Source organism: Heterodontus francisci, unplaced genomic scaffold (assembly GCF_036365525.1).
Source record: "Heterodontus francisci isolate sHetFra1 unplaced genomic scaffold, sHetFra1.hap1 HAP1_SCAFFOLD_43, whole genome shotgun sequence".
NCBI lineage: Eukaryota > Metazoa > Chordata > Chondrichthyes > Heterodontiformes > Heterodontidae > Heterodontus > Heterodontus francisci.
Genome location: NW_027141852.1, coordinates 7655557 through 7720815, shown reverse-complemented (window position 1 = coordinate 7720815; position 65259 = coordinate 7655557). Strand labels below are relative to the sequence as shown.

The 65259-nt window shown below is 46.2% G+C and overlaps 3 non-coding genes across 3 annotated transcripts; all 3 read left to right on the top strand.

The window, feature by feature from the left end:
- The first annotated feature begins 24731 nt into the window (after window positions 1–24731).
- On the top strand, window positions 24732–24822 carry trnar-ucu (transfer RNA arginine (anticodon UCU)). Its single transcript is given in 2 exon segments — window positions 24732–24768; window positions 24787–24822. It is a non-coding gene; the product is annotated as a tRNA-Arg (tRNA).
- Window positions 24823–48549: 23727 nt separating this feature from the next.
- Window positions 48550–48632, top strand: trnav-uac (transfer RNA valine (anticodon UAC)). The gene has a single exon. It is a non-coding gene; the product is annotated as a tRNA-Val (tRNA).
- A 4094-nt stretch (window positions 48633–52726) lies between these two features.
- Window positions 52727–52809, top strand: trnam-cau (transfer RNA methionine (anticodon CAU)). The gene has a single exon. It is a non-coding gene; the product is annotated as a tRNA-Met (tRNA).
- Window positions 52810–65259: the final 12450 nt, after the last annotated feature.

The window sequence follows — 65259 nt, the reverse complement described above, 5'->3', positions numbered from 1 at the left end:
AGGTCAGAGGCTGGGAATTCTGCTGCAAGTAACTCACCTCCTGTCCACCATCTACAAGGCACAAGTCAGGAGTGTGATGTAATACTCCCCACTTGCCTGGATGAGTGGAGCTCCAACAACACCAAAGAAACTCAACACCATCCAGGACAAAGCAGATCACTTGATCAGCACTCCATCCACTACTTTAAATATTCACTTCCTGCACCACCAGTGAACAGTGGCAGCAGTGTGTACCATCTACAAGATGCACTGCAGCAACTCACCAAGCCTCCTTCGACAGCACCTTCCAAACCCCCAACCTCGACCACCTAGAAGGACATTGGATGAATGGGAACACCACCATCTGCAAGCTCCCCTCCAAGGTACACACTGTACTGACTGGGAACTATATCACCATTCCTTCACTGTCACTGGATCAAAATCTTGGAACTCCCTTCCTAACAGCACTGTGGGCTTACGTACAACACATGGACTGCAGCAGCTCCAAAAAGGCAGCTCACCACCACCTTCTCAAGGGCAATTAAGGATGGACAATAAAGGCTGCGTTTGCTGACAACGCAACCACTAAGTGGCACAACTCGCTTTCTCCCCCTGATTTGCACCGGCCGCTTCCACCCTCCACAGTCGCTCGCTCCAGACCTCGCTGCTCCCCCCCCCCCACTTCCCTGGCCGATTGTCTCCCGATCATGTCACCCCATTCTCCAGTCGTTCGCTCACTCCCCACCCCCCCTCCCCTCCAGCCGCTTGCTCTAGGCTGCGCTGCTTCCCTTCTCTCGGCTACTTGCTCCCACGTTTGTCCAGTCTCCACGTGCCGCCCGAAGAAGCAAGGTGGGCTGCAAAGTATGACGTAGGAGTGAGTAGTGAGTGGCCTAGAGGAGGGAAGTGGCACGGCCTAGAGCTAGCGGCTGGAGCGGGGGTTGGGGGGCAGAGAGCAAGCGGCCATAGAGCAGGATGACGCGAGTGGGGAACAATTGTCCAGGGGAGCATCGAGGTGTAGAGCGAGCGACTGAGGGGAGGAAACGTCGAGGCCTGGAGCGAGTTGCCGAGGGGGGAGAGCTCCAGCCTCAAAGTCTCCTATTCAGCCGCTTCCTCCAGCTGAGTGAGGGGCTGGATACCCGATGACTCTTTAGCGCACATGTGCGAAGATGGACCAGGCGCAGATATGCGATGATGTTGGCGCTGCGCAATGACATCATCCTGCGCATGTGCCACTTAATCCTGGCAAGATGTAGCTGTGCCTATGCACAGCTTGGCACAGTCCGATGATGTCAGCGGGCCGCTGCGTTGACAGGAATCACATTGTGTCAGCAGTGCCCACAGCCCACGAAAGAATAAAAAAGAGATTTACCACAATGGTAACAGGGTGAGGGATTTCAGTTATGTGAAGAGATTGGAGAAGCTGGGGTTGTTCTCCTTGCAGCAGAGAAAATCCAGAAGAGATTTGACACATTTGTTCAAAATCATGGACGTTTTCAATAGTTTAAATCAGGAGAAACTGTTTCCTGTGGTAAAAGGGTCAGTAAGCAGAGGACACAGATATCAGGTGATTGGCAGAAGAACCAGAGGTGACATGAAGAACCATTTTTTACACAGCAATGTGTTGTGATAAAGAAAGAAAAGACTTGCATTTCTATAGCACCTTTCAAGACCACTGGATATATCAAAGCACTTTGTAGACAATGAAATACTTTTGAAGTGTAATCACTGTTGTAATGTCAGAAATGCAGCAGCTGATATTCACAAACAGCAATGTGATAATGACCAACTGATCTGATTGAGGGGCAAATATTGATCACAACACCAGGGAGAATTGCTCTTCACTTGTTTGAAATTGCAGCATGGGATCTTTTACATTCACCCAAACATGCAGACCAGGTCTTGGTTTAACATCACACCTGAAAGGCAGCACCTTCAGCACCCTCAGTGCTGTACTGGAGTGTCAGCTGTGAAATCTGAACCCAGAAGCTTGTGATTTCGAGGTGAGTGTGATCAACTGAGCCACAGCTTTTACCTGAGTCTCAATCCTTCTACCAACAGTTTCTCTCTATAGGGTCTGTCACGACCCCTCATGATTGTGAACACCTCTATCAAATCTCCTCTCTAAAGAGAACAACCCCAGCTTCTCCAATCTATCCACGTAACTGAAATCCTAACCACATGTCGCAGAAAGGAATTTTTCCTCAAGTTCCTTCTGGTTTTGTGAGTCACCTTAAATCAATAACCTTCGGTTATTGACCTTTCAGCAGTTAGAAACAGTTCCTCAGTATTTACTCTACCTCAAACCTTCAAGGAAGCTCTGCAAAATAACTGAAAATCAAGTTGTCAGAAGTGGGATTTAAACACATGCCTCCAGTGAAAGCTGCAACCTGAACAGAGAAGCTGAAACCACTCAGTCACCTCAACTGTTCAGACCTTTTTGACCTCGTCCTCACTTCTGTACTTTGAAAGGTTCACTCAGTTCAGGAACTTGTTCAATGTTACTGGAATGCTCAGTGACTGGGATATTAACTCCCCCGGGTTTTCCTGAGCTTGTTCTCGGTGTATGGGGATGTTTGTCCTGGGCTGTGGAATCTTGCATCCCTGTAATGGACATTAACCCACTGATTGAATCTGTATTCGCTGCTTTCCGCTGGTGCTGGGTAATTGCAGAATGTGGGGCCGGAATGTTGCTGCTTGTCCCGGCCTCACTCACTCTGGGAAAGAGTGAATAATTGATGCGTCTGTTTCTGTACCTGAAATGTGACTTCGATCTGCTGTTATTAACCGAGGCAGCGCTGCAGAAGGATACGTTAATAAGCTCTCACTAATCAACTACAAACAGTCAGAATGTGTAACTTTGAGCAGCGCTTTCTGCACCGTCAGGGCTGGAAAATGGAGGGAGGGAGAGACAGTGTCAGTATCTGAGTATGTACAGCACTGTACAGAGAAAGAGTCAATATACCGGGGCTGAGACACAGTGCATCTTTTCACATTTAATCACAATCATATCCACAGTCAGGAGCTGAAAATGATGAAAAACCGAATCGCAAGAGCAAAAGTAAGAAAAGTAAGTAATTATAGATTAGGTGATCAGCTTTCACTGTGTTACCTGGTAGTCTACTGTTTTATATTCAATGCTCTCTCAACTGTGGCCAGGGAATGATTTCTTCTCAAAGGCTGAACATTAACAAAACTGCTTGTAATTTAAAATCTTTTAAAAGTAATTCCATGGAGCGAATGGGGCAAAAGTCAAATAACTGCATCAATCATAGGAGAGCTGGTTGGTGATGACGTGGATGTGTCTGCAGTGTGCAGGACCAGACTGTTTCTATAGATTCACAATGAATGTTCCATCTTTATTTATAACAGTAAAACTGATAGTGGACAATGGCTATTCTGGTTGCAGCAACCTGAAGCTTTAAATCATTAACACCCGACTGTAGGGTAATTTTGAAAGAACAACATGCAGCTCTGTCAGTTAGTGTGTTTGTTTGTTCACCTACAATTTGATGGTTCAAGCACATAATTGGATGAGGCTTTATTAAATTAAACTCTTCCACATCTGCTATATTACTCTTGCTGTTGATTTTTCAAAGATAAGGTTAATCAAGTCTTTCTTTGTGAAATCCATGCTGACTGTGTTTTATTATTTTTCATTTCCATCTGTATTTTCTACTTTGGAGGATTACAGGATATTATCATTTTTTTTATTCAGTCATGGGAGGTGGGTGTCGCTGGCTGGGCCAGCATTTATTATCCATCCCTAATTGCCTTGAGAAGGTGGTGCTGAGCTGCCTTCTTGAACCACTGCAGTCCATGTGCTGCTGTTATGAAGAGAGTTCCAGGATTTTGACCCAGCAACAGTGAAGGAACGGTGATACAGTTACAATTCAGGATGGTGTGTGGCTTGGAGGGGAACTTGCAGGTTGTGGTGTTCCCATGCATCTGCTGCCCTTGTCCTTCTAGGTGATAAAGGTCACGGGTTTGGAAGGTGCTGTCTCAGGAGCCTTGGCGCATTGCTGCAGTGCATCTTGTGGATGGTACACACTGCTGCCACTGTGTGCCAGTGATGGAGGGCATGAATGTTGTAAATGGGGTGCCAATCAAGCGGGCTGCTTTGTCCTGTTGAGTTTATTGAGTATTGTTGGAGCTGCATCCAGCCAGACAACTGGAGAGTATTCCATCATCCCCCTGACGAATGTACAGGCTTTGGGGAGTCAGGAGGTGAGTTACTTGCCGCAGGATTCATAGTCTCTTGACCTGCTCTTGTAGCCATAATATTTATATGGCTACTGCAGTTCAGTTTCTGCTCAATGGTAACCCCCAGGTTGTTGAGAGTGGGGGATTCAGCAATGGTAATGCCATTGAATGTCAAAGGGAGATGGTTAGATTCTCTCTTGTTTGGGATGGTCATTGTCTGGCAGTTGTGTGGTGAGAATCTTATACATCTTTATTGTCGGGTACTCTATTGTACTGTTGAGTGACTACACTTGAAAAGTCCTTCCTTCATTGGTTGTAAAAGGCTTTGCAATGTCCTGTGGTCGTGAAATGCAAGTCTTGCTTTTTCCATTGTTATCAGTGACATTGTGATCAAAAGATCGGATTCATGAGCACAAAGTTTAAATCAATTTTGATTAAAATAATGTAAAAGCATCTATATTTTTGTACTATACTTAATAATCTCCATCTTCCTATCCTTACCAAGTACAATGTCTTTGACCCTGAAATTGATTCCACAATCGCAGTCCCTCAGACAATTTCAGCTCAGTTCTGATGAAAGGTCACAGATCTGAAACGTGAACTCTGTTTCTCTCTCCACAGATGCTGCCAGACCTGCTGAGTATTTCCAGCATCTTTTGTTTTTATTTCAGATTTCCAGCATCTGCAGTATTTTGCTTCTGTGTTACTTTGAAAGTTAAAACTGACCCACCTGTCTACAATTCACACATGGGTCTCCCATGAAATGATTCTGTATAATGTTGATGTAATGAATACAGACTCCGAGCACAAAGCTTCCTGTGGGGAATTGAGGATATGAAAACCAGCAGACTCTGCAGGAATTTCCACTGGGAGCACAAATTCACAAAATCTGCCTTTTATATTTGGATTCATTTTGATTGTCCTTCTGGAAAATTATTTTGAAACAATTTAAACATCAACCCACAGCTCCATGACTGGGTCAATTATGAGGTCATACTCTGACAGGTCATGTGACAGCTGGAGCCACAAGACGTCAGAACCAGATTTGTGACTGGATTAAAACCCGGAATCCTGTCCCAATGGCTTTTCAAATAAAGCTGTTGCTGTTTGAAAACACAGCAGTTAAACTTTCTGCCTGACCATGAGGGGAGCTAGGGAGAAATTTACAAAACTAAATCCTTTTACAAAATAGTTCAAAAACCATTCACTGAGAAATCATGTGAGGACTCATATGCAGTAGAGAATCAAGCAGAATACAGAAAGTGCAGAGGAGAGCTGAAAAAGGAAAAGAGATCAGCAAGCTGTATGAGAAAAGATTAGCAGGTCACATACCTGGGAACACTGAAGTCTTTTCCCAACATATGGACAGTCAATGAAAGGGTGGGTCAATTAGGAGATCCTGTGGAGGCAGAGGGTGTGGCTGAGGCACTAATTAAGTACATTTCATCTGTCACAAAACAAACGGGTGCTGCAAATGTCACAGTAAAGGAGGAGGAAGTGGAGAATTTGGAGGGGATGAAAATAGATAAAGAGGAGACAATTACAATGTTAGCAGTGCTCACAGTAGACAAGTCACCCGGTCTGGATGGGCTGCATCCTGGGTTGCTGAGGGAAGTAAGGGTGGAAATAGCGGAGACTCGAACCACAATCTTTCAATCCTCCTTGAATATGGGAATGATGCCAGAGGACTGGAGGACGGAGGTAAGCTTGGGTAGGTCGATCTTAGTTTAACTTGACCATTTTTATAATGTATCCATTGTCATAACTAACAACGTTACGAAAGCCATTTTATAATTAACACATGACCAAAGGAACCATTTTGTGTTCAGTACTAATGTTTATATCCTGTATAATTAATGAGTAGCTACCCATCCTGAAACAGATGATTGTAAAAGTAATGAACCTTGATTGAGTTATAATTAATGAATCAATAAACATTTTAGAGAGAATGGGTTTTCATTTAAAGTTTGTTCAATCTAATTACTGTGTGTTTCTGTGTCTTTGTGGGAAAGGGCAGTTTCAGCTAAATTTATTCAAACAATGGACCTTTCTAGGACCCCTGATAAAACCCATGGTATGCTACATCGTGACCTTCAAGAGTATTGATTTAATGAACAGGAAACTTGTTTCAGATCAGATTGGGAGACAGTGTGAAACCACTCCATTGTACTCATATCTGAGATTCTGAGGACAGGTGACTGTTGGTGGAAGACATTATTAAGAACTAATTAAATGTACCTAGCAACAGCTCGGACCAATTATTATTTTACATGGTGGTGTGATGGCCATCCAGGGGTTAAAAGTAGGGATCTTGTAAGGTTTCAGTGTGCAGGAACACTAGAAGATCTCAGGGGTAAAGGCTCAGATCATCGACCAAGTTCTCCACCTGATGAGGGATCTAGACTGGACAGAGAGGACCGTGACACTCTGAGACCAAGCTCGACCAGTCCCCAGAGCTGTAAAGTTATATTCCCCAAATTTGTTCAGTATAATTTTACTTTCAATTATTAAGTACTATTTTACTCTCAATAAAAGTTCTGGACTTATTAATCAAGTATCCTGTTGCTTTAATTGGTTAAAGTCATTCCCAAAGTGATTGTCCACAATAGACTTTCCAGAATTAAAAGATAAGTCTGCAAGGGTTGTGAATATTACAGCCCTGTTTAAAAAGAGAGATAAACCCAGGAACTACAGACCAATTAGTCTAATGTCGGTGGTGGGGAAACTTTTAGAGACAATTATCCAGGAGGAAATTAACTGTCACTTGGTAGAACATGGGCTAATAAATGACAGCCAGTACAGTTTGGTTAACAGAAGATTGTGTCTGAAATAATTAATGAATTAATTTCTTTGATGAAGTTTCAGAGAGAGTTGACGAGGGTGGTGAGGTTAATGGTACGTGTCTGGACATCAAAATTGTGTTTGAAAAGATACAATAAACTAGACTTGGGGCAGCACAATGGCACAGTGGTTGGCACTGCAACCTCACAGCTCTCGCAACCCAGGTTCAGTTCTGGGTACTGCCTGTGCAGAGTTTGCAAGTTCTCCCTGTGACTGTGTGTGTTTCTGCTGGGTGCTCTGGTTTCCTCCCACAAGCAAAGACTGCAGGTTGATAGGTAAATTGGCTGTTGTAAATTGCTCCTAGTGTAGGTAAGAGAATGGTGGGGATGTGGTAGGGAATATGGGATTATGGTGCAGGATTACTATAAATGGGTGATGGTTGGTCAGCACAGACTCAGTGGGCCGGATGGCCTGTTTCAGTTTTGCATCTCTCTATGACTTGCTAACAAAATTCAAGCAGATGGGATTAAAGAGGCAGTGGCAGTGTGGATCCAAAATTGGCTGCAGGGTAAAAAGTAGGGTGAATGCTTGTTTTTCAAAATGGAGGCAGTTATACAGTGATGTCCTTGTTGCAATATGTTCAATGTCAGACCACGAGCTGTCCGAGGGATGGGGCAATTTGTGACATTCCTGTGGTTGCAATATTTGCAGTGTCTGACCTTGATCTGTCACAGGGACGTGGCATTTATGAGGTCCCTGTGGGGTGCTGTTTGTTTGGTGTATCACACTGACCTGTCCCAGAGAGCGGGAAGGTTGTGATGTCCTTGTGGGTTGCAATCTGTTCAGTGTCTGACTCTGATCTGTACCAGAGATGGGGCAGTGTGTGATATCCTTGTGCATGTCATACAGGCCCACTGGTATGTGGTTCCATCCTGATGCCAAGAAACAGAGCCCCATCTCTGGGCAAAAAGTCTCACTTCTCAAGGGGTGTCTCGAGAAGACACAGTGGCGCAGTGGTTACCACCGCAGCCTCACACCTCGAGTGACCCGCGTTCGATTCTAGGTACTGCCTGTGCAGAGTTTACAAGTTCTCCCTGTGACTGCGTGTGTTTCTGCCGGGTGCTCTGGTTTCCTCCCACAGCCAAAGACTTGCAGTTTTATAGGTAAATTGGCCATTGTAAATTGCCCCTAGTGTAGGTAGGTGGCAGGGGAATTGAGGGGATGTGGTAGGAATATGGGATTAATGTAGGATTAGTATAAATGGGTGGTTGATGGTCGGTACAGACTCGGTGGGCTGGAAGGACCTGTTTCAGTACTGTATCTCTAAATAAATAAATAAGAAGGCTGAGGCAGTAAACCTGGACAGTAAATCCGGAGTGGAGTCCTGGAGGCTTATCAGGCAGTTTTCCAGCAACTCCGACAGCAGAGCTGGTAACAAACAGTACTGGTTTTTCCTTTCCTTTGGACAATACCAGCAATGCTGAGAGGGGGTCCTGATGCTCAGGGTCTCCATACTGTTTGCCCAGGCCTGTGCCCCAGAGAGGACACTCCGGCTTCTTGGTTAAACATGAGCACAACCCGGGAATAAACAGTTACTGATTATAAGCTCTCATTCAATTGGTGTAGAGTATGAGCGCCACGGGTTACTTCGGACAGTGGGAGAGCTCTTAGTGTCTCATTGGATAGCTACCATTCACTCCAAGCTGGGCAGCCCCCAGTCAGTTAGGTGCTGTCCTGCCACGACCTGCTTGCTTCAATAGGTGCTTGGAGCTTAGAGAGTCATCTCTGAACAGACGGATTGATAATCTGTGCACCAAGAAAAACAAACTCAACAAAGAAGACACCAGTCCTTCGCATCACAAGCTGGAATGTAAGGACCATGTGTCCTGGCCTTACTGATAACCTTCTGCAGGTTGATGACACACACAAGACAGCTGTGATGGACAAAGAACTCACAAGGCTCAATGTGAACATTGCTGTGCTGCAAGAAACTAGACTCGTTCAAAGTGGATCCCTCAAAGAGAAACACTACACCTTCTTCTGGCAGGGGAAAGCCCAAGAGGCAACTCGTGAGCATGGAGTGGGTTTCACAGTAAAATACACGCCACTTCAGATGAGTGAACCACCCACAGTAGGCTCAGAGAGACTTCTTACTCTTCACTGGTCAACAAGTGTGGGCCCAGTTAATCTCATGTGCATCTATGTCCCGACACTCACCTCCACCCCAGATGTCAAGGATCAATTCTATGTGACACTTGACACTGCCATCAGTAGAATTCCCAGCACTGAGGGACTGTACCTTCTAGGAGACTTCAACACAAGCTTGGGTACTGACTACACAGCTTTGCCAATGTGCATAGGGCACCAGGGGATTGTCAAGATGAACGAAAATGGACAGAGGTTGCTGGAGCTATGCTGTCACCATGGATTCTGTGTGATGAACAGCTACTTCCAGGTCAAGCTGTGCTACAAGGTGTCCTGGAGACATCCGAAATCATGCCATTGGCACCAGCTAGACCTTATCTTCACCAGACATACCACCCTCAGCAGTGTCCTCATCACTCGCAGCTATCACAGCGCTGACTGTGACACTGACCACTCCCCAGTGTGTAACAAGGTCAGGCTTCATCCAAGGAAGCTTCATCCATCCATGATGAAAGCTCGTCTCCTGATCAACACTTGCCGAACCACTGATCCAGAAAGGACCCAGGAGTTCCTCAACATCCTTGATCAGGCTCTTTCAGACAACAATGCTCAAGGCCTCAGTGCAGTGTCAAAGTGGAATCATCTGCACACCACCATCTATAACTCTGCACTCACTGTGTATAGGAAAAGAGATGGGAGGAATGCTGACTGGTTTGAGGCTTATTGGACTGAAATGGAGTCAGTTACTGTAACTAAGAGGAGAGCCCTCATGAACTACAAACAAGTCCCCAGCAAACAACATCTAAATGCTCTCAGAGCTGCCAGAAACAAGTCTCTGCAGACTGCTCGGCACTGCACCAATCAATACTGGTTAAAACTCTGCTGATGAATCCGGGGATGCTGGAGGGATGTATGAAGGAATTAAGAAAGCAATGGGCCCAGTAGTAACTAAATCAGCACCTTTTGAAGACAAAGAGAGGGGTGATCATCACTGAACCTAACAAGCAGATGGAAAGGTGAGTGGAGCATTACCTTGAACTCTACATAACGGAGAACATTGTCATTGAAGTAGCTCTCAGTGCCATTCCAGACTTCCCTGTCATGGAGGAACTGGACAGTGAGCCCTCCATAGTCGAGCTCAACAAGGGCTCAAAACATGCGTGATGCAAACATTGTCATCTTGTACAAAATTAAGGGGGATCGCAGTGACTGCAGCAATTATCGGAGCCAGCTGCTCAGTTCCACTCACCTGCTCGATCCCTTTCCTCCTGCAAGTTCCTTTGCTTCAGGTATCCATCCAATTTCCTTTTCAAATCATTGATTGTCTCTACTTCCACCACACTCGTGGGTCAGGACATTACCACTCACAGCATAAAAAATTTCCACCTCACCCAAGGATGGGAAATATTTATATCTTCTATATTTAGCTTATTCTCTATCTCGACGAGAATAGAATGGCAGTCAACATGAAAGGGAACCCAAAAATCTTTGAGCAGTATATAAATAATAAGCAGGTAGTCAGCGGTGAAGTGGGCCCCATTAGGGACCAAGATGGTAATATATACTTAGAGCTGCAGGGCAATGTTAATCTAGTTAATAAGTACCTTGTATCAATGATCACTAAGGAAGTGGAATTTGACAAAATATCAGTAGAAGTGGAGAGTGTAGAGGCAATGGAGAGGGTACAAATTGAGAGAGGGAGGTACTAAAAAGGCTGGTTATGCTTCAGGAAGATAAATTACCTGGTCCGGATGGCTTTCATCCCAGATTGCGAAAGGAAATGTGGATGCAGATAACAGAAAGGCTTTCTATAATCTTCCAATCTTCCCTGAATACGGGGGAGGTGTCAGAGGATTAAACAGTTGCAAATGTGACACCCTTATTCAAGAAAGGGTGTAAGGACAGTCCGGCTAACTACAGGCCAGTTAGATTAACAGCAGTGGTGGGTAAGGTTTCAAAAAGAACAATCAGGGAAAAAATCAACAGTCACTTGTAGAGGTTTGAGTTAATTAAGGAGAGTGAGCATGGATTTATAAATGGGAGTTCATGCTTGACTAACCTAACTGCATTTTTTGATGAACTAACAGAGAAGGTTTATGAAGGGCATGCAGTGGATGTTGTTTATATTGATTTTAAGAAACGACACATAAAAGGGTGATTAACAACATTGAGGTTCATGGAATAGGAGGGTCAGTGTCCAATTGGATAGAAAATTGGCTTAAGGACAGAAAACAGCAAGTCGTAATAAATTATTCATTCTCAGACTGGAAGGTTGTCGACAGTGCTGTTCCCCAAGGGTCACTGCTGGAACCATTGCTTTTTACTTGCGACAGATAAATGACTTGTATCTTGGAATATAGAGTAGAATCTCAAAATATGCCGATAACACCAAACTTGGAGAAGTGGCAAACAGTGAGGATGAAATGAACCACCTGCAACAAGACAGTGATAGGCTAGCAGAATGGGCAGACAGGTGCAGATGGATTTTAATAGTGACTAGTGTGAGGTGATGCATTTTAGCAGAAGGAATAGGGAGAGGCAATATATACTTAATGGCACAGTTCTAAAGAGTTTGCAGGAATAGAGGGACCTGTTCACTGAACAATGAACAACGTGAACAATTGCTTCTTGTTGTGTGCTCTCAGATTTGTCACCTTCACTGCACTGGAGTGAGGTGACGTCTACTGGCAGGAAGCAAGAACTGCAATCAAGCAGCAGAAATTCCATCGTCTGTCAGGGTGAAAGAAACATTGCAATGTGAGGAAATAGTGAATGGATTTGATTGGGTTGATGGAGGCATGATTCCACTTGTAGTGGAGTCCAAAGCAAAGGCCAGAAATATAAAATTGTCATTATTAAAAGATATGAGGAATTCATGATAAATGTATTGAGGTAGTGAGTGGGTGGAATCTAGATAAAATAGAAAGTGAGATTGGGTGGACAGAAGCAGTGTGAAAGGATGGCTCAAACAAAAGGTAAACGCCCTGAAAGGTGAACTCTGTTTCTCTCTCCACAGATGCTGCCAGAGTTTCTGAACATTTCCAACACTTTCTGTTTTTATTTCAGAATTTGCAAGATGTTGCTTTGCTCTGAAAAAAAAATGGATGGTCGGCTTTGGCTGCCAGTGAAATACCACAGGAGCTAAAAGGAAGTGGCATGTTGATCTAGGGGTATGATTCTTGCTTAGGGTGAGTGATGAATTAATGTGTGAGAGATCCTGGGTTCCAATCCTGGACAAGTCCTTCTTCTTTGGCATTTTTAGTTTAAGGTCATTGATTGGTTTCAGCCTTGCAGAAGGCGGAATTGATTTCCAAATGGAGCCTGCTTGTGGACCAGAGAGCTGGATTCAAAGAGCTTGATTAACTAAATGTACAGATAGCCAAGTGGGAATATAAAGTTGTTGCAGTAATTGTGACCTGACTCCAAAAACAACAGGACTGGGGTCTGGACTGGAATGGAATGGAATTCTTCAGTGTTTCTGCTGTTTGGCTTGCATTGACTCATCGATTTTCTTGTTTTTCACTTTGTCGATGCCTTTGAATAATTGTGGATCCTTCTTCAGATTGTCTTCTTTCACCAGGTAGTTCTGACCTCTGATGATGATGATCGTAATGAGCTTCAACTCACTGATAGTTTTGGAACTGAACAGATTTCCTTTGCTTGAGTCTATAACATGGAACTCAGTCTGACATGTGGACCCATGGGAGGATTTGAATGCCACCCCTGCGTTGGAGAATACAGTTGCATCCATCCAATAAGAGAGCGAGTAGAAGTGACAGTTCAGTCAGTCAAACATTAAACTTTTAATTTCAGGGTGGTGAGTTTGAGTGCCATTTTGTCTTTCCCTTTTTTAAGGCTTCATTAGCAGAGAGTACAAGGAGTGTTTGAAATGAAATTCAGCAAAAGTATGAGAAAGTCTCACTTTGATTCGAGACTCTTATCTCTCTGCAGCATCTCGCTGTGAAAGATTGAACTTCATCTCATTTCATTCCCAGCTCGGGGTCAGTGCGGCTCTGTGGGACTTCTGGCTGTCTCCTACTTCACAATCCATCAGTGCTGAGAAAGCAATGGGGAATATTATTCACGGCTCTGTAACCTGAGGATACCGATTTAAGGTGAATGGCAAAAGAACCAAAGGCAACATGAGGAAAAACTTATTTTGCACAGCGAGTGGTTAAGATCTGATATGCACTGCTTGAGAGTGTGATGGAGGCTGATTCAACCATGGCTTTCAAAATGGTATAAGATAATTATCTGAAGTGGAAAAATTGCATGTTTTCATGGAATACATGAGTCTGTGGCATGAGCTGAGTTGCTCGTGCATAGAAGCAGCACAAGCACAATGAGCTGAATGGCTTCCTTTTGTTCTGTAACTATTCTATGATCTATGATTCTTTTCAGAGTGAAATCAACACTCACATACAAGAAACTGACAGGTACACTGTAAACTTCACATTACCAGACAAGAAATTGACAGATACAGTGTGAAACCCACAGTCACGTTGCAGCAGTTGGCAGGTAACGTGTAAAAATCTTTCTTTCATATCCCAACTGCAAGGTGCAAAGGAAATCAGGTACAAACCCAGGCTCACACTTCAAAGACTGAGAGATACAAAGCAAAACACATATTCACCGACAAGTGCAGAGACGAAGACACACTCAGAGGAGGTGCAGATTAAAGACACATGCATGTAACAGAAACTGATAGGGATAGAATCAAACCCTTTCTCACTTCTCAGAAACTGATAGATATAGACAAAAGCTGATGCTCACATACAAGTTGTTGAAAGATATGTGGTGAAACTCACAGAGCAATAGCAGAAACAAACAAGTACTGAATAATACCCACAGTCACGGACAAAAAACTGAAATATACTGAGTTAAACACCACTTTCTCACACCAGAAACTCATGGCTACAAAGTGAAGCTGACTCTATCCTCCCAGGCACTGACAGGTGCAAAAGAAAACACTCCAGACGATTCCAGGACATGAAATGTACGTAATAAAACCTTTCAGCTGAAAGAATAGCATTAATGACAGGTGTGATACCCAGAATGCTCAGCGGCCTAGAATCCGCCCTATCTGTGACAGGAGCGGGGCGCGCAGGCGCGGTAGAGAGCTTTGTCAGCAGCAAGAGCTGCGGGTTCGGAGTTGGAGCGGGATATTCACGAAGTGCGAGAAGACTTTGCGGGCTCACACAGCTGGAGCAGGGCCTCAGGGCCACAACAAGATGGAACAATCCCATCTGTATCCCTGCGGATGGCGGTGGTGAAGCTTTTCCCGGTGAGGCTTCCCGAAACGGCGTCCATAAATGGATAAGAATTGGGGACTGGGCAGGGAGCGTCTCTAAATGAATAAAATTTGGGTACTGGTCAGGGAGCGTCTGCAAATGGAAAAGAATTGGGGACTGGGCAGGGAGCGCCTGCAAATGGAAAAGAATTGGGGGACTGGGCAGGGAGCGTCTCTAAATGAATAAGATTTGGGTACTGGTCAGGAAGCGTCTGTAAATGGATAAGAATTGGGGACTGGGCAGGGAGTGTCTATAATTGAATTAGAGTTGGAGACTGGGCAGGGAGCGTTTCTAAATGAATAAGATTTGGGGACTGGGCAGGGAGCGTCGATAAATGCTTAAGAATTGGGGACTGGTTCGGGAGCGTTTTTTTATTCGTTCGTGGGATGTGGGCGTCACTGGCTCGATCTCAGCTCGAGTAATGTGTCCAGTTCTGGGCACCAGGCTTTTGAAAGGACATCAAAGCTTCTGAGACAGTTCAGAGGAGATTTACTAGAATGATACCAGAGATGAGGGGTGTCAGTTCTCTGGACAGGCTGGTGAAGCTGGGATTGTTCTCCTCAGAGTAGAGAAGGTTAAGGGAAGATTTAATAGAGGTGTTCAGAATCATGAAGGATGTTCATAGGGTAGAGAGGGAGAAACTGTTTCCACTGTCCTGGGGGTCAGTAACCAGAGGACACAGATTTAAAATAATTGGCCAAAAATGTCAAGGGGAGGTGAGGAGAGATCTTTTTACCCAGTAACTGATTCGGATTTGGAATGAATTGTCTGACAGGGTGGTGGAAACAGATTCAATTATAACTTTCATAAAGGAATTGGACAAATATTTCAAAGTGAAATTCTCCAGGATTATGGGGAAATAGGCAGGGGGTTGGACTAATTGCATCTTTTTGTCAGAGAGTCAGCAGAGGCACAATGGGGCCGAATGGCCTCCATCTGTGCTGTATGATTCTATGAACATCAGAACGAGGAGCCGGAGTCGGCAAGTCAGCCACTCGAGCCTGCTCTGCCATTCAATACAATCATGGCTGATCTCATCACGGCAGTTCTTGTTTCTTGCCAGTAGATGTCACTTCACTCCAATACAGTGAAGTTTACAAATCTGAGAGAGACACAACAGGAAAGAATTGTTCACATTATAGTGAATGTGTGGGAATTGGAAATACTAGGAGTGGAGACCAGTTATTACTTGTCTGCTCGATCCCCATAGCCCTGTAAAATTATTTCCTTCAAGTGCCCATTCAAATTCCTTTTGTAATCCTCGATTGTCTCCATTTCCACCGCCCTCATCACCAATCAGTGTAAGAAAGTTCTTGCGCACATTCCCCCTGTACCTCCTGTCCAAAACCTTCAATCTGTGTCCCCTAGTCCTTGTACCAATAGTTAACGGGAACAATGTTTCCTTGCCAACTTATTTAAAACTGTCATAGCCGAAAACACATCTATCAATTCTCCCCTCACTCTCCTTTGATGCAGGTAGAACAACCCTTGCTTTTCCAACCTTACCTTGTAACTAAAATCCTCCATCCCTGGATCCATTCTGGTGAATTTCCTCTGCATCCTCTCAAGGACGCTCACATTCTTTCTTAAGTGTGGTAAGCAAAACTGGAAGCAACACTCCAACTGGGGCCTAACCAGAGCTTTATAATGGTTCAGCATAACTTCCCTGCTTTGTACTCAATGCATCTTTTTTTCAAGCCCAAGATCCCATATGCTTTGCTAAACACTCTCGCAATATGTCTTGCCACCTTCAAAGATTGATGCACATGAACCCCAAGTCCCTCTATTCCAACACACACTTCAGAACTGTGCCATTAAGTAAATATTGCCTCTCCCTATTCCTTATGCCAAAATACATCACCTCACACTTGTCACTATTAAATTCCATCTGCCACCTGTCTGCCCATTCTGCTAGCCTATCATTGTCCTGTTGCAGGCAGTTCATATCATCCTCACTGTTTGCCACTCCTCCAAGTTTGTTGTCATCGGGATATTTTGAGATTTTACTCAATATTCCAAGATCCAAGTCATTTATCTTTAGCAAAAAAAGCAGTGGTTCTAGCACTGACCCTTGGGGAACACCACTGTCGACTATCCTCCAGTCTGACAAAGAATCATTTAATAAGACTCCCTGTTTTCTGTCCTTAAACCAATTTTCTATCCAATTGGACACTGACCCTCCTATACCACGAACCTCAATTTTGTAAACCCCACTTTTATGTGGTACCTTGTCAAACGCTTCCTTAAAATCCATATAAACAACATCCACTGCATTCCCTTTAGCAAGCTGCTCTGTTAGCTCATCAAAAAATGCAGTTAGATTAGTCAAGCATGAACTCCCATTTATAAATCCATGCTCACTCTACTTAATTAACTCAAACCTCTCCAAGTGACTGTTGATTTTTTACCCTGATTATTCTTTCTAAAACCTTACCCACCGCTGCTGTTAATCTAACTAGCCTGTAGTTAGCCGGACTGTCCTTACACCCTTTCTTGAATAAGGGCGTCGCATTTGCCACTGTTTACTCCTGGCACCTCCCCCGTATCCAGGGAAGATTGGAAGATTATGGCAAACTCTTCCATTATCTGCATCCGCATTTCCTTTCGCAACCTGGGATGCCAGCCATCCAGACCAGGTGTTTTATCTACCCTAAGCACAGCCAGCCTTTTTAGTACCTCCCTCTCTCAATTTGTACCCTCTCCATTGACTCTACTCTCTTCACTTCGACTGATATTTTGTCAAATTCCACTTCCTTAGTGATCACTGATACAAAGTACTCATTAAGTAGGTTAACATTGCCCTGCACCTCTAAGCTTATATTATCCTTTTTGTCCCTAATAGGCCCGACTCAACCTCTTACTACCCACTTATCATTTACATGCTGCTCGAAGATTTTTGGGTTTCCTTTCATGTTGACTGCCAGTCTATTCTCATAGAAATAGAGAATAAGCAAATATAGAAGATGTAAGTATTTCCCATCCTTGATGAGGTGGAACTTTCTTTTGTTGTGGGTGGTAATGACTTGGCCCACGAGTGTGGTGGAAGCAAAGACAATCAATGATTTGAAAAGGAAATTGGATGGATACGTGAAGGAAAGAAACTTGCAGGAGGAAAGTGATCGAGCTGGTGAGTGGAACTGACCAGATTGCTCCGGGGAGAGCCAGCATGGACGTGATAGGCCAAACGACCACCTTCTGTGCTGTAAATGACTCTGTGTTGTTTCTCAAATTCAATCCACTGGTGCTTGGTAAATAATTTCAAAGTAAATTGTGCAACCGGAAAATCAAAACCAAGGCAAGGGACGCATAAGGAAGCAAAATTGCTAAAACCCGGGATTGAACCAGGGACTTTTAGATTTTCAGTCTGACGCTTTCCCAACTGAGCTATTTCAGCCCTACATTAGCAGTAGCTTGGTGTCCTTGTTTTGGAAGAAAATACATACATTCAAGTTTTCCAAAAAATTAAAGAACACAACATGTGAGTAATATTCCCCATTGCTTTCTCAGTACTGATGGATTGTGAAGCGGGAGACAGCCAGAAGTGCCACTGAGCCGCACAGATCCCGAGCTGAGAATGAAATGAGATAAAATTCAATCTTTCATAGTGAGATGCTGCTGAGAGGTAAGAGTCCTGAATCAAAGCAAGACTTGCTCATTTCAAACACTCCCTGTGCTCTCTGCTCATGAAGCCTTACAAAAGGGAAAAACAGAATGGCACTCAAACTCACAACCCTGCCATTAAAAGTCTCATATTCGACTGATAGAACTGTCACTTCTACTCGGTCTCTTCTTGGATGGATGCAACTCCAACGCAGGGATGGCATTCAAATCCTCCCATGGGTCCACATGTCAGACTGAGTTCCATGTTGTAGACTCAAGCAAAGGAAATCTGCTCACTTCCAGAACTATCAGCGAGTTGAAGCTGATTACAATCAACATCATCAGAGGTCAGAACTACCTGGTGAAAGAAGACACCCTGAAGAAGGATCCACAATTATTCAAAGGCATCGACAAAGTAAAAAACAAGAAAATCGATGAGTCAATGCAAGCCAAACAACAGAAACACTGAAGAATTCCATTCCATTCCAGTCCAGAACCCAGTCCTGTTGTTTTTGGAGTCAGGTCACAATTACAGCAACAACTTTATATTCCCACTTGGCTATCTGTGCATTTAGTTAATTGCAATTTTGTCGACAAGCTCTTTGAATCCAGTTGTCTGGTCCTCAAGCCAGGTCCGGATGGAAGTCAATTCCACCTTCTGCAAGGCTGAAACCAATGGATAACCTTAATCTAAAAATGCCAGCAGACCAGGGTTCGTCCGGGAATTGAACCCGGGAGTTCTGGCATGTTAATTAACCATACTCCCTAAGCGAGAATCAAACCCCTAGACCAACGAGCCACTGACAGGTCAGGTTTTATTAGCTGCTGTGGAATTTCACTGGAACCCCCCAGCCAATCATCCATTTTTTTCAGATCAAAGCAACATCCTGCAAATGCTGAAATAAAAGCAGAAAGTGCTGGAAATGTTCAGCAGCTCTGGCAGCATCTGTGCTGTAAGAAACACAGTTAACGTTTCAGGGCACTCACCTTTTGTTTCAGCCATCCTTTCAGACTGCTTCTGTCCATCCAATCTCACTTTCTATTCTATCCACATTCTAACCATTCACTACGTTACTACATTTTTCATGAATTCCTCATTTCTTTTATTAATGACAATTTTGTATTTCTGGCCTTTGCTTCAGACACCACTACATGTGGAATCATGTCTCCATCTACCCAATCAAACCACTTCGCTGGATCCGCGCATTGCAATGTTTCTTGAACCCTGACAGACTGTGGAGTTTCTGCTGCTTGATTGCAGTTCTTGCTTCCCGCCAGTAGATGTCACCTCACTCCAATACAGTGAAGTTGACAAATCTGAGAGAGACACAACAGGAAATAATTGTTCACATTATAGTGAATGTGTGGGATTCAGAAATACTCGGAGTGGAGACGAGTTATTATTGCACTCTGCTATAACATCTTTTATAATGGACTCCAGCATTTTCCCCACGACTGATGTCAGGCTTCTTTTGGGCCTCCTTATCTCGAGAGACAATGGATACGCGCCTGGAGGTGGTCAGTGGTTTGTGAAGCAGCGCCTGGAGTGGCTATAAAGGCCAATTCTGGAGTGACAGGCTCTTCCACAGGTGCTGCAGAGAAATTTGTTTGTCGGGGCTGTTGCACAGTTGGCTCTCCCCTTGCGCCTCTGTCTTTTTTCCTTCTTCGACTCGCCACAATTTAGCCCTGTCTTTATGGCTGCCCGCCAGCTCTGGCGAATGCTGGCAACTGACTCCCACGACTTGTGATCAATGTCACACGATTTCATGTCGCGTTTGCAGACGTCTTTATAGCGGAGACATGGACGGCCAGTGGGTCTGATACCAGTGGCGAGCTTGCTGTACAATGTGTCTTTGGGGATCCTGCCATCTTCCATGTGGCTCACATGGCCAAGCCATCTCAAGCGCCGCTGACTCAGAAGTGTGTATAAGCTGGGGGTGTTGGCCGCTTCAAGGAATTCTGTGTTGGAGAGATAGTCCTGCCACCTGATGCCAAGTATTCTCAGAAGGCAGCGAAGATGGAATGAATTGAGACGTCGCTCTTGGCTGGCATACGTTGTCCAGGCCTCGCTAACCGGTATATAATTCGCTGTTTTCTTTCTGCCTCTTTTTTTAAATAGTGGAGTTACATTAACTACCGTCCAATCCATTGGAACTGTTCCAGAGTCGATAGAATTTTGAAAAAAGACCAGAAATGCATCTGCTATTTCAAGGGCCACTTCCTTAAGTACTCTGGGATGTAGATTATCAGGCCCTGGGGATTTATCGGCCTTCAATCCCATCAATTTCCCAAACATTCCCTACTAATACTGATTTCATACAGTTCCTCCTTCTCACTAGACCCTATGTTCCCCAACATTTCGGGGAGATAATTTGTATCCTCCTTTGTGAAGACAGATCCAAAGTATGTATTTAATTGGTCTGCCATTTCTTTGTTCCCCATTATAAATTCCCCCGTTTCTGGCTGTAAGGGGCCCATTTTTGTCTTCATTAATCTTTTTCTCTACACATATCTATAGAAGCATTTACAGTCAGTTTTTATGTTCTCTGCTAGCTTACTCTCATACTCTATTTCCCCCTTCTTAATCAATCCTTTTGTCCTCCTCTGCTAAATTCCAAACTGCTCACAATCTTCAGGTTTGCTGCTTGTTCTGGCCATTTTATATTTCTCCTCCTTGGATCTAATACTTTCCTTAATTTATTTTGTAAGCCACAGTTGAGCCACCCTTCCTGGTTTACTTTTGCACAGACAGGAATGAACAATTGTTGTAATTCATCCATGCGCTCTTTAAATGCTAGCCATTGCCTATCCACTGTCAACCCTTTAAGTAACGTTCCCCAATCTATCATCGCCAACTCCCGCCTCATACCTTCATAGTTTCCTTTGTTTAGATTCAGGACCCGAGTCTCGGAATCAACTCTCTCACTCTCCATCTTAATGAAGAATTTTATCATATTATGGGCACACTTCCCCACGGGACCCCACACAACAAGATTGTTAACTAATCCTTTCTCATTACACAATACCCAGTCCAGGATGGCCTGTTCTCTAGAGGTGTTATACACCTCTATCAATTCTCCACTCAATCTCCTTTGATATAGGCAGAATAATCCTAGCTTTTCCAACCTAACCTTGTAACTAAAATCCCCCATCCCTGGATCCATTCTGGTAAATCGCCTCTGCATCCTCTCAAGGACCCTCACATTCTTTCTAAAGTCTGCTGTGCAGAACTGGAAGCAACACTCCAATTGGGGCCTGACCAGAGTTTTATAATGGTTCAGCATAACTTCCCTGCTTTTGTACTCAATGCCTCTATTTATAAAGCCCAAGATCCCATATGCTTTGCTAACCACTCTCGCAATATGTTTTGCCACCTTCAAAGATCGGTGCACATGAACCCCAAGTCCCTCTATTCCAGCACACTCTTTAGAACTGTGCCATGAAGTATATATTGCCTCTCCCTATTCCTTATGACAAAATACATCACCTCACACTTGTCACTATTAAATTCCATCTGCCACCTGTCTGCCCATTCTGCTAGCCTATCACTGTCCTGTTGCAGGCAGTTCATATCATCCTCACTGTTTGTCACTCCTCCAAGTTTGGTGTCATCGGCATATTTTGAGATTCTACTCTGTATTCCAAGATCCAAGTCACTTACCTTTAGCAAAAAAAGCAGTGGTTCAAGCACTGACCCTTGGGGAACACCACTGTCGACTATCCTCCGGTCTGACCAAGAACCAATTAATATGACTCGCTGTTTTCAGTCTTTAAAACAATTTACTATCCAAATGGACACTGACCCTCCTAATCCATGAACCCCAATTTTGTTAACCACTCTTTTATGTGGTACTTTATATAATGCTTTCGTAACATCCATATAAACAACATCCACTGCATTCCCTTCATCAGCATTCTCAGATAGTTTATCAACAAATGCAGTTAGATTTGTCAAGCATGAACTCCCATTTATAAATCCATGCCCACTCTCCTGAATTAACTCAAACCTCTCCAAAGGACTTGATTTTTTTCCCTGACCTGTTGATCTCGTGCTGATAGCAAGCTCACCGTAGAGCATGTATTTGGCAATGTGACGGTCATCCATTTGGCCCAGTCAACAGAGTCACGGCTGACTCAAGAGGGCAAACATGCTGCGGATCCCTGCACGCTGGTGTACTTCCGCATTCGGCACTCTGTCCTGCCAGGAGATGCCCAGTATCCATCTGAGGCAGTGGAGGTGGAAGCTGTTCAGCCGCTTTTTTTGGCTTGTATAAGTTGTTGATGCTTCTCTACTATAAAGGAGGGTGCTGAGAACACAAGCCTGGTACACGTGGAGCTTTGTATTTTCGGTCAGTTTGCTGTCGGTTCACACTTGTCTTCTCAACTTTGACATGACAGCTGCAGCATTGGCAATCCTGGTGCTGATTTCAGCATCAAGGGCCAGATTGCTGGTGATTGTTGATGGAACGTATGTGAAGCTGTTGACAACCTCCAAAGTGAGGTTGTCGATGTTGATGGAAAGTGGAGTCTCTACGTCCTGGCCCGTAACTTTCATCTTCCTGATGCTGATTGTCAGTCCAAAGTCTTTGCAAGCCAGGGAGAACCGATTTACAAGCTGCTGTGACTGAACTTCATTATGGGACGTCAGCACAGCATCATCAGCAAATAGCAACTCACAGACTAGGAATTTACCCACTTTGGTCTTGGCGCACAGTCTTGCCAAGTTGAACAGCTTGTCGTCAGCTCTGATGTGCAGGTGAACACCCCCATCTGAGTCATTGAAAGTGTACAATAGCAGCATGGAGAAGAATATGCCAATTATAAAGGATGTGATAACTAGACAGTTCGAAAATGATGACATGATTGGGCAGAGTCAACATAGATTTATGAAAAGGAAAACAGGTTTGAAAAACCTGTTGAGATTTTTGAGGATGTTACCTATAGAACAGATAAAGGAGAACCAGTGGATGTGTGGTATTTGTATTTTCCTTTGGTAAGGTCCCACACAGGAGGTGAGTAAACAAATTTAGAGCACATAGGCTTGGGGATAATATACTGATATGGATTGAGAATTGGTTAACAGACCGAAAACAGAGAGCAGGAATAACGGGTCCTTCTCAGGATGGCAGGCTGTTACTATTGGGGTACTGCAAGGATCAGTGTTGGAGCCAGAGCTGTTAACAACCTATATAAATGATTTGGATGTGGGAATTAAATGTAATATTTCTAAGTTTGCAGATGACACAAAGCTCGGTGAAGTATGAGTTGTGAGGAGGATGCAGAGAGGCTTCCAGGGGACCTGGAGAGGCTAAGTGAATGGGCAAGAACATGGAATATTTTGTGAATAAGTGTGAAGCTATTCACTTTGGTAGAATAAGCAGAAAGACAGAGTATTTCTTAAATGGTGAGAGGTTGGGAAGTGTCGATGTCCAACCAAGGGTGTCCTTGTTCCTGAGACACTAAAAGCTCTTGTGCAGGTGCAGCAATCAATTAGGAAGGCAAATGGTATGCTGTACCCACACGAGGGGTCATGAGTACAGGAGTAAAGATGTCTTGCTGCAATTGTATAGAGCCTTGGTGAATCCGCACTGGAGTATTGTGTACAGTTTAGTCTCCTCATCTTATGAAGGATACACTTGCCATAGAGGGAGTGAAACAGAGGGTCAACAGACTAATCTTTTTTTTGCATTTATTTCATTTCATCTCAGTTTGTTCAGTTTGCTTACCTACTGTTTTTTTTCAGGTTTGTACTTGCTGCTGTTCAATATTCAGTCCGTTAATACCTAATCTGTACTAATGCTTTGTCTTTCAACACACCATTAACATATTGTTTGCCTTTGCTGCATGACCTTTTGGTCAGCTATGTGGCCTTGTCCAATCTACACCTTCTCCTTTGTTATCTCTTGCCCCACCCCCACCTCACTTGCTTATAACCTGTGACTTTTCTAATATATGTCAGTTCCGAAGATGGGACACTGACCTGAAACGTTAACTCTGCTTCTCTTTTCACAGATGCTGCCAGACCTGCTGAGTGGTTCCAGCATTTCTTGTTTTTATGTCACCAGACTAATCCCTGGGATGGTGGGGTTGTCTTATGAGGAAACTGGGCCTGTATTCCTTAAAGTTTCGAAGAATGAGAGGTGATCTGATTGAAACTGACAAAATTCATACAGGGTGCGACAGTGTGGATGTAGACAGGATGTTTGCCCTGGTTGGTGAGTCTAAAACAAAAGGACATCCTCTCAGAATAAGGAGTAGGCCATTTAAAACTGAGATGGGTGGAATTTCTTCACTCAGACGGTGGTGAATCATTGGAATACTGTGCCCCAGAGGGCTGTGGCAGCTCAATCATGTTGAAGACAGAAATTGATAGAAATCTTGATACTCATGACATCAAGGGATATGGGGATAGCATGGGAAAGGGGCTTTGAGGTAGGTGATCAGCCATGATCGAATTGAATGACAGAGCAGGCTCGACGGGCTGAATAGCTTACTCCTATGTTCCTCTGTTCCTAAGAGAGTTGGCGCCGGCGCGCAGCCCTGCTTTACCCCACTGCTGATCTTGAAAGCGTCTGATGTTGCTGCATTGTAACTGATGGAACTATGCATGTTCTCGTGGAAAGAAGAGATGATGCCCAAGAGGTCAGGAGGGCAGCGTATGTTCCATTGCAGTTTGAAGAGGCCGTCTCTGCTGACAAGATCAAAGGCCTTAGTGAGGTCAATAAAAATGTGTGAGGCTCTGTGGCGCAATGGATAGCGTGTTGGACTTCTAAATAATGATTAAAACGATATTCAAAGGTTGTGGGTTCAAGTCCCACCAGAGTCAGATTTTGGACCAGAAACAGAGGAGCACAACGGAACAACAAATGAAGAAATGCGCCAAAAGCACAGACTCGGAGACAGAGCGAGAGAGAGAGGAGCAGAGCAGGGGAAAAAAATCGAGGAGTGACGGCACAATGGAGAGTGAGAGCAGGGAAACAGAGAGCCGCTGGGGTGAGGATACAGGATTTGGTTCTTTCTTCGGTGCAGTGGAAGGAGCTGTTTGGTGAGGATCTGGTAAGCTGTGACATCACAGGCAAGCAGGTAGTTGATTGGTTTGGAAGAACCGACCTGCTTGATGCGCATCTGGTAAGTGATTAAGATCCATTTTAGTCCTAACGTTTAAAATAGTAAACAAACTAGTGGTAAGTTTAATAAAATATGCAATAAAATGAATAATTGAATAAAATATTTAAGTAGTTAATTGAAACACGTTAAGGATGACAGGACAGGTGATGTGTCACAGCTGCAGCATGTGGGAGTTCCTGGATGCCAGTGTGATCCAGGGCAAACACGTCTGCAGTAAGTGTTTGCGGCTCAAAGAGGGAGAAAAAAGGAATGTAGTGGTAGTAGGGGACAGTATAGTAAGGTGGATTGACTCTGTTCTCTGCAGCAAAAGCAAGAGTCCAGACGGCTGTGTTGCTTGCCGGTGCCAGGATTCAGGACATCTGCTCAGGGCTGGAGCGAAACATACAATGGGAGGGGGAGGATCCAGTCGTCGTGGTCCATGTCGGTACCAACGACATAGGCAGGACAAGGATAGAGGTTCTGCAAAGTCAGTATGAGGAACTCGGCACCAAATTAAGAAGCAGAACCTCAAAGTTAATCATCTCTGGATTATTACCTGAGCCATGTGCAAATTGGCATAGGACAAATAAGATTAGAGAAAGTAATGTGCGGCTGAAAGACTGGTGTGGTAGTAGTGGGTTCTGGTTCGTGGGGCATTGGCACCAGTACTGGGGAAAGAGGTGGCTGTACCGTTGGGACGGTCTACACCTGAACCGTGCTGGTGCCGGTGTTCTAGCGAGCCACATAACGAGGGAAGTAGAGACGGTTTTAAACTGAATAGTGGGGGCAAGGGATCAAATTTGGGAAGATATGGTGAATCAAGGAGGAGAGACAAGGCAAGAGAGAAAGGTATAAATATGGGAAATGATAAACAGACTGTGACAGGAAGGGACAGAATGTACAAATCTAAGAGTAAATCGACAGATAAGGCTAGAGGTGACAAAAATAATAAAAGGACAAAACTAAATGCTCTGTGTCTGAATGCATGGAGCATTTGAAACAAAACAGATGAACTGGGAGCACAAATAGAATAAATAAGTACGATCTGATAGTCATTACAGAGACATGGCTGCAGGGCGACATAGATTGGGATGTGAATATTGGAGGTGACATGGCGTTTCGGAAGGACAGGAAACTAGGAAAAGGTGGCGGGGTAGCTCTGTTAATTAATGATGGTATTAGCGTAATAGAGAGGGATGACCTGATTTCTGGAGATCAGGATGCAGAAGCAGTTTGGGTACAAATGAGAAATCATAAAGGCAAGAAGTCACTTGTGGGAGTGGTGTACAGGCCACCTAACATTAACCACACTGTCGGATGGGATATAAAGGAAGAAATAATGGCAGCTTGTCAGAAAGGTACTGTGATAATTATGGGGGATTTTAATCTACATATAGATTGGAAAATTCAGATGGGCAGAGGTAGCCTAGATGAGGAGTACATAGAATGTTTTGGGGATAATTTCTTGGAACAATACATTCTGGAGCCAACCAGAGAGCAGGCTATACGAGACCTGGCATTGTGCAACGAGATAGGATTAATTAATGACCTCATAGTTAAGGTGCCCCTAGGTAGTAGCGATTATAATATGATTGAATTTTACATTCCGTTTGAGGGAGAGGAGAGTGGGTCCCAGACTAGTATTTTAAATGTAAATAAGGGCAATTATAAGGTCATGAAAGCAGAGCTAGCTAAAGTGAACTGGCAAATTAGGTTAAGGGATAAGTCAATAGAGATGCAGTGGCAGACATTTAAGGGGATATTTCAGAATACACAGAATAGATACATTTCAACGAGAAAGAAAAGTTCCAAAGGTGGGACTCACCATCCATGGTTCACGAAAACAGTTAAAGATACTATCAAACTTAAAGAAAAAGCCTATAATTGTGCAAAGGTGGGAGGCAGGTCAGAAGATTGGACAGAATATAAAAAACAGCAAAGAATGACTAAAAGATTGATAAGGAAGGTAAAATTAGAGTATGAGAGAAAGCTCGCAAGGAATTTCAAGACAACTAGTAAGAGTTTCGAGAGATATTTTAAAAAGAAAAGAGTTAACAAAGCGACTGTTGGTCCTATAGAAAGTGTGTCTGGGGAATTACTAATGGATAATTAAGAGATGGCAGATGAATTGAACAGATACTTTGCATCGGTCTTCACTATTGAGTATACAAATAACATCCCAGTATTAGCTGTATATCAGCAAATTGAAGGGATGGAGGAACTCAAGAAAATTACAATCACCAGGGAAGTGGTACTAAACAAATTGTTGGAGCTGCGGGTTGACAAGTCGCCAGGTCCTGAATTGGCTAGTGAAATAGTTGATGCGCTGGTTTTAATATTCCAAAATTCCCTAGATTCGAGAAGGTTCCGTTAGATTGGAAAAGAGTGAATGTAACTCATTTATTCAAAAAGGGAGGGAGACAGAAAGCAGGAAACGACAGGCCAGTTAGCTTAACATTTGTCTTAGGGAAAATGTTTGGAGCTATTACAGAGGATGTTATAGCAGGGCATTTAGAAAAAATTAAGGTAATCAGGCAGAGTCAACATGGTTTTTTGAAAGGGAAATCATGTTTAACCAATTTATTGGAGTTCTTTGAGGGAGTTACATGTGCTGTGGATAAAGGGGAACCAGTGGATGTATTGTATTTCGATTTACAGAAGGATAAGGTGCCATATCAAAGGTTATTGCAGAAAATAAAAGCTCATGGTATCGGGGGTAACATATTGGCATGGATAGAAGATTGGCAAGCTGACAGGAAACAGAGAGTCAGCATAAATGGGTCATTTTCTGGTTGGCAAGAAGTAACGAGTGGTGTGCCACAGGGATCTGTGCTGGGGCCTCAACTTTTTACAATTTATATAAATGACTTAGATGAAGGGACCGAAGGTATTGTTGCTAAATTTGCTGATCACAAAGATAGGTAGGAAAGTAGGTCGTGAAGAGGACATAAGGGGGCTACAAAGGGATATAGATAAGTTAAGTGATTGGGCAAAGACCTGGCAAATGGAGTATAATGTGGGAAAGTCGGAAATTGTCCACTATGGCAGGAAGAATAAAAAAGCATATTATCTAAATGGTGAGAGATTGCAGAGCTCTGAGATGCAGAGGGATCTGGGTGTCCGAGGGCATGAATTGCAAAAGGTTAGTATGCAGGTCCAGCACGTAATTAGGAAAGCTAATAGAATGTTATCATTTATCACCATGGGAATTGAATACAATAGTAGGGAGGTTATGCTTCAGCTATACAGGACATTGGTGAGACCTCTTCTGCAGTACTGAGTACTGTACTGGTCTCCTTATTTGCGGAAGGATGTAAATGCATTGGAGGTAGTACAGAGAAAGTTTACGAGACTAATACATGGAATGGGTGGACTGTCTTACGAGGAAAGATTGGACAAGCTAGGCTTGTCTCCGCCAGAGTTTAGAAGAGAAAGAGGCGACATTGTTTGTTATTTAATTTATTAATTAACAAATTAGCTATCCTCCAGTCTTCCGGTACCTCACCCGTGGCTAACGATGATACAAAAATCTCTGCCAGCGCCCCAGCAATCTCCTCCCTTGCTTCCCATAGCATCCTTGGATACATCTGATCAGGCCCTGGGGATTTATCCACCTTAATGCGCTTCAAAACCTCCAACACCTCCTCCTTTGTAATGTTGATATGCTGCAGGATATCGCTGTTCCCTCCCTTGAACTCACTAGCTTCCATGACCTTCTCCACGGTAAATACAGACGAGAAATATTCATTTAAGACCTCGCCCATTTCGCGTGGCTTCACACATAGATTGCCACACTGATCCTTAAGGGGACCTACTCTCTCCCGAGCTACCCTTTTACTCTTAATACACTTATAGAATCTTTTAGGATTCTCCTTTATCTTATCTGCCAGGGAAATCTCATGGCCCCTTTTCGCCCTCCTAATTTCCTTCTTAAGTATACTCCTATATCCCCTATACTTCTCGAGGGACTCGCACGATCCCAGCTGCCTGTATCTGACGTATGCCTCCTTCTTTGTCCTAACCAGACCCTCAATATCCCTTGTCAACCAAGGTTCCCTAAACTTGCCAGCCTTGCCCTTCCATCGAACAGGAACATGCTGGCCCTGAACTCTTCCTATTTCACTTTTAAAAGCCTCCCACTTGCCAGACGTCCCTTTACCTGTAAACAGCCTCTCCCATTCAACTTTTGAGAGTTCCTGTCTGATGCCATGGAAATTAGCCTTCCCCCAATTTAGGACTTCAACCTGAGGACCAGTCCTATTCTTTTTCATAACTATCTTGAAGCTAATAGAGTTATGGTCACTGGTCCCAAAGTGCTACACAACTGCCATATCAACCACCTGCCCATCCTCATTTCCTAAGAGGCGATCGAGTGTAGCCCCTTCTCTAGTCGGGCCATCCACGTACTGCTTCAGAAAACTATCCTGGATTCACTTAACAAATTCTTCCCCATCTGATCCCTTTGCACTAAGGCAGTCCCAGTCAATATTAGGGAAGTTAAAATCACCTACTATTACAACCCTAGAATTCCTATACCTATCTGTGATTTCCCTACATATATGCTCCTCCACTTCCCCCTGACTATTGGGGGGCCTATAGTATAATCCCATCAAAGGGATCACCCTTTTATTATTTCTAAGTTCTACCAGTATGGCCTCACTGGACATTCACCCCGGGATATCCTCTCTAAGTACTGCCATGACGTCCTCTCTAATCAATAGTGCAACTCCCCCTCCTCTCTTACCTCCACCTCTGTCACGCCGGAAGGATCGGTACCGCGGAACATTGAGCTGCCAGTCCTGCCCATCCCTCAACCACGTTTCCGTAAGAGCTACAATACCACAATCCCATGTACCGATCCATGCTCTGAGTTCATCTGCCTTACCTGTAAGGATACTTGCATTAATGTAAATGCAGTTTAGCCCACCAGACCTTCCACGCTCCCTGTCCTGCCCCTGCCTGGCCTGCCTACTGGACTTGCTTGCTTTAACCTCTCCATTTGCCTCAACTATCTCATCGGAGAGACTACTACTTTGGGTCCCACCCCCGCTGCAAGACTAGTTTAAACCCTCCAGTGTATTACTATAAAATCTCCCTACAAGGATATTGGTCCCCTTCCAGTTCAGATGCAACCCGTCCCTCTTGTACAGGTCACCTCTGCACCAGAAGAGATCCCAATGATCCAAGTACCTGAAGCCCTCCCGCCTTCGCCAGTCTTCAGCAACGCATTCATTTTCCTAATCCTCCTATTCCTACCCGCACTAGCACGTGTCACAGGGAGTAATCCTGAGATTACAACCCTAGAGGTCCTGCTCTTTAACCTTCTGCCTAACTCCCTATATTCACGTTGCAGAACCTCATCTCTCTTCCTGCCTATGTCGTTCGTACCAATATGGACCACGATCTCTGGCTGCACACCCTCCCCTTTCAGAATTTCCGGCAGCTGCTCCGAAACATCCTTGACCCTAGTAATAGGGAGGCAACATACCATCCTGGAGTCTCGTTTGCGGCCACAGAAACGCCTATCTGCACCCCTTATGATAGAATCCCCTATCACAATAGCTCTTCTTCCCCTTTTCCTCCCCTGCTGTGCGGCAGAGCCCTCCGTGGTGCCACGGACCGCGCTGTTGCTCTTTTCCCCTGGGAGGTCATCCCCCCAACAGTAACCAAAGTGGTGTATCTGTTTGAGAGGGGGATGGCCACAGGGGACTCCTGCACTACCTGCCTGCTCCAAATATTCCATCTGGTGGTCACCCATCCCTTTTCTGCCTGTGCATCCATTACCTGCGGTGCGACCACCTCACTAAACATGCTATCCATGACGTCCTCAGCTTCGCGGACGCTCCACAGTGAAACCACCCGCAGGTCCAGCTCCATAATGCAAGTAGCCAGTAGCTGCAGCTGGATACACTTCCTGCACACATGGTCGTCATGGAGACTGGGAGTGTTCCTGAATCCCCACATAGCGCAGGAGGAGCATATCACGGGACTGAGTTCTCCTGCCATGACTTACCCTTAGATTAATTAGTTACTCCCTTAATTAAAAAATGCTAATGACACTCGGGGCCTTGTTCTACCCACTACAATCTAAAGTCCTTCATAAGTTACACTGAATAAAAAAAACACTTTAGTAGTACTCATCTTATCAGCAGAGGTTTTTTTTTCACCTAAAAAACTTTGCCCTTTTCTTTATGATATTTAAATACACTAACAGCAGTGACTCACCAACCAATCACCTTGCAGCTCTCCTCTGACGTCACAGTTGGCTTCTTTTTTTTCAAAACTCCAGCACACTGGTAGAGCTCCATTCCACTCCTGGAAGGTAAGAGACTGGGCCTCGATCCTCGGATTGGATTTATAGGCTCCGCTCTCGGCGTTCTCCTCATATCGGTCCATATAGGTCTGCTCCGCTCCGCTCCTCTCCGCTCCCGGAAGGTAATTCACCAGCTTTTGCAGAAAAGTAGGTCTTAAGCTGTTGCAGTACCTGTTAGAAAGATAGTCTAAGCTATTCTGAAGTCATCTTCCAATGTCATCTACATGGAAGCAGGATTTTAAAGGATAAGATGTAGTTTTTAAAAGTCACTTCAATCTTGCTCAAGAGTCTTCACAAAGAAGCCAAGTAAATCTTGATAAAAAGTCATATATATTTAGAGATCTTTTAAAAACCCTTCAATCTTGTTAATAAAAAGTCAGATGTAAATTTAAGAACTCTGATCAGGCCATGCTAAAAACTTACAGACAATTAAGAAATAAAATACAACATTTAAAATGTCTGAACTCCCTCTGAAAGTTGACCCCTGCTGCTGCCGGTGTCTTCCTGGAATAGTGGAGCTGTTGTGTCAACAGAAAAGTCCTTCCGGAGCGGCCCAGAGCCTGCTGGTACCGGCTTTAATCCAACCCAGGTAAAAATCAGGGTACATTGTGGGCAATGAGCCCAAATTGCTGAACTACAGGTCCCTGTCACTTTAAAGAGTGGGCTGGTGCGATTATGATCAGAGGCTCCTTCTAAGCACATTTCTCACCACCACAACTTCCAGATGCTGGTGTTAGTGTGTGCATGTACCGGCAGTTGCAGTGCTGTTCAGACCCTCAACAGCAGTGAAAGTCTCAGAGTTCACCGCTATTGGGGCTGTAAAATCCAGGCCAATATCTCACAGTCCTGTTAGATTTGCTCTCCCTCTGTACAAAATCAAACTCCACACATTGTCTTTCACTCACTCCTGTTTCCAGCCCTGACGGTGCAGAAATCCCCTCTCAACGGTACACAATCCAGTTGATTTCTGATCAAATACCTCCTTCCTCATTCAATAGAGGAAACAGAGACATGAACAGGAGTCAGGTGCAAGAAAGTTTCACCAACAGAGCAAAGAAAGGCACCAACAAAAGTTACACCTACTTTCCAAATCATTTCACTGGAATATTCTTTCACTTGTTTTGTCGGATGACTGCAATACATCTGAAAATGAGCACCATGAGGTTTGTGTTCACTAGTCACTTGTTCTCCTGTGTTTGTCTGTCAGGTTTGTAATTCAGTTTGTATTGGATATTGAAGAGAATCTCTTTTCAAGATGATTGCACATCGTACTGTGTTTAAAGCAACCAACTTGGAAAATGGCAGAAAATGAATGTTTCAATCCCTGTGTGACCAGATTCTTCCAATGCTTTTCAACAGCTAGATTGATGATGCTTGCAATCTGTATCCTGTGGAGAATGGGAGAGGAGAATAAAAACATGGTGCGTGAACAGGACAGACTGTGTAAAATGGGAGCACAGAAATACTGCCACCTCATTGAAAGTTAATGAGATTTATTCCAAGTCAGACACCTGTCCACAAATAACAAGTGAATAAATTAATGGTCCACTTTCAATCTAAATGGGACTGAGGTTCCAACAGAGAAGTTTTCTGGAAAATACCTGCTGCAGTTTTAAAATTGATGAACTGGAATATCTTATACTAACTTTCAAATAACTGTAGTGATTGTATAGTTCTCATAGTGGAGAGAAGGAGTTGTTTATAAATATAAGCAGAAAGACACATTTGTGGATTGGTGAATGAGCTTTATCTTTCTGAAATGTATTTGTCCATTGGTTGCAGGTCACTGGAAATTCTTTTTTACATTTCAATTGTAGCAGCAGCAGTTAGCAGCAAAATGTCTGATTAATCAGAGTAGTGGGTCTGGGAAACACTTAAACAGCCGAGACCCTGGAAAACAGAACTCCAAGTAATAGTTTAAATAAGGCACTGAACTGACAGAGCGGTGAAGGCCTGCTCAGGTCAGGAAAAAAAACCCGACCCGAACCTGACAGAACCACATTGGACTCGAGCCCGACCCGGCCCGAGTATCTCCATTTATTCCCACGCCCAAACCGACCCGAGCCTTACCCGACCACCGGAATGTTCACTTTACCTACCTCCCGATTCCGAATCTACAGGAAGCTGCAGCATGAGCGCAATGACATCATTGAGATGCTCACTTGCTCACTGAGCAGACTCAGAGTTTCCCTCCTTGATGTCCCGGACTCCCAGCTCAGGTTGGCTTTTCAACTTTTGACACTTACTAAACTCAACTTCCCAGCAGAGCAAAATGTAATACTTCCTGTGTGTTTCCGACCCGGACACAGCCCGAACTGGACCCAGCCCGACCCGAACCTGGCCCGACCTGACCTGAGCCCGAAAGCCAGACCCGGAAGAGCGACCCGACATGACCCGGACCCGACACAGGTCGCGGGTCTCGGGTTCAGGTCGGGTAGCAGGCCTTCACAGAGTGGAGGTCAGATGATGATTGAATTAATTTCAATCACTGAATCTAAACAAGAAGTAAATCTGTCAGGAATGAAACACTTTATTTTATTTGTGAGCTAGTGGCATAATGGTAGCGCGTCTGACTGCAGATCAGAAGATTGTGTGTTCAGATCACGTCAGGCTCAGTTATGTTTTACAGCAGCTCAAGTTCCTGGATTTGATATCAGAAGAGCGTTCGATCGATTGGAATGTTCTGTGAATGGTTGAATTTCAAGATAAACTTCAATAGATTAAAGTCCTGATTTCTGGTTCCATTTCCATGCTCAGTTCTTATTTCACACTGTTTTATATCAGAACAATGTTTCAGGGATGTGATGTGTCCATTGTTTGTGCAATCGCTCTGTCACCCAGTGTGAGAAATAAAACACAAACCGCCCAGCGTGCGGCTCAAACCCATACCTGGCTCTGTCTATAGGCCGCTTAGTTCAGTTGGTTAGGACGCAGTGTTGATAACAACAAGGCTGTGGATTTGATCCCCATGTGCGCTGTCACATGGTCAGTCATTAATTTGACACATTTTTGTAACACTTAAAATCCAACTTTTAGATGCAAACAAGATTACATAAAATGTCAGAGGGAATTTATTTTGAATAACATCCATTGTATCTTTGTCACTGGTCTGGAGTAACACAGAATTCTTTCCAGTTATCTTCCGTTTGCTGATAAACATTGAACTCGTGGCCTGTTCTCGTTAATGGTCACGAGCAGCAAAAACAGACAGAATGAGTCTGACCGCCCAGAGATGTGGAAAAGGCTTCAGTTTGGGACAAATGCAGCAAATCAAATGTTCACCCGACCCCGAAAGATTCAAAAACTGGGGAAAAGGACACAAGGAGATAGAGAATAAGCTAAAGCAGACAATGTAAATATTTCCCATCCTTGATATCTCTCTATTCCAATCCAACCTTCAGAGTTGGGGAAATAATTTCAGTGTAAATTGTGCAGCTCAAGAGTCAAAACCAAAGGGCGATGCAGAATAAAGGAGAACTGCCAAAACCCCAGATTGAACCAGGGATCTTCAGTCTAACACACTCCCAGCTGAGCTATTGCAATCTCACAGCCTTGGGATGATAAGTGGCAAGTAACATTCGCACCACACAAGTGCCAGGCAATGACCATCTGCAACAAGAGAGAATCTAACTATCTCCCCTTGACATTCAATAGCATTACAATCACTGAATCCCCCACTATCAACATCATGGAGGTTACCATGGGTAGCCATACAAATAACGTGACTACAAGAGCAGGTCAGAGGCTTGGAATCCTGAGGCGAGTAATTACAGTGCAGCTGTTGGCTCCACCCCAGGGGCTGAATTTGTTCTGTAAACCATGAAGCAGCTTCCTCTCAAATCCCAGATTTATCAATAAATCCTCTTACAAAAGCCCCAAAGTGTGATATATTCCTCTCACTCAACCATGACTCCTGACTCCCCAAAGCCTGTCCACCATCCACAAGGCACAAGTCAAGAGTGTGATGGAACACTCTCCACTTGCCTGGATGGGTGCAATTCCAACTCAAGAATCTCAACACCGTCCATGCAAAAGCAGCCCACATGATTGGCACCCCATCTACAAACATTCACTCCCTCCACCATCGGCACACAGTGGCAGCAGTGTGTACCGTCTACAAGATGCACTGCAGCAATGCACCAAGACTCCTTAGACAGCACCTTCCAAACCCAGCGACCTTTACCACCGAGAAGGGCAAGGGCAGCAAATGCAGGGGATACCACCATCTGCAAGTTCCCCTCAAAGCCACACACCATCCTGACTTGGAACTATATCGCCGTTCCTTCACTGTCGCTGGGTCAAAATCCTGGAACTCCCTTCCTCACAGCTCTGTGGGTGTACCTACCCCACATGGACTGCAGCGGTTCAAGAAGGCAGTTCACCACCACCTTCTCATGGGCAACTAGGGATGGGCAATAAATGCTGGCCTCGCCAGCGATGCCCACATCGCATGAATGAATGAATAAAAAAGTGAAGTATCCCTTGTGTCATTGTTTTGGTAGAAAATATAACCCTGGTGGAATTGCCCCTCCCAATCACACCTCACTTCATAGAACATAGAAAATGGAGAAAATTTATGGCACAGAATGAGACCATTTAGCAATCGTGTCTGTGCCAGCTGAAAAAGAGTGATCCAGCCCAATCCCACTTTCCAGGTCTTGGGAAAGGGATCTGAACAGATCTCAGAGCTCACATTATGTGAATGTTCTGTTGAAGTGTTGGTGAGCTGATATACCAGGGGAGATTCACACTGTTAGACACAGTGTGAAATACATTCAAGTATTTATAAAACATTACAACATGTGAGTAATATTCCCCATTGATTTCTCAGCACTGATGGATTGTGAAGTGGGAGACAGCCAGAAGTCCCAGTGAACCACACTGACCCTGAGCTGAGAATGAAATGAGATAAAGTTCAGTCTTCAGCAGTGAGATCCTGCAGAGAGGTAAGAGTCCTGAATCAAGGAGAGACTTTCTCATCCTGCTGTTGAATCTCATTTCAAACACTCCTTGAACTCTCTGCCGAGGAATTCAGAGCTGGATAACGGCTGTAAAATCAGCCGAAAAGGGAAATAGAAAACACCCACCGTGGGCTCAAACTCAAAAACTTGAGATTCAGAGTTTCTTGCTTTCATCGACTGAGCTCACTAGGCCTGAGACAGAGTCCCCGGCCTGTCTGTTATTGGACGGTGCAGCTGTTGGCTCCACCCCAGGGGCTGAATTTGTTCTGCAAACCATGAACCAGCTTCCTTTCAAATCCCAGGTTTATCAGTAAATCCTCTTACAAAATCCCCAAAGTGTGATATATTCCTCTCATTCATCCAGAATAAAAGTTACATCTTTTGCTCTTTTTACCTTTCAAACATTGACTTCTATTTTACTCAGCATTTATTTCTCTCTCCTTTTTATGTTGTGCATTTCCTAATAAACATTTCATTTCAATTATTTATGAGGGATGAAATGAACAGAAAAGATTTTCTGCAATGGTACCAGGGGTGTGGGACAGAGTGAGTGGTTCGGATCTGGAATACACTGCCTGAGAGTGTGCTGGAGGCAGATTCAATCGTGGCTTTCAAAAGGGAATTGGATAAACACCTGAATAGAGAAAATTTGCAGGGCTACAATGAAAGGGCAGAGGAGTGGAATTAGCTGATTTGCTCTTGCAAAGAGCTATCACGGACATGATGGACTGAATGGTCTCCTTCTGTACTGTAACCATTTGATTCCTTGATTCTAACTCTGTCAAAGTTGTTCTGAACTTGCTCTGCTCCAAGGAGAACAACCCCAGCTTTTCCAGTCTCTGCACATAACTGAAGTTATGAGGAACCATGGGGAACCCACTGTAAACCTTCCTCCAGACAGAAATACAACTGTTCACCACCACACTGTGACCCAGCTGTTCACATGATTTGGATGTGGGGACCAAATGTAGTACTTCCAAGTTTGCAGATGACACAAAACTAGGTGGGAATGTGTGTTGTGAGGAAAATGCAAAGCGGCTTCCAGGGAATTTGGACAGACTTAGTGAGTGGACAAGAAAGTGGCACATGAAATATAATGTGTAAAAATGTGAGGTTATCCACTTTGGCAGGAGAAACAGATGTGCAGATTATTTGTTAAATGGTAAAAGTGTGAATGTACAAAGGGGCCTGGGTGTCCTTGTCAATAAGTGACTGAAAGCTAACATGCCAGTGCAGCAAGCAATTCAGAAGACGAATGATATGTTAGCCTCTATCACAAGAGGATTTGAGTATAGGAGTAGTGAAGTCTTGCTTCAATTGTATATAACCTTGTTTGGACTGCACTTTGGAATACTGTGTGAAGTTTTGTTCGCCTTACATTAGGAAGGATATCATTGCCATCGAGGGAGTGCAACGAAGGTTCACCAGACTTGTTCCCGGGATGGCGGGACTGTCAAATGAAGAGAGATTGGGGAAACTGGGCCTGTATTCTCTAGAGTTTTGAAGAATGAGAGGTGATCTCATTGAAACTTACAAAATATTTAAAGGGATAGACAGGTAGATGAAACTAAGATGTCTCCCCCGGTTGAGGAGTCTAGAACCAGGGGACACAATTTCAACGTAAGGGGAAAGCCACTTAGGACAGCGATGAGGAGAAATTTCTTTACTCAGTGGGTTGTGAATCTTTGGAATTCTCTACCTCAGAGGGCTGTGGAAGTTCAGTCATTGAGTATGTTTAAAGCAGAGATTGACAGATTTCTAAATACAAATGACATAGGGGAGATGGAGATAGTGTGGGAAAAAGGCATTGAAGTGGACGATCAGTCATCATCATATTGAATGGCAGGGTGGGCTCGATGGGCTGAATGGCCTACTCCTGCTCCTATGTTCCTATCAGTCTGCAAACGTCATATGCATGCTGTCATTGTCCCTTTTATTCCATGGGCTTCAGTTTTACTGGCAGTCTAGTATGTGACATCATCAAGAAGGTTTTCAATAAGTTAAATAAGGAGAAATTGTTTCCAGTGGCAAAAGGGTCAGTAACCAGAGGATGTATTTATCAGGTGATTGAGAAAGGACCAGAGGCGAAATGAGGAATGATTTTTTATACAGTGATGTGTTGTGATCTGGAATGCACTGTTTGATCAGGACTTGAAAGCAGATTCAGTAGTAACTTTGAAAAGCGATAGGGATAAATACTGGAAGGAAAAATGTACAGATTACAGGAGACAGCACTGACACAATGGACCAAATGGTCTCCTTCTTTGGGTATCGTTCTATGGTTTTATGAACATAATGTTGATACAATTCGCTGAGTTGGAAGGGAAGTGAACCCAGATTCCGGGTATTCTAAACACCAGACCCAAACCAAATGAACAAGCCTGTTGTTTAATCTCTGTTTTTCACACCAGCTTCTCCTCGCTCTTTCTGTGTTTCCTGCCTGGTCTGTTCCTCTGACCTTCATTCCTGACACTCTATTGAGAATGGCCAACTCACTGCGCCTCTCACGCACACCGTCACTCCACCCCTTCACCCACATCCAAACCTCTCTGTTCAACAGTACCTCACATCTGCTCCTCTGCTCCATTAATATAACAGGAAAACATTTTCAAACAGACATCTCCAGAGAGTGAACGTTCCAGTAAGACAAGGTAAAGAGCAGATTCATTCACTTTAAACACAGAGAGAGCAGCTCTCCCTGTTCAGTCTAAGGAGCAGATCTGGTTTCACTCCCATTAGTCTTAGAGGCATGTGCCAGAATTTTAAGGGACCGTTGGAGACGGGAATGGAGGCCGGGGAGGGGGAGGGGGGTGTGTAAAATAGGGATGGAAGACGTTGGACCGGATTTTTCTGTCGGCGGCTGACATGGAGGGCAGACTTCGCACATCCACATGGCAAGAAGGCATTTAAAGTATTTATGAGTCCAATTGTCAGCAATTTTATTCACTGGATCCAATTGAACTAATAGCACACGGGAACCACGGGGCTTCAGAGCCTCGCCTGGTTAAAGGAGGTGACTGGGAGGTGGGAGCTGAGTGTTGTCTTCACTGGGAAGCTATCGGGTGAGGCAGCAAAACTTGGCAGCAAGGGTGGAGGGGGAAAGGGCATCGGGAAACACTGTCAGGAGTGGGGGCCAATGTGCCAGCTCTGCAGAGGGAACAACACAAGGGTGCCATTGGGGCAGTGCCACATCATTGAGGGTGACAAGTGAGGTAAATGTGGCTGGGTGTTGTTTACTGTGAAGGCCTTGCACTCAGGGAGGGGCAACCTGTCATGGGCTTCATTCGAGGCTCTCATTGGATTCGAGGCTCCCATTGAGGAGGAGGAGGAGGAGTAGAGAGGAAGGGAGGGAGGCGCAGGCACCAGCAGGGGCACCACAGCTGCTTGGGGGCCCACAGGAAGGCCAGCCTCGAACAGGAGGCTGGAGAAGGAGGCAGAGGAACACGTCAGCCGAGGTTCAACTACCTGCAGATGTCCGAGTGACAGTGTCTCCGCAGACTGCACCTCTCCACGGAGGTCGTCACTGATCTCTCTCCCATGATGCAGCTGTGCCCCATGCGACTTGGTGGGCACCTGATGCCAGTGTCACTGAAGGTCACCGTGCCACTGAACTTCTTCACCACCAGATCATTGCGGGGATCCACTGGAGATATGTGTGGAATCTCACAGTCTGTAGTGAATCAGTGCATCAAGGAGGTCACCAATGTCCTCTTCAGGAGGGCCGGTGACTATGTGCACATTGATCCAAACAGTCAAGCTGAGAGAGCTATAGGATTCGGGGCCATCGCTGGATTCCACCAGGTGTAGGGTGTCATTGACTGCACCCATGTGCCCATCAAGGCTCCTGCAGACCGGCCAGCAGCCTTCAACAGGAAGGGCTTCCACTTGTTCAGTGTGCAATTGGTCTGCGACCACTGCAAATGGATCCCACAGGTGTGTGCACAAATCCCGGGAAGCAGCCGCAACGCCTGCATACCAAGGCACTCCCAGGTGCCAGAACCTTTTCGCGGCCCCATCCGCTTTCAGAGATGGACCCTTGGAGACAAGGGCTACCCACTGAGGACATGACTACTGACGTCTGTGAGGAACCCACGCACGGATGCAGAGGAGAGGTACAACACCTGCTGCGGGTCAACCCGAGCGACCGTCAAGGAGGCCATTGGTCTCCTGAAGATGAGATTCAGGTGCCTAGATCGATCCAGTGGAGCCCTTCAGTATGTCCCGGCGAGGGTCTCACATATCGTGGTGGTTTGCTGTGCACAGCACAATCTGGCATTACAGAGGGGTGAGGTGTTGACTAGTGAGGATATCGTGGAGTGTGATGTCTCCTCTGATGATGAGGATGTGGAGGAGGATGCTGCCCAAGCAGTGCCAGATGAAGAACCTCAGGCACAGTAGGAAAGGGGCCATGAGATACACACAAGGGAGACATGAGACACCCTTATACATTCAAGTTTCCTTTGAGCCTTACCACCTTCTGGAACCACAGCAATAAAGTCTTAGCTTTAAGCAGCCCTGTTGTCACCTCCTTCCTTCTGTTCTGCAGCGTCCAGGTACACATCGCACAGTGACAAGGCCGAAGCTTTGTAAACTCAGGGCTTGGTCCCTCACTTCCAGCCCCTTGGGAGGAAGGGTTTAAATGAAGTCCCAAAGGGTATCAACAATAAGAAGGAGACATAGTGAGAGAACATCATTTCTTTATTCCGTGTGACACCAAACACAACCCTATCCATCTGGAATGTACATTTACCCGTGAACCCCTCAGTGAATCTAGGTGCTCTTCTTAAATCTTTTCCGGGTGCTCCTACGTGGTGCTCCCCCTGCTCTGTCAGCTGAGATGGAGACAGGCTGCTGACCTTGCTGCCCCATGGCTTGGGATGACATTGGTGGCCGTCCTCTTGCTGCCTGAGGCCTGGAGGGCCCCGGCACACTGAGGGCCTCCTGCACAGGTACAGGGACCCCCCACTGTCATCGAGGATGATGGAGGCAGGCTCTTGCATCACTTGTGTCACTGGCAGAGGGGCTTTGGAGCTACTGTCCACACCAGGAGCACCCTGAGAGGAGACCCCAGATGTAGCAGCCAGCTGCTCCTCCCCCTTATAAGACACACTTGTACCTCGCTGCTGACCTGAGAGGGATGTGGACCTGGTGAAGAGTTCAGGTGCCTCGTCCCCCCTCTCACCTTGTCACCGCTGGATGGATCTCATGGACAAAGCGATGGAGTGCAAGTCTGTGCGCATCTCCGGCAGCCACTGATTGGTCGGCTGGATCTGGCTCTCCATCAGAGTCACCAATCTCTCAAGGAAGGAAGCCAGACACACCCCCATCAGAGACAGTGCAGCATGCAAGGCCTGGATGGACTCCTCCATCATCCGAACTTGGGTACACATAACCTCTGGCAACTCTGCCAGATGTTGCCTGACCTCTTGCTGCAGCTGCAGTATTTCCCGTGTTGCTGGTGACACCAGAGGCACGTCATCAGCCTGGGACTCAGCATGGGCCTGGCCTCCCACAGACTTCCAACTGCCAGTGGCCTCGGCTGTCACAGCCTCCGTCAGCTGCCCGGGACTGTCTGTGACGTGCTCACCAGCTTGTGTGCCCAAATCTAACAGCAAGTGGATACCCACCGAGTGAGGGTTTCTGTGCTGCTGGAGGGTGCAGGGGAATGAGGTGATGGTGCACCATCTGAGGCTCCCTCCTCCTCCTCAGAAGTGTCTGGCTGTCCCACAGTCTCTCCAGCTCTTCGCTCTTGTCGTTCATCCTAGCCTGCATGTGAAAACAGGGACATTGAAGGGTTAGGGTCTGCCCATCGTGACATTCCAACCACCCCTACTGTGCAGCTCCATTGATGCAGTGGTGAACAGATGAGCAGTATGGCTCCTTTGCAGCGGATGCTCCCTTGTGCCCCAGGAGATGTTCACTCACTCTCTTAGGTAGGTGTCCCTGCCTCTCCATCAGCTATGGAGCAGCTGCTTTGCTGCCCGGCCTGTTCCATGGCCTCCTCCTCCATCGGGATGAGGACATGGAGATTAGGCATCCACTGCCAGTCTTGACATGCTCTTTCCGATTGTGGGCTGTCTTCTCCTGCAGCCACTATGATCAACAAAGTTAGTCTCCCAGCGGGGACAAGCCCAATATCTCTGATGGTGATAGTCCAGCAGTCCATGATGTGGACACACATATTCCTCCTGCATGTGGCCCCTCTCGAGGGACTGTGTGAGTTTATACAATGACTGATGTGCACCTCCCACCGAGATGCAGCCAAGCCTCAGGCAGCATGTCCTGCTGCCCTTCCCCAATACACATGACTGGGTGGTCACTCCCTTTCCACCAAACACTCCCTCTCACTCTGCCATGCGCAATGTCCAAAGGGTCCAAAGTGTTTTGAGTTTGCGCCTGAGCAGCCCGGATCCGGTCATTGACCCACTTCGTGCACTGGATCCATGTCTTGGGGGTGACCCCACGGCTGCTGACTTCACCTACTATCTCAAAGCAGCTTTGCTTGGTCAGGTGGACAGGTGTCCACCTCCCATCCCTGGGGAAGAGGATCTTCCACCTATCTGTTGTCACCTGGAGGCAAACCTGCAGGATGGCATCGCCAAACCATTGGACCATGGTCACTGCAGGCTCGCATTCAGCTCCTTACCTATCAGGCAGCAGAGACAGCAGAACGGGTCCTGGGGCATCAGTGACAGCAGAACGGGTCCTGGGGCATCAGTGACAGCAAAACGGGTCCTGGGCAGCAGAGGCAGCAGAACAGGTCCTGGGGCAGCAGAGGCAGCAGAACAGGTCCTGGGGCAACGGAGGCAGCAGAACAGGTCCTGGGGCAGCAGATGCAGCAGAACAGGTCCTGGGGCAGCAGAGGCAGCAGAACAGGTCCTGGGGCAGTAGATGCAGCAGAACTGGTCCTGGGGCAGCAGAGGCAGCAGAACAGGTCCTGGGGCAACGGAGGCAGCAGAACGGGTCCTGGGGCAGCAGAGGCAGCAGAACAGGTCCTGGGGCAACGGAGGCAGCAGAACAGGTCCTGGGGCAGCAGATGCAGCAGAACAGGTCCTGGGGCAGCAGATGCAGCAGAACAGGTCCTGGGGCAGCAGAGGCAGCAGAACAGGTCCTGGGGCAGCAGATGCAGCAGAACAGGTCCTGGGGCAACGGAGGCAGCTGAACAGGTCCTGGGGCAGCAGATGCAGCAGAACTGTTCTGGGGCAGCAGAGGCAGCAGAACAGGTCCTGGGGCAGCAGATGCAGCAGAACTGGTCCTGGGGCAGCAGATGCAGCAGAACGGGTCCTGGGGCAGCAGATGCAGCAGAACAGGTCCTGGGGCAGCAGATGCAGCAGAACAGGTCCTGGGGCAGCGGAGGCAGCAGAACAGGTCCTGGGGCAGCAGATGCAGCAGAATGGGTCCTGGAGCAGCAGAGGCAGCAGAACGGGTCCTGGGGCGGCAGAGGCAGCAGAACGGGTCCTGGGGCAGCAGAACGGGTCCTGGAGCAGCAGAGGCAGCAGAACGGGTCCTGGGGCAGCAGAACGGGTCCTGGGGCATCAGAGGCAGCAGAACGGGTCCTGGGGCAGCAGAGGCAGCAGAACGGGTCCTGGAGCAGCAGAGGCAGCAGAACGGGTCCTGGGGCGGCAGAACGGGTCCTGGGGCATCAGAGGCAGCAGAACGGGTCCTGGGGCAGCAGAATGGGTCCTGGAGCAGCAGAGGCAGCAGAACGGGTCCTGGGGCAGCAGAACGGGTCCTGGGGCATCAGAGGCAGCAGAACGGGTCTTGGGGCAGCAGAACGGATCCTGGGGCAGCAGATGCAGCAGAACGGGTCCTGGAGCAGCAGAGGCAGCAGAACGGGTCCTGGGGCATCAGAGGCAGCAGAACGGGTCTTGGGGCAGCAGAACGGGTCCTGGGACAGCAGAACGGGACCTGGGGCAGCAGAGGCAGCAGAACGGGTTCTGGGACAGCAGAGGCAGCAGAACGGGTTCTGGGACAGCTGAGGCAGCAGAATGGGTCCTGGGGCAGCAGAGGCAGCAGAACGGGACCTGGGGCAGCAGAGGGCTCTCAGGAAGACACTCCTTTAAACCAGGCAGCAGTGAATGCAGGTCTGGCAGCCCTTTCAATATGGTGCCAGCACCAGCCGTTGTATCAGATGTCGGTGCCATTGGTGCCTCGTTCCCTACCTCTGGTCCTTGTTTACATGGGCCCCACCCCTCCCTTCATTAATTGGTTGGCTGCTCCGTGATCGGGGTCGGTCGGCCACATTTCACTCGTGTGGTGACGACACCCACTTCCGGTGCCTCTGCCGAGAGCCGCACCGTTAGTTTAAAATTCAGCCCATGGGGTCAAGAGTGGAAAATCTCCCCTCTGATTCTCTCTACTTAAAATGAAGGAGACACCAAATTAAAACTGATGAAACCAGGGATTGTATCTTGGTTCTTCAATCTATTGTTCTCCCAACTGAGCTATTCCAGCCTCACTGTGAACTCATCTTCATTGGAGACAAATATAACTCCAGGCGGAATTTCCCCACCCGTTCATTCCTCACTTCAGGGGAATGGGACCCGACCAGATCGCGGAACTCAGATTATGTTAATGTTCTGCTCTTGATATCTTAATATTATCTTGCGTTTGAGCCACTTTTAATCAGGTTCATGGACAAATTCTTCCATCATCCCTTCTCCCACATTCCCTCTCTCTCATTCATTCTTTATTCCTCACAATCCAGAAAGGGTTAGGAATCAGAGCTCACCCCCAAACCCTCTGCACACAGACCTCTGTCTGTTACCCTGTTTGATCCAAGAGACCAGTCAATAAATTACACTCTTTATAAACACAGAAAGCTGCCTCAGAGTGTTGGACAGAGATAAATACACTGAAGTCTTTTGAAAAAAGTTCATCTTACGGGTTGTTACTGAGCCCACAGAGCAGGGCGAGCCCAGGCTCCAGCCCCAGCCCCAGCCTGTGCTGTGTTAGCTGATGCCACCTGGTGTGATGCTGAGCCATACGGAGCAGGAAAGGGCCTGGTTGTAGTCATGGCCTGTGTTGTGTTAACTGATCCCACTCAGTGTGGTAGGAGCCACACAGAACAGACTGGGCCCAGGCTCCTTCCTCAGCCTGAGGGATGATAGTTCTTCTCACACGTTGTTGTACAGAGCCCCACACAGAACAGGGAAATCACAGGCTCCATCCCCGGCCTGTGGTATTTTACTTCATCGCACCTGGTATGGTACGGAGTCCCCAGAGCAGGAAAGATCCAGCTTCCATCTCCGGCCTGTGCTGAATTAGCTGATCTGACCTGGTTGGCACTGAACCGCAATCAGGGAAGGATGGGCCGAGGCTCCATGGCCTGTGGTGTGTTAGTTATTCTCATTTGGTGAGGTACTGAGCACCATATAGAGCAGGATGGGCCTGTGCTCAGTGAGCTGATCTCACCTTGTGTGGTCCTGAGACCCACACACAAAGCAGGACAGGCCTAGGCCTCATCCCCGGCCTGTGTTCAATTAGCAGATCTCAGCCAAAAGATTTTGATAAGGTTCCACACAAGAGGCTTCTCGATAAGATTAAAGGCCCTGGTATCAGTGGTAATATATTGATCTGGATTGGGAACTGACTGGCAGACGTAGGCAGAAAGTAGTTCCAGATGGATCTGGATCTGTTTGGAGACCAGTTACCAGTGGTGTCCCACAGGGATCGGTGTTGGGACTGTTGCTCTTTACTATTTTTATTAATGATCTGGATGTAGGTGTAGGGGGCACCATCTGTAAATTTACAGATGATTTGAAGATCTGTGCGAGTGTTTAGACTGCAGACGATACTCGACTGTTTCAGGCTGATCTTAATGTGTTGGGAGATTGGGTTCATGACTGGTAAATGATGTTTAATTTGGGTAAGTGCAGTGTTATTCATGTGGACAGGGCGAATGCTCAACATTCATACACCCTTCAGGGAAAAACATTAAAGCAGGTGGAGAAAGAAAATAATTTTGAGCAGAGATCTGGATGTTCTGGTGCACAGATCTCTAAAGTTACAGCAGCAATGCTGTGAAGTGATAGTTGGAGCAAATAGAGGGTTGGGCTGCATTCAGAGGACAATTGAGTATAAAATGAGGCATATTCTTTCATGGGATGTGAGCGACACTGGCAAGGCCAGAATTTGTTACCCATCCCTAATTGTCCTTGACAAGGTGGCGGTGAGCTCCCTTCTTGAACTGCTGCACTCCATGTGGTGTAGGTACACCCACAGTGCTGTTAGGAAGGGAGATCCAGAATTTTGACCCAGCATCAGTGCATGAACAGCGATATATTTGCAGATCAGATGGTGTGTGACTTGGAGGGGAGCTTGCACATGGTGGTGTTTCCATGCATCTGCAGCCCTTGTCCTTCAAGGTGGTGGAGGTCTTCGGTTTGGAAGGTGCTGTCTGCGGAGCCTTGGTGAGTTGCAGCAGTGCATCTGGTAGATGGTACACACTACTGCCACTGTACGTCAGTGATGAAGGGAGTAAATGTTTAAGGTGGTGAATGGAGTGACAATCAAGGCGGCTGCTTTGTCCTGGACAGTGTCGGGTTTATAGAGTATTGTTGGTGCTGCGCTCATCCTGGTTTGTGCCTGTAGATGGTTGACAAGTTTTGGAGAGTCAAAAATCACAAAATTATTGCAGTGCAGAAGGAGGCCATTCGGCCCATTGTGTCTGCATAGAATGATAGAACATAGAAAATTTACAGCACAGGCAGGCCAAAAAACGAGCCACCCAGCTGAATCCCATTGCCCAGCATTTGGACCGTAGCCCTGCAGGTTCAGGTACTTGAGGTGCACATCCAGACACCTTTTAAATGAGTTGAGGGTTTCTGCCTCAGCTACCCTTATCGGCAGTGAGTTCCAGACTCCCACAGCCCTCTGGGTGAAAAAACCTTTCCTCATCTCCCCTCTAATTGTTCAACACATCAATTTAAATCTATGCCCCCTAGTCACTGACCTCCCTACTAAGGTAAATAGACCCTTCCCATCCATTCTATCCAGACCCCTCACAATTTTGTACATTTCAATCAAATCTCCCCTCAGCCTCCTCTATTCAACCCCAGCTGATCCAATCTTTCCTCATCGCTGCATTTTTCCAGAGCTGGCAACATCCTCGTAAATCTCCTCTGTAACCTCTCTAGTGCAATTACATCCTTTCTGGAATGAGGTGACCAGAACTGCACACAGAACTCAAGTTGTGGCCGAACTAATGATTGATACAGTTCCAGCATAACCTCCCTGCTCTGATATTCTATACATCGGCTAATAAAGGAAAGGATTCCATAAGCCTTCTCAACCAACTTATCAACCTGTCCTGCTACTTTCAGGGATTTGTGGACATTCACTTCAAGGTCCCTCACTTCCTCTACACCTCTCAGCATTCACCCATTAATTGTGTATTCCTTTGCTGTGTTTGACCTCACCAAAGGCATCACCTCACACTTCTCCAAGTTGAGTTCCATTTGCCACTTTTCTGCCCACCTGACCAGTCCATTTCTCCAGCTCTCCTAATGAGCATTTCACCACGTGCCTTGAGCTGAGTTGTTCATCACAGAATTCCCACTATCTGATTTACTTTTGTAGCCAGAGTATGTATATGAATGGTCCAGTTAAGCTTTTGTCAATGGTAACCCCCAGGATGTTGATGGTGGGGGGATTCAGCGATGGTAATGCTGTTTATCGTCAAAGGGAGATGGTTACATTCTCTCTTGTTGGAGATGGTAATTGCCTGGTACTTATGTGGTGTGAATGTTACTTGCCACTCAGCAGCCCAAGTCTGAATGTTGTCCAGGTCTTGCTGCTTCTGGACACGGACTCCTTCAGTATCTGAGATGTCCCGAATTTGTCCTTTTATGAAACCTTGGTCAGGACTCACTTGGAATATTGTATCCAGTCTTGGTCTCCTCACATGATGGGTGATATTGAGGCTTTGGAAAGGGTACAGAGGAGAGACATTCGACGAATTCCCAGTATAAGACATCTTGGTTATCAAGTTAGACTAAAAGAGTTGGGACCCTACACCTTAGAGAAACCTAGACTGAGGGGTGATCCGATTGAGGTTCATAAATAATGAAGAGTCCAATTTAGCATGGGAGAGGAGTCATAACTTTATATTGGAAAAGGCCAGATGGCACCCGGATCACATTAAATTTCATTTTCAGTGGTGGGCTAACGTACCAGGATGGCCGAGTGGTTAAGGCGTTGGTCTTACGATCCAATAGACATGTGTCTATGTGGGTTCAAACCCCACTCCTGGTATCTGTGCTTACAAAATGTTACTTATTCTTTCCCTGACTTTTGCCTTGCACCATCATCTCTTCTGTCATTTAATCACTCTTGCCTTCCAACTGATCACAGCTTCCTATTATTTGATCTGCCCCAGCACCGTTCCTTGGCTCTGCGCTTGCTTATAATCTGGTAAATCTTTAACTTAATCTCCTCTGTACCCTGACAATGACCTTCTCATCCTTCCTGGATTGTGGTTCCTCACAGGATCCGCTGCCTCTCCGACTCCCCTCCAGGTAACTGAAGGCCCTGAGCCTTGGTCTCGCTTTATACGCTAGCTGGTAGTTGATTCCTTGCAGGTCTGCCACCGCTCAGGAGAAGCTCAAGACCCAGATCAAGCAAAGTATCAAGAGGAATGTGAACAAAGGCTCCCTGGTGCAGAGCAAGGGACAGGGCGCCTCCGGCTCCTTCAAAATCAGCAAGAAGGAAAACCCAGGGAAAAGTGGGAAAGAAGGTGAAGAAACCAGCAGCCAAGAAATCTTTAGTGAAGAAACCAGCAGACAAGAAATCTTCAGTGAAGAAACCAGCAGACAAGAAATCTTTAGTGAAGAAACCAGCAGACAAGAAAGTGACAACAAAGAAAGTAACAGCCAAGAAAACGAGCAGCAAGGCGGCGGCAACGCCAAATAAGGCGGTGAAGAAAGCAGCGCTTCAGAAAATGTCTCCTGCGAAGAAGGTCAAAAAAGGCAAGAGTGCGGCGGGCGGAAAGGCGCTGAAGAAAATGCAGACATGGAAGAGCAAGGTCAAGCCGAAAGCAGCGAAGTCTCAGAAAGCAGGGTCTGGAAAGAAGTGAAAGCGCGGGAAACTTGTAAACATCTGAACACAAAGGCTCTTCTCAGAGCCACCAACATCTCTCAGGAAAGAGCTGATCCCCTGATCAAATGATCCCTGTCCAGGCTGCGCCTGCAGATTCCACACGGAAATGATTTGGAGTAAATCCAGGATCCCTGGTGACTCCCCTCCACCCAGCCCTTTCCCCACTCTCTGTCATAAAACAGAGGGATGTCCGGCCCTCACTCTAACTGGGGATGTGTTCGGTGCAGTCTCAGTTCACAAATTCAGGGGGAGAGTTTGTAAGACAGTAACACTGGCGGAGAAACCCCACCTCACAACTCAAACCCCAACACATGAGTTTCTCCAATTCAGCTGGAGTCGGGTGAAAACAGGAGCTGGGATAGGCTGTGATCGGGAATGTTAGGAATGGATTTGTTCAGGGAGGAACGTACCTGGAATCTCCGAAAATAATAGTTCCTTATTTCCCCAGATGACACATTCTGCAGTGAGAGTGAAAAGTCTCTTCACTGCTTCACATTTATTAATTGTTTGGTTCGAGATGAATAATGAGTCAGAGAGTAATGACAGGATCTGAAGCTTCTCTCACACCAGCCCTTGAATGACTCAGTGTGAAGTGTCCAATGTGTGAAGCTACTGCCAGGGTTTGTCAATCTGAACAGTTTCAGCTCAGTTACTGGGGGCCTGGAATCCCCGCAGTTTGACTCTGTCTCTGATTGGTCACCCGCTTCTCAATCCAATTCTTAACAAATAGGAGAATCACATATAAGTAAATAGAAGTTCTCATTGGCTCAGATTTTCCAATTGGAAAAAGCCCGGCAATTCCAGAGCAGGAAGGAATTGAAGTGATGGAAAATTTCAATTTTCAGGCAACAATTTTAAAACCTCTCATTTTGTGTTCTGTTTTCCTGTATTTACCGTCACAAAATCCTGACGCGATTTTTTTTTTTAGATTAGAGATACAGCACTGAAACAGGCCCTTCGGCCCACCGAGTCTGTGCCGAACATCAACCACCCATTTATACTAATCCTACACTAATCCCATATTCCTACCAAACATCCCCACCTGTCCCTATATTTCCCTACCACCTACCTATACTACTGACAATTTATAATGGCCAATTTACCTATCAACCTGCAAGTCTTTTGGCAGGAAACCGGAGCACCCAGAGAAAACCCACGCAGACACAGGGAGAACTTGCAAACTCCACACAGGCAGTACCCGGAATTGAACCCAGGTTCCTGGAGCTGCGAGGCTGCGGTGCTAACCACTGCGCCACTGTGCCGCGATTTTAGGAACCGTTTTCATTTGTCAATCTGTTAACTGTAAGGGGCGGGAGGAAGGTCCGGTTCAGCAATTTAAAACGGGACAAATATCAGCTTCCACTCTGTAAAAGGAACAAATTAGCGACGAACCGCTTCTCACAGGCTTCTCGGGGACTGACAGAAACGAGCGGTTTCTGATCTTTTCTCCTGAAAGAGGCGGATAATGCTGCAGGGAGCAATGAACTGCCCTTCACTTTCTGGCTGCTAATACATCCCTGACTTTAAACAGTTCAAACAGCGACTGATGCTTCTGCCGGAAAATTAGCAGATTCACCAGAATGATCCCGGTCCATCATGGCCAAAGACATCCAGCTGGCCCGCCGCATCCGCGGGGAACGCACCTAAAACCCAGCTTCAGTCACAAGTGTAACAAGGGCTCTTTTCAGAGCCACCAAATCAGCAAAGGAAAGAGCTGCCATCTCTGTTCATCATCAAACCCATTAGATTGAGGGGCGGCCACATGGTTTCTGTTTTGTCACATCACTTTCCCGAAAGGCCTGTCGGACTGAGAGCTGATCTGGAATTTAGAAAGCAGCATTACCGGAGACTCATTGCTGCTCAGCACAATCTCAACCCCGCTCCTGGGATCCGTTAGCTGGCATTTGGGGAAAAGAAATGGATCCCAGTTTTATTTGGAAGGCATTAATGGAGCCGGTTCCGTTCACATGAGGGTTATTTACAAACATTACCCAATGAGTTCACTAATATTTGAATCCATTGGAGATCAGTACACAGGATATGTAAGGCAGCTCGGTCACTCTGACTGAAACCGCCAGTTCCCCGGGGCTGCAGACCCTGACACTGCGGGGAGAGAATCCCCGACTCTATCCCGCCGCTGGGGGAAACAGACAGCTCTGTGTCCGCAGAATAGGGAGGGCCGGGGGGAAGGCACACCTGAAAGCGCTGCAATGGACTCAGCTCCTGTGTGTGCACAACTCTCACTGATTCCGTCCTCTGGGAACAGTGCGGTCTAAACAGATCAGGTTGGGAGAGAAACACACAGCCCGAGAATGGCCTCTTCCTTCCTGCATTTACTCTGTTCCGGGAGCAGATTCTCATTGAGAAGCGGCGCTCAGATCACCGGAGAGAAAAAAAAACACAATTCAAACTGTCCAAATGAAAAACAGAGAATTAACCCGGACACTTCCATTATTAAATTAATTCATCAGCTCCGAACCAGTTCCCGTTAATGTACCGGGATAATCTCGGGATTTATAAAATCGAAGGCAGCGGGATTTATTAAATTGTTGATTCTGACACCCTGTAGTTCACTTCTTCACTTAACGAGAGGGGGAGATGTGTGAGCAGAGAAACAGAGCGAAATCCAGAGAGGGAACTGAAAACACACCTGGACAGATGTGAAACAGGTCAATCCACTGTTACAATAACTCCATCACTGACTCCCTCCTGACAGTAACCAGTCCTTTCACAGAGACTGTGGGTGGCTCTGAAAAGAGCCTTTGGTTTATTTGATGACATTTTGGCCGCTTTACTTTTTCTGGGAGCTCTGAGCGCTGGTTTTCTTGGGCAGCAGCACGGCCTGGATATTAGGCAGCACCCTGCCCTGAGCGATAGTCACTCCTCCCAGCAGCTTGTTGAGCTCCTCGTCGTTGCGGACGGCCAGCTGCAGGTGTCTGAGGATGTTGCGGGTCTTCTTGTTGTCCCGGGCTGCGTTCCCGGCCAGCTCGAGGATTTCAGCGGTCAGATACTCGAGCACAGCAGCCAGATAGACCGGGGCTCCGGCACCCACACGCTCAGCATAGTTACCCTTTCTCAGGAGCCTGTGAACACGGCCCACCGGGAACTGCAGTCCAGCCCGGGAGGAGCGAGACTTGGCCTTGGCTCGAGCTTTCCCGCTGGTCTTTCCTCTTCCAGACATTTCCACAATCTCACAAATACTTTCACAAAGAATGAATAATTTCCTTAGCATTGATAGCACGTCGCAGGTAGTCAGGCTGGCCGAGCGGTCTAAGGCGTTGCGTTCATGTCGCAGTCTCCATTGGAGGCGTGGGTTCGAATCCCACTTCTGACACCTTGTGTTTTGACTGCACTGGAGGCGTTTGGGAGCAGCGGTGAAAAGCAAAGAGAAAGCAGGAAAGAATATGGACAAACAAAGGAACAATGGACCCAAAGATGTTGCAACAAAACATGAGAGTTAGAGCCAACTGAGCAAACAGCAGGGCACATAAAAGATCAAAAATGTAACCTTTGTATCGGGGTGGAAGATGTTGCCAATATCCTTAATGAATACTTTACTGTTTTCCCGAATGAGAGGGTGATGCAGATATTGTTATGAAGGAGGAGGAGTGTGAAGTATTGGACGTGATAACTTAAGGAGAGAGGAAGTATAAATGGGATGAGCATCCTTGAATGTGGAAAAATCACCAGGACCAGATGAAATGTACCCCAGGCTGTTGAAAGAAGCCAGGGAAGAAATAGTGGAAGGTCTGACTATCATTTTCCAATCCCTCACTGGATACAGGTGTGGTGCCAGAGGATTGGAGGTCTTGTAACGTTGCAATAAAAGCAAAATACGAGGCAGATCAAGCATGGCTGATCCTTTCGAGTAGAGAAACAGGGCTGAATTCCCTGAACCAGTGCTACAGCTTTCAGAATAGAAGGAGCCTATACACACCTGATGGGTCCCACTTAAACAAAAGAGCTGGAGGTGTTGACGGTCAGAACAGATAAAATGTGGAGGAGTGTTTGAAGCAGATGCTGTGTAGTTACTGTAGTTGTACTATGGAGTTATTTCAAGGAGGTGATTCTGAATGTAATGGATCAACGTGGACCCGTCCAAGGCAAAGGTTCTAAACTTCCCTGTGGTCCAGCCTGGTTGAATGAAACTGAAGAAACCAAATCACCCAGAAGTGGAAAAGAAATATAAGGCCATGAAAGCACAGAATTCAGATGGATGCAATACTAGATGGTATGGCAAGAGTGCAAAACAGCAACAGATTGGTGAATAAAACTTTCCCATTGAATGAGACAAGAGAAAAGAAGGGTAATAATAGTGTCAGGTGAGTTGTGACACGATTCACATTCCACCTTGATCTGAATAGGACTGTTGAAGGGAGTGATTGGGAAGAATAGAGGAGAAATGAAAAGAAAGGAGAAATAAACAAAAGGTCTTTTGATTTTAGAATGCTTGTTTTTGGAAATGACAGACTGTAAAGTGTGTGTGTCAGAAGATATAGAGCAAAGTTGGGTATGACAAGATCACAGGAAAGTTGTGCCCTGAGACAAGGTGTGTGTTGACAGGAAAGCTGCTTTCTTTTGCACAATATGTATTTTATTCATATAATTTGTGCAATTACATTGCAAAGCAGTTCAAATTTAATATTACATAAGGTACAATACAGATCAGTTTCCTTCAATAATGTACATGATGTATCTCACTATCCCTGCCTGCACAGGTTATATTTACAGTATTTACATTACACATCAAACATTCTCTGGTGCAAACAGCCCGAGGGGTTTTACACGGGTTCCCGCCCCTCACTGTACTGTGGCCTACTAGGGCCTTCGACTGCAGCCTTTCCCCATTGAGTCTCCATGGTGGCTTCCCCAAGCTTTAATGCCGTCCCACAGCACATAGTCTTGGACGTTGCAATGTGCCAGTCCGCAACACTCGGTCATGGACAGCTCTTTGCACTGGAATACCTGTCCCACGGCCGGGCTCGTTCTCAATGGAGATCATTTCAAATGAACATTTCGTAAATCCGTGCTGTCTCTCACAATAAAGAGAACAGGATGTCTGGCAGATTCAATGTGAGACAATAACACTGCCGGGTAAAGGCCGCTTTCCAACTCCAATCTTAACACAGGAGATTCCCCAAACATCTGCAGTAAGGTGCTGTAAACTGCTGGAAGCGGATGTGTGTGGAAATGGTGATGTTACTGAGGAGGTTTCTTAGTATAGAATGGACTGTGTTTAGGTGGGAATATTACTGAGCCTTAATTGCATCGGGACCATATTTAAAAGCTCCGGCTTTCTGGAAAGCCTTGACGATGAAGGCCGAGTCTGGAAGGGTTTGTGTGGAGAGCTGGGTTTCGGTTCTACTGTTAATAAAGGGTTTGAAATTGGCAGCCCGGAGGAAACTGGAGGTGGAGCTGAAAGATGAGGGGCCATTCTCTCTCTGTCTGTCACTCTGGGTGTCTCCTCCATCGAGCTCTCTGTTTAATCTTCACTCTTGTCTCTTCCCCTCCCTGCTCTCACTCTGCCTTTCCCAGCCAGGTCCAGGTGGCCTGTATAAAAAGGAGCCTGACAGAATCAGTCTCTTTTATTGTGCACTGATTTGAGGAAAGAATCAACATGTCTGCCAGTAAACAAGAGTATGCTCCAGGCTGGCAGCATGTTAGAATCCATGAGGAAAGGCATCATCACCCTCATTGACAAGCAGAAGGGGGAGAGGACAGAAATCAGAAATTGGTGGCCCAATTTCTGCTCAATGCTGACTACAAGATTCTGTCAAAAGACATAGCCAGTCGATTCAAGTGCTCTGGAGTTGGTGATTCACCCTGATCAGACCTATACTATACCAGGCAGGACAATCTCTGATAGCTTTGCGCTACTCAGGGATATGATCACCTATGTAAGGGACAGGAGGGTGGACACCTGCCTCATCAGCCTGGACCAGGAGAAGGCTTTTGACAGGATATCGCACACTTACATGATGGATGTGCATTCCAAAATGGGGTTTGGGGAGAGAATCTGCAATTGGATCAAACTACTCTACACAAACATCAGTAGTGCAGTCTCAATCAATGGGTGGGAATCAGAAAGTTTCCCGATCCAATCTGGAGTCAGACAGGGGTGTCCTCTCTCCCCTGTCTTGTTTGTTTGCAGTATTGAACCCTTTGCTGAGTCTATTAGGAAGAATGCGAGCATCAGAGGGGTGACAATCCCAGGCAGCGGAGGCACTCAGGTTAAAACCTCCCTGTACATGGATGACGTCGCCGTTTTATGCTCGGATCCACTGTCTGTGCGCAAAGTGATGAGCATCTGCGACCAGCTCGAAATGGCCTTGGGAGCCAATGTTAAACACGGCAAGAGCGAGGCCATGTTCTTTGGGAACTCGGCTGACCGATCCTTTGTCCCCTTCACCGTTAGGTCAGACTACCTGAAGGTGCTGGGAATATGGTTTGGTAGGGCTGGGACGTGCACCAAAACCTGGAAGGAGCGAGTAGCCAGGGTCCAACATAAGCTGAGCATGTGGGAGCAGCGAAATCTCTCCATTATGGGTAAGAACCTGGTCATCAGGTGCGAGGCGCTCACATTGCTGTACGTGGTGCAGGTCTGGCCCATACCGCATTCCTGCGCTGTGGCGATCACCTGAGCCATTTTCCGCTTCATCTGGGGATCCAAAATGATCCGAGTGCGGAGGGACACGATGTTCAAACCTCTGGATAAGGGCGGGAAAAATGTACCCAACGTCGCCTTCATCCTTATGGCTACCTTTGTGTGCGGCTGCATCAAGCTGTGTGTAGATCCCCAGTTTGCAAACTTCAAGTGTCACTACGTGCTGAGGTTCTATCTGTCCCCAGTGTTGCAAAGGATGGGCCTGGTCATATTGCCGCGGAATGCTCCATCAAGTTGGACTGTGCCGTACTGCCTATCCTTCATGGAAAAGTTTCTGTGGAAAAACACCTTTGACCACCAATCCATCAGGCAGTGGTCTGCACGGAATATCCTCAAGGCCCTGCGGGAAAAGAAGATGGTGGATCCTGTCGGATGGTCCCCTGAGCAGAAGTCCAAAGTCATTTGGCAGAATGCCTCATCACCAGAACTTTCAAACAAGCACCAAGATGTAGCCTGGCTGATGGTGAGAAGAGCCCTCCCTGTCAGATCCTTCCTGCACACCCGAAGTCTCACCCCATCCACACGCGGCCCTCGAGGTGGCTGTGGTGGAAAAGAGACGTTGCCCACCTCATTCTGGAATGTGTCTTTGCAAAGCAGGTGTGGAAGAGATGCAGTGGTTTTTGTCGAGGTTCATCCCAAGCAGCTCTGTAGCACAGGAGTCTGTGCTCTATGGGCTGTTCCCAGGGACGCACACCGAGATAAACATCAACTGCTGCTGGAGGACTATCAATTCATTGAAAGACGCTCTTTGGTCTGCCCGAAACTTGCTGGTCTTCCAGCGCAAAGAGTTGTCCATGACCGAATGTTGCAGACTGGCACATTCCAAGGTCCAGGACTACGTGCTGAGGGACGCATGAAAACTTGGGGCAGCCGCAGCAAAGGCTCAATGGGGAAAGACCACAGTGTAAGCTCCCCTCACCACGCTGAACTGAGGAGCTGGATCCATGGGAAACCACTCGAACTGTAGCCAGAAAATATTTGTTTGCTGTAAAATGTACATGGCATGACAATGAAATGGAAGGGTTGTGAGGCAACTCACTCCTGTATTGAAGGAAACTGATCTCCTTTGCACTCTTTGTATTGTTTGACTTGGTGCTTTTTGGAACTGTTTTGTAATGTATTTTTTTTTACAGATTTTTATGAATAAAGTATATTTTGGAAATTAATAAAAGAAAGTCTGGCAGAGGTAAAGGAGGGAAAGGACTGGGCAAAGACGGAGCAAAGCGGCACCGCAAAGTGCTTCGTGATAATATCCAGGGCATCACCAAACCAGCAATCCGCCGCCTGGCTCGCCGTGGCGGGATCAAGCGGATCTCGGGTTTGATCTATGAGGAGACTGGCGGGGTGTTGAAGGTTTTCCTGGAGAATGTGATCAGGGATGCGGTCACCTACACTGAACACGCCAAGCGCAAGACGGTCACTGCCATGGGTGTGGTGTACGCTCTGAAACAGCAGGGCCGCACTCTCTGCGGATTCAGCGGCTGAACAACTCGACCCTTTCCTGCAAACACAACAAAGGCTCTTCTAAGAGCCACCCACCGCCTCACAGAGAGAGCAGTGACCTAGAAACGGGAGATGGGATAGGCTGTTTAGAACTGTCTGGAATAAATCTGTGCTGTGTTCGAGATACAAAACTAGAATCCCCAAATTTGACATTTCATTTGCAGCAAGGATGTGATTTTCTAAACGGGCTGTGTAAACAGTGCCCGAGGCTCTACAGTTAGTTATTTCCCCAGTCGACACATGTCCTCAGTGAAAAGCCACATCACTCCTCCAGAATCACTCATTGTTTTCCTAGAATTTCAAAATGATTTCGCTGCAATGAGGGAATCCGGGAGTTTTGCAGCAGCCGTTAAATCGGTCACTGGAACCAGACCCACTTGTGATGTTATTTCCCCCGAGACGGTGTTTCCTGCACTGAAACTGACAGGGTTTGTGAAACTGATCAGTTTCAGCTCATTCATTCAGGGACCTGGAATTCCCGCTGTTTGAGCCCGCGCTATCCAGAGCCCACTTCTGATTGGTCACCCTCTTCCCATTCGCATGTCTTAACCAATTGCCGAGCCTCGAATTAGAAAATACAGCAAATCATTGGCTTAAATTGTCGTCCTGGCAGAAAGGTTGAATTCAAAAAAGCCGCCAATTTCAGTGTTGGGCAGAATCGAATTACTCAATGAATCTCAATAACGAAATTGGCGGCACATTTTATACTTTCCCCGATTTTCCTTTCCATCGATTGGGGTGCTAATTCACTCGGGTGCGTTTGCTAATACTAACTGTCATCCTCAGATCCATTTAACATTTCAGTAATCCTATTAAATACAAAAGGAATTTTGTGATTGAATTTCCATTGGAAGATAGTGAATTAGCACCCCGATCGATGGAAAGGAAAATCGGGCAGAGGATAAAATGTGCTGCCAATTCGTTATTGTGATTTGTTTATATAACTGACCAGGATTGACTTCACCCGAACGCAGCTACTAGCTCCCACCCCACTGACCGCTCTCCCCATCTCTGCAACTAGCTTTCTCCCCCTCCTCCCTCCTGGTGAAATTCCGCACTCTGGCTGTTCGCTCTCCGCATCCCCACCCCCCCACCCTGTCCCAGCCCAGCCCACAGCTGCTAGCTCTGGCTGTGACACTCGCTCCCACATTTCTTCACCAGGCGCCACCTGTAGAAGCAGGAGGGCCGCAAGGAGTGACAGGGCGACGTAGGAGTGAGTGGCTGAGAGGAGGGAAGCGGCACGGCCTGGAGCGAGTGGCCAGAGAGTGGGGTGGTGCGAAGCGAGGAACAACTGGCCAGGGGAGTGGGGGGGTGAGGGAGCAGCGAGGTCTGGAGCGAGCGGCTGAGTGGGGGAATCGTCGAGGCCTGGAGTGAGTTGCCGAGGGGGGAGAGCTACAGCTTCAAAATCTCCCATTCAGCCACTTCCTCCAGCCAAGTGGTGGGGGGATGGGGTGGCTAGATACCCAATGATGCTTTATCACGCATGCACGAAGATGGATTTGTTGCGGAAATGTGATGATGTTGGCGCTGCAAAATGCGGGAGTATCTGACCGCTGAAATCCTCGAGCTGGCCGGTAACGCGGCCCGGGACAACAAGAAGACCCGCATCAACCCCAGACACCTGCAGCTGGCCGTCCGCAACAACGAGGAGCTCATCAAGCTGCTGGGAGACGTGACCATCGCTCAGGGCGGGGTGCTGCCTAATATCCAGGCCTTGCTGCTGCCCAAGAAAACCAGCGCTCAGAGCTCCCAGAAAAAGTAAAGCGGCCAAAATGTCATCTAATAAACCAAAGGCTCTTTTCAGAGCCACCCACAGTCTCTGTGAAAGGGCTGGTTACTGTCAGGAGGGAGTCAGTGATGGAGTTATTGTAACAGTGGATTGACCTGTTGCACATCTGTCCAGCTGTGTTTTTTAATTTGCTCTGTTTTTCTGCTCACACATCTCCCCCTCTAGTTAAGTGAAGAACTGAACTACAGGGTGTAGAATCAACAATTCCCAGGATCGGGGGTGAGATTGTGCTGAGCAGCAATGAGCCTCCAGTAATGCTGCTTTCTAAATTCCAGATCAGCTCTCAGTCCAACAGGCCTTTCGTATTTTAAATATCACAACAGAGCTGAGCGGGAGTGAGCGCAGCCTCAGCTGCACCGAGTCTCAGCGGCTCTCACGACCCCAATCAGAGCCGCCATTCCTGGCGGACGTGCAGCAAGGACCCCGGGGGAGGGAGGGTGCACCATTAAAGTGATGGTGCAGCACCTCCCCCATCCTCGCCGCCACTTCCCGGTTTCTTCTCCCGTTTATCTCAACATTAAGAAGACGCTTTTGCTCTGGACTACACTGGTTATAAAGTAAGACCCAACTTTGTCTCTGAAAGTGATTAATAGCAGCAACAACAGCAGAATCCAACCCCTGCAGTTACATGTGAACTTGCTGATGTTGCAGGAGATTGAATGACTGAGTGAATCCCTTCCCACACACATGGCAGGGGAACGGCCTCTCCCCAGAGTGAATGTGTTGGTGTTTCAGCAGATCATTACTGCTTTTCAAGCTCTTCTCACAGTCAGGACATTGAAAAGGTGTGAACAAGTTGATGTTCAGTGAGGTTGGATGACTGAATGAACCCCTTCCCACACACGGAGCAGGTAAATGATCTCTCCCCAGTGTGAACTCACTGGTGTTTCAGCAGGTTGACTCTGGCTGGGTTCAGTTCTACACTCACTGGTTCCTCTCTCTCTCCTCCCCTGAAGGTGCTGATTCTGACTGTATGTACATGCTCTCTCGCCCTCCGACCCTCCCTGTCCAATGTAGTATCCCCCAGTTTTGGTGATGTGCTCTCCCTGACCTGTCTCCATTTCTCCTTCTTATACAGACTTGCCCTGACTGTCACTATTTCATAGAATCATACAGCACAGAAGGAGGCCAATCGGTCTTTTGTGCCTGTGCTGAATCTGTGAAAAAAATTATGCAATTAGTCCAACCCCCTGCCTATTTCCCCATCGTCCTGGAGAAATTCACTTTGAAATATTTGTCCAATTCCTTTATGAAAGTTATAATTGAATCTGTTTCCACCACCCTGTCAGACAATTCATTCCAAATCCGAATCAGTTACTGGGTAAAAAGATCTCTCCTCACCTCCCCTTGACATTTTTGGCCAACAATCCCAGCTTCACCACTCTGTCCAGAGAACTGAAACCCCTCATCTCTGGTATCATTCTCGTAAATCTCCTCCGAACTGTCTCAAAAGCTTTGATGTCCTTTCTGAAACCTGGTGCCCAGAACTGGACACATTACTGTAGCTGAGATCGAGCCAGCGACGCCCACATCCCACGAACGGATAAAAAAACGCTCCCTGCCAAATCCCCAATTCTTATCCATTTACAGACGCTCCTTGCCCAGTCCCCAAATCTTATTCATTTAGAGACGCTCCCTGCTCAATCCCCAATTCCTATCCATTTGCAGACGCTCTCTGATCAGTTGACCTTGCTGGCGGGCAGTTTCGGGAAGCCTCACAGGGAAAAGCTTCACCGCCACCCGCAGGGACACAAACGGGATTGGTCCATCCTATTGTGGCCTTGACGCCCTGCTCCAGCTGTGTGCACCCGCTACGGGCGCGGTCTCCCTGCACTTTGTGAATATTCCGCTCCAGCTGCAGATGGAGCTCAGCCACTACCGCGCCTGCTCCTTTTCAGAGACAAGGCAAATTCTGGAGCGCAGAGCATTCTGGGTACCACAACTGTCATTAATGCCAATCTCTGACATGATAATCAGGTTTTATTTCCTACATTTCATTTCCTGGTATGTTAGTGCGTGCTTTCTTTTGTACCTGTCAGTGCCTGGGAGGAGAGAGTCAGCTTCACTTTGTAGCCGTGAATTTCTGGTGTGAGAATGTGGGTTTTTACTCTGTATGTTTCAGTTTTTGGTTTGTGACTGTTTCTGCTATTGCTCTGTGAGTTAACTTTGTGGAAAGAGATGCAGTGGTTTTTGTTGATCTTCATCCCAAGCAGCTCGGTAACACAGGAGTCTGTGCTCTACGGGCTATTCCCAGGGACGCACACCGAGACAAACATCAACTGCTGCTGGAGGACTATCAATTTGGTGAAAGACGCCCTTTGGTCTGCCTGAAACTTGCTGGTCTTCCAGCGAAAAGAGTTGTCCACCACCGAATGTTGCAGACTGGCACATTCCAAGGTCCAGGACTACGTGCTGAGGGACGCACCAAGGCTTGGGGCAGCCGCAGCAAAGGCTCAATGGGGAAAGACCACAGTGTAAGGTCCCCCCACCAAGCTGAACTGAGGGGCTGGATCCATGGGAAATCCCTCGAACTGTATCGGAGAAATTTTGTGCGCTGTAAATGTAAAAATGTATATGGCATGACAATGAAATGGAAGGGTTGTGAGGCAACTCATGATTGTACAGAAGGTAACTGATCACCTTTGCATTGTTTGTATTTTTTGACTTGATGCTGTTTTAAACTGTTTGGGAATGTAATTTTTACAGATTTTTATGAATAAAGTATATTTTGGAAATAAAAAAAAAAATGTGAGTTTCACCACATATCTTTTAACAACTTGTATGTGAACATCAGCTTTTGTCCAGATCTATCAGTTTCTGATATAGAGTCATACAGTTATACAGTACAGAAACAGGCCCTTCAGCCCACTGTGTCTGTGCTGGCCATCAAGCACCTAACTATTCTAATCCCATTTTCCAGTATTTGGCCCGTAGCCTTGTATGCTAAAGCATTTCAAGTGCTCATGTAAATACTTCTTAAATGTTGTGAGGGTTCCGGCCTCTACCACCTCTTCAGGGAGTGCGTTCCAGATTCCAACCACCCTCTGGGTAAATTTTTTTCCTCAAATCCCATCTAAACCTCCTGCCCCTTACCTTAAATCTATGCCACCTGGTTATTGACCCCTCCGCTAAGGTAAAATGTTTCTTCCTATCTAACCCATCAATGCCCCTCATAATTTTGTAAACCTCAATCTTATCTCCCCTCAGCCTTCTCTGCTCCAAGGAAAACAATGCTAGCCTTTTCAGTCTCTCTTCATAGCTGAAATGCTCCAGCCCAGGCAACATCCTGGTGACTCTCTTCTGTACCCTCTCCAGTGCAATCACATCCTTCCTATAGTGTGGTGCCCAGAACAGTACACAGTACTCCAGCTGTGGCCTAACTAGCATTTTATACAGCTCCGTCATAACCTCCCTGCTCTTATATTCTCTGCCTCGGACTATCTATATTGGCCTGTAATCTAAGGCTTTCCTCCTCACTATTTACGACACCACCACTTTTCGTGTCATGTGTGAGAAAGGGTTTGATTCTATCCCTATCAGTATCCGTTACATGCATGTGTTTTTAATCTGCACCCCCTCTATTTTATTCTCTGTACTTGTCAGCCTCTTGTAGGTGAGTCTGTGTTTTGCTCTTTATCTCTCAGTCTTCGAAGTATGAGCCTGGGTTTGTACCTAATTTTCTTTGTACCTTGCAGGATGGATATTGAAGAGAGGTTTTTACACATTAACTGCCAAATCCTGATAAGTGATTTTTGGGTTTCACACAGTATCTGTCAGTTTCTTGTCTAGGACTGTTGGTTTTACTCTGTCCCTGGCATTTGCTGGTTTGTTAGTGTGGGGTTTACACTGTACCTGTCAGTTTCTCATATGTGAGTGTTGGTTTCAGTTTGTACAGAATCATAGATCACAGAATACTTACAGCACAAAATGAGGGATTCAGCTCATCGTGCTTGTGCTGCCTCTCTGCACAAGCAACTCAGCTCATGCCACATCCTCATGTATTCCATGAAAAGCTGATTTTTTTTTCCCTTCAGATAATTATCATATATCCTTTTGAAAGCTATGGTTGAATCTTCCTCCGACACACTCTCAGGCAGTACATATCAGATCTTAACCATTTGCTGCATAAAAAAGGTTTTTCCTCATGTTGCCTTTGGTTCTTTTCCCATTCACCTTAAATCGGTGTCCTCTGCTTACTCAGCCATGAGTAATATTTCCCATTGCTTTCTCAGCACTGATGGATTGTGAGGTGGGAGACAGCCAGAAGTCCCACTGAGCCGCACTGACTCCCAGCTGAAAAAGAAATGAGATAAAGTTCAATCTTTCACAGCGAGATGCTGCAGAGAGTTAAGAGTCCCGAATGAAAGAGAGCGTTTCTCATACTGTTGTTGAATTTCATTTCAAACACTCCTTGTACTCTCTGCTAATGAAGCCTAAAAAATGGAAAAACTAAATGGCGCTCAAACTCACAACCCTGAGATTGAAAGCCCCATGATCGACAGACTGAACTGAATATGTCACTTCTACTGTACCTCTGTTTGGATGGATGCAACTGTTTGCTCCAATGCAAGGGCAGCTTTCAAATCCTCCCATGGGTCCACACGTCAGACTAAGTTCCATGTTGTAAACTCAAGCAAAGGAAATCTGCTCACTTCCAAAACTATCAGCAAATTGAAGCTGATTACGATCAACATCATCAGAGGTCAGAACTACCTGGTGAGAGAAGACTCCCTGAAGAAGGATCCACAATTATTCAAAGGCATCGACAAAGTGAAAAACAAGAAAATCGATGAGTCAATCCAAGCTAAACAGAAACACTGAAGAATTCCATTCCAGACCAGAACACAATTAGAGGCATTTTTTGTATTCAAAGCTGGGCATTAGTATTTAATAGTTGATATATAATTTTGAATATATTTGAATTTATTTAATCATTTGGCACTGCTGAACATGAAGCAGTCTTAAATCATTTAATTTTTTTTTGTAAAATCTGACTTACCAGATTAAAATATTAGATCAAGGGAGAAATTTCAAAGATTACTGGACCAGTAATCCAGAGGCCTGGACTCAAGATCCAGTGACAGCCAGGACGTCAAGGCGGGAAACACTCCGCACTAGTCTGCAGTGAGCGATTCCATCGAAGGTAGAGCACAATCTCTTTAATATAAGAATGTATATTTTATAATAATTAATCACTCAAGACCTTCCTGGTCTCTGCATCTCACCTGCTCTCTGGATAAACTTGCAGAAAGTATTTCAACCTGTAAAGCAGGAGTCTAGGGAATGTATAATGATATTTTCTAGCCTTCGGGCAATATTTTAATCAATACAGTGTGGGACAACCTGTCTGGGCACAACTCCATGACTTTCTCTTTAACTGGTGACCTCACAATCACTAACTTCTTTGGCAACAATCTTCAGCTCATCACCTCCGGTACGTAGCTCTAATCTTAATGCACATTTAAACAACCTTTCAAGTCCAGTTACAGTTTTTGTTGCCTTACCTGCACAAGCTTAAAAAGTGAAAAACGGAAGCAAGTTTAACTGAACATTCTGGTGGTCAGTTCGGGCACGGGAAAAAAATGAAAGGACTCGGACCAGGTCGGATGTGGTGCTGTCAGGCTTGGGTCGGGTTTCATTTGCTGACCTGAGCAGGCCTTTAGTTACTGTTGCAACTTTATATTCCCACTTGACAATCTGTATATTTTGTTCATTTCAATTTTGTCGACAAGCTCTTTGAATCCAGTTCCCCGGTCCTCAAGCAGGCTCAGTTTGGAAATCGATTCCGCTTTCTGGAAGGCTGAAAGCAATCGATGACCTTAAACTAA